The 60948-nt window shown below is 42.3% G+C and overlaps 1 long non-coding RNA gene across 1 annotated transcript; it reads left to right on the top strand.

Moving 5' to 3' along the window:
• The first annotated feature begins 3769 nt into the window (after positions 1-3769).
• LOC141574635 (uncharacterized) lies at positions 3770-31856 on the top strand. Its single transcript, XR_012501530.1, has 5 exons — positions 3770-8661; positions 11880-12006; positions 12490-12685; positions 14888-16289; positions 31127-31856. It is a non-coding gene; the product is annotated as an uncharacterized LOC141574635 (long non-coding RNA).
• The last annotated feature ends 29092 nt before the right edge of the window (positions 31857-60948 follow it).

Below are 60948 nucleotides of genomic sequence, written 5' to 3'. Positions count from 1 at the left end.
CAAACTGGCACTTAGTGGATGTTCGATAAACATTGTCTCTTGCAGGCCTGTGAGTGTGAGTGTGTGTATGCATGTGTCTGTATGTTTACCAGAGAAGGAATTGAATATTTCATGAAAGTACAGAGGTTCATGTCTCTTGCTCTCCTTAGCCCGGCAGACTGACTGTTCCCAAGTCTTTCCTCCGCTGTCTTTTATCCCCTCCTCTTCCTGCGATGACAGCCGCAGGAACCGCAGTGTGCTGTAAACTTACCTCCATAATAGAATGTAGATGCATAAATCAAAACAGCTCCTAGCGGGCTGTCTGCAGTAATAAATGCTGCGGAGGCGGCCCGACTGGCAGTGTAAGAGAGATTATACAAACCACTGCCTGGAGAAAGCACAGCATCATGAATAAACTCAGCCTTGAATTATTTATATATTTCAGGCGGCATGTTATTTTCTGTCTCCTGTGCTGCAAGGCCTGCAAGTGATTTCACGGAGGGCTGAGAGTGCCTGAATTTGGCTACAAGAGGAAAACAATTGCGGTTTGTCTTGGGCCAAGTTTCAGGGTGACGATTGCATTATGTTCCACGCACAGCAGCCCAGCGGGCAGGGCAGAGCTGGGTGGTGGAAGGCATTGCTTAGCATTCAGGGCAGGACGCTTCTAATCTCAGCAAGCTGTGTCCCTAGGGGCTTGCTGGCTTTGTGAACCACCTTGGAGCCACGTGACTGGAGGGTGAGCCTCAGGACCCGCCTTCCCCAACTCCACCAGGGACACGGCTGCATTCTCTTCTATGCAGTAGTTTTCAACCTAAGATTTTGTTGTGGGGGAAAAAAATTTACTGTAAAATTAAATAAAAAGTTTGGAAATCATTAATCTGGCTGATCTTTGAGACTCTGAAGTGATCTCAACTCAAGCTGCCTAAGAGGGTCCCTGGGAGCTTTTAAAAGCTATTCATGCAGGACTTCCAATCTTGATCAGTTAAATCAGAATTTCTGGAGATGGGTCAAGATTTTTAAAGCTATCTAGGTGACTCTGATGGGCAGTCAGGGTTGCGAGCCACTGCTTCAAACCCTTCTTTGACACACCAGGACGGGTACCAAGCACCAGCTGTAAGTCAGGCACTCAGCAAAGAACTGAGAGTGGAGTGATGAATGAGACAGGCTCAGCCTTTGCCTTCATGCAGCTCTCCATTTAGTGGGGGATTCTGACAAATAAATACCCAAGAAATTAGTTTGGTGGGATATGTATTGATGGGGGAAGAGTAAAACACTGTAAGAGTTTTAATAGCAGTGATAATAATTGTGATACTATTTCTTTCCAAGATAACCCTTTAAAAAATTCAGACAATTTACTAAGTGATTTACATGGAATATCTTATTGAATTCTTGTCCCATCATGTAGGTAGGTGCAGTCACCAACTTTGTTTTACAAATAAAGAAACTGAGGCCCAGAGAGGGTAAGTGACTTAGCCAAGGTTGCACAGCCCACACTGATGGTCAGAGGGATAATCAGTTAATGTGTGTTCAGTGCATGCATGGGCACTTGGGTGAAGGCATGCTTGCAGACTTGCTCTCCATCTGGCTCGAGCCTGCTCTTGTAAACTCAAAAACAGAAGACAACACACTAAGAATTTCATGAAAATGTGTTGCTGCTGGGAAAGAAGAAAGCAAAATCCAGGGTCTAATGCCAGTTAGGCCCTGCTTTTCCGATAGCATCACAACACGTGCCCATCTGCAGGCACACACAGAGTGCGACAAATGGAAGCAACTCAGAGATGACACTTTTACCTCACAAGGGAGCAAACAGGCACAGTGACAGTCGCCACAGGCCCATGCTTTGCCGTGCCTGGTACCACAGTCTGCTTCTCCTGGTTCCCCATCGATGGCTTGTCACCTGACCCCGCTGTGACTGAGCTTTCACCGTGCAGGGGCAGTCTTCCTGTTCACACCCCCAAGGCTTGAGGGAGATTCCACCAATGTCACCAAGTCCAGTTTGAAATTGTATAACAAGATCACCTGACTGTGAGGTGGTTCGCTCTGCAAGAACCTTGGTCCTCCCAGCCCACACCTCAGATTTGTAACGTCCCATTTCCTCCCATAAGCAAGCTTTTTGCCATCAGTAGGCGAGGGGGAATTTGTCATAAGAATTTTATAACCTTTTTACCTGTTAGGAATTGGTGCTTTTCAAAGCTCCTTAACAACCACTGTCTTATGTAATCCAGCCAAGTGCCTCTCGGTAGACAGGAAAACTGTCATTATCAACTCATTTTGCAGGTGAATTGCATTAGGTTCAGGTACGGCCTCCTCCAGGATCCTCCTGGGACTGTGATGTGATCATCGTGGGAACAGGATGATGGACACTGCTGCCGAATTCTGGTGACCCTCTCACTTGCCCTCACAAACTGCCTCCACCAGTTCCACCTGCATGTGCTCCAGCTGTGTTCCTCCTTCAGGGATGCCTTCTTCCCATGTTATTAGACTGACTCCCATCTTCTGGAACCCAGAGATCTGAATAGCCTGGATGCTCAAGCTAGGAAATGTGTTTGTGTGCGTGTGTGTGTGTAGATCTTGATTAACTTTCCATAAGAGCAATTCAGGATATTTGGACCTGCTACCGCTTACCCCTCTCCCTACTTGTATTTAAACTTCCCTTTCCCCGGTAGCTAAAAATGCAGTTCTTAGCTCTTTTCCCAGGCTGATTTGCAAAAACAGCTATTCCTACATGCCCACCCAATTTTTCCTCTTTTTTCTTTTTTTTACTCTGATTATCTTCTAACCATCGCCAAATTTAGCCAAGATAACATAAAACATTTCTCTTGAGCCTGGCCCAGTCTGGTCTCCTCAAGGCTCATATTCCCTTGAAAATCTAAATGATGCATGAAAAGAGACAGTTTTTGAACAGTTCCCTGAGCTTCACTGCTTGCATGGCTAGTCAGAGACTCCATCCAAGGAGGACCTTTGGAGAACCCATAGGTTAGAGAGAGCTGCCCTTGGGCCTCCTTCCCTCTTAAGTCAAAGCGAAGGTTTCAATTTCGAGCCTCAGGATGGGGGGCGGGGCGGCCCTCCCGTGCAGCAGATCTCCTGCTCAGCAGGTTGAGGGCTGAGAGAGCTGATCAGAGGGAGTTTGGGCACTTGGGCTAAATGAGCGCGTCCTCCATTGGAGCCCTGTTGGAAGAAAACACATCAGGCAGTCTAGAGAGTCAGCAAATCCAGAGATCCAAGGTCAATGCTGACAGAGGAGGCTGCAAGGAGTCAGGCTGATTAGCAGCAGCTTTCCCGAAGGCAAGTGGGTTTGAACAATGCTCTGTGTTCATCTTACTTTGTCCCCTTAAACGGGAAGAATTTTTCAGATATGTGGTCTTGGGCCACACAGCTGACTTGATGGAAGCCACATCATTGAATGAATAGAAGATTTTATCCTGAATTAGTGTTAACTGATAAAGAAAATTCGGACGAAAGGTTCTCAGGCATTAACAGACTTTGGTAGGAAGAACATGAAACAGGAGACTTTTGAGGTTTCAGATCCTGCGAATTGGGAGGACCCTTTCCATCTCCATCCTTCCCGTCCCCAGACTTCCTCAGAGAACCTGCAAGATGCCTGGCCTGGTGCTGGACAGCATGGATTTAAAGACACAGAGGGGCTGTTCCTCTCTCTTGAAGCTTTAGGGTCCTTTGTAGGGAGGGCTCTGAGGATAATCCTTTTGGGGGCGTGTTGTCACTGCCTTGTGATGATTTTCCCTTCTCCTGGGAAACAGATGAGATTAACAGACCATGATGATTGTTTATGGTCCTCAAGCACAGGATGAGCCATTTCTGCAACTAGGCAGGAGGCTGCGCAACGTCTGAAGTGACCTGTATTGTTGGGAAATATGCCTGCTTTTTCGAAATATACTTTTACAAAAATGGTAGGGAAAAAACTGCTGCTCAGTGTCCCCACAAGGGAACTGAAGTGTGTCTGTACCTTCTGCTTTCTCCCCTCTCACCTGCTTTTTGGAGCAGAAGCCCCGTGGAGCCTGCAGAGCATAGCTGATGTCACCAGCAACCCTGCATGGTGTGCCCTTGAATTCTGAGGCCAGAACCATTGCCTGATTGAAAAGTCTTATCTTCAGGCAGAGATCTGGGAGCAGGGCAAATGATAACTGGGTGTTGTCTGGCTCTTTAGGGAAAAAAAAGGGGTATGAAGTCTTCTCTGTGGGTGCCCTGGAAGCTTTATTTCACTGTCCTGGAAAAAGAGTGAAGTGCTGTATTAATTTGCCAGGGCTGCCGTGTCCAATTACCGTAAACTGAATAACTTAAAAGAAATTTATTTTATCATGGTAGCGGAAGCTAGAAGTCTGCCATCAAGGTGCCTGCAGGGCTAGGCTCCCTCCTAAGACTCTAGGGAAGGTTCCTCCTTTGCCATTCTCCCACCTTCTGGTGGCAGCCAGACATTCTTGGCATAGCTTGGCTTTTAGACATCACTCCAGTCTTTGCCTCTGTAGTCACCTCGTGTTCTCCCATGTGAGTCTGTGTATTTGTGTCTCAATTTTCTTCTTCTGGTAAGGACACCTGTCATTGAGCTAAGCCCCGCCTTAATGCAGGAGGACCTCCTGTTAACTTGATCACATCTGCGAAGACCCTACTTCCACATGAGGTCACATTCACAGGTACTAGGGGTCAAGGATGGAATATACCTCTCTCGGGGGGTACGATTCTACCACAACAAGTAGCCCCTAGTTTGGCAGACCCTAGGCAGCCGTTAGGTGTGTACTCATTCAGCTTTATTCCAAAATGAATGTACCAAGCACCGAATGTTTCCCATGCATGGTCTGGGTACAGGGGCAGGAAATGCTGCCAGTGATTCTCCAGACACCAGCTTGCTTTATTCTGTGTCTGGCTCTTTGTTTGTTTGTTTGTTTGCTTTTTGTTTATCTGAGTCAAGCAGCCTCTGTCCACGTCCAGGGGTTGGCCCTGGGCCAGCTGTTACCTTGGGTGCCTCTCACTGGTCAGTGTTTCATGCCAGGAGAAGGCACCTCTCTCTCCCCTTTCCTGTCCCTGGAGGCTGGTAGGGGTTCAGAGCTTAGACCTGGGGGCTAGCTGGTCCATCTGTTGCTTCCCCTCTTTCTCTGCTGGGGTGCAGGAGGCTCCAGGGGCTGAAGTCACCCGACTTCTCATCGGAGAGGGCAGTTGTCTCCACATCTGCTCACTGGGAAGAGGTTGTTGGGGTTGTCAGTTTGGCCCTGTGTGTTGGTCACATCAAAACCTCTAGAGGGAGCTCAAGGTCTGCTTCCTTCTCCTACATTTACTGCCCAATGAAGAAGATGCTCTGATGGATTAAGGATTGAAAGACAAACACACAAAGCCGCAAGGCTAGGTGGATGGGAATATTTAGTAGGAAGAAAGAAGGAAGGCTTAGGTTTTGTTGAGGCAAGCAGGGGCTAGCAGTTCACTCTTTATTTGTGAGTCCAGTGAGGACAAGACATGTCCTATGGCCTTTCCTGGCTGGCAGGCAGCTTTTTACCCCTGGAAGGCTGTGGGCAGGATGCTGTCCGTGGGAAAAGGAGTGTGGGGAGGACAGCTGAGGCCAGTTCTCCTCTAGGTGGGTGGTGATGGTTTGCGGGGATTTTCTGCTCTGTTCTTCTTCCTCCATTGGAGTAGGAAGAGCTGAGGACCATGTTCTTGAACTAAAGTGATTAAAGGGGCCATTGAAACTCAAAGGTGGGTCCAGTGTAGGAGAAATGTGGGGTTAAACCTAAATTAGTAGTATTAATGGGAATTCATTGGGCCACCCTGCCCCTGTGTCACAAATCCTCTGGATGGGATTCAAGGTCCTGAGCAGACCTCCCACCTTTTAGGGTAGAAAAGAGAGGCATGGGACAATAGAAAAGAGGGCAACCCATTTTGCTAAAAAAGCCACCTTAACAGTTGGGTGATATTGAGTAAGTTACTTCGCCTCCTGGAAACTTAGTTTCTCTAACTATAAAATGAGGATAATACTGGCTTAAAAAGCTCATGAGATTTATAAGTTAAAAAAATAAAAACAGGCTAGTATAATATATAGCACATAGTAAGTGTTCAACAACTGGTAACTATTATGATAGACACACTTCTGTACTTAATGATAATGGATGCCATAATGAGCACTTAGGAACAGGCAATGCTAAATACCTTGTGTTATCTCATTCAAACACACCCGCAATCCCCCCCTCATAGGTTATTATCACCCCCATTCTCCACATGATAAAACCGAAGCTTAGCAAGGCTAAATAACTTGCCCAGGGTCACAGACCTAGTAACTGTCAGAGCTAGATTTGAATACAGGTTGGTCTGAGTCATATGAATTCTTTAATGGTCTCTCAAAGGGTGATCTTGAGTCAACCAATGGTACATTCTAAGCCCTTGTGATTCTGCTGTATGTGTCAGTGCATCAGAGGTCCTGTATGAGCACATCTGGATGGGGGATGGCCAGCCTCAGCTGCTCCCAGGGATTCATGCCTTTGAAGGAGGCATTAGCTGTGAAATAACCCTCTCCTCCTTGAAGCTGAGGAAGCCGATGTATCCGATGCCACTTCTTAATCAAGGAGACTATCCATCTCCCGTTGTCATTTGATCTTTCTTGAAACAACAGCCACAAATCTCCAGGCAGCACAGACATGACGCAGACAAAATGAAAAAGGAGGAAGTCGCATCTTTCTCTCATTAATGGGAGGGGAGAAAACACACAGCTTCTGCCCTGAGTGTTTTGGAAACATGTTATTTTTGGAGAAGAACATTTTGTGATTTTTGTTGTTTGATTTCTGAGAAGGCTTTCTTTTAAAATTTTTTCAGTAAGTTGCTGAATCAAAAGGAATAGTAGATTGAGCAATAACAATCAATCAGCAAAAGTGTATTGAGTTCTATGTGCAAAGTGTGGAGGTAGAGAGAAAGAGACTGCAAGGCTTTGTCCCTGCTCTGTAGATTCTTAGAACCTACTAAGAAAGTTCATATGGCTCTGCATGTGCAAAGCTCAGAAAATATGGCAATCTAATCTACTGTAGTTCGCAGGAGAGGTAACTATTGTAGAACCCTGAAGAATGTGTGGTCTTTCATTGTTCATTCAACAAATGTGTATTAAATGCCTTCTGTATATGTAGCAGGCACTGGGAAAAGAAAGCTGAATAAGACCTTGTCACTACCCTTGAAAAGCTTGTAGTCCAGAACAGACACAAAATTAGAATTATAACACAAGAGATGCTGTGAAATAAGTCATAGAAATATGTACAAATAAATGATGTCATGGTTGAAGACATGGTCAAACCCACCTAGGGGAGAGAGAGAGATCCCAAAGACTTCACAGAAAAGCGAATACTCAAGATGGGTATTGGAGGATGGAGACCAACGGACCAGAATGAAGATGAGGAAAGGTAGTCCAGGCAAAAAAGCAACACACACAAAGATTTGTGGGCCAGTTCCACGTGGCTGAGGCTCTGCTTATAACTGGGAATGATGAGGGCTTTGGGGGAGCATGACGAGATGAGGCTAGAGAGGTAGTGGGGCATACCCACATCTGGAGGCAATGAGGGACTCATTCAAGGACTTGAAGAAGGGGGATGACCTGGTCATATATTTGTTTTAGAAACAAAGATCACATACTTTAGTTAGGGCACAGATAATTAAACAAGCCCACGTAATAAGCACTCTTATGGGCCGAATCTTTGTGTCCTCTCCCAAATTAATATGTTGAGATCCTAACCCCCATGTGATGGTATTAGGAAGTGGGGTCTTTAGGAGGTAATTAGGTCATGAGGGTGGAGCGCTCATGAATGGAATTAATGTCCTTATAAAGAGACCCCAGAGAGCTCTCTTCCTCTCTCTCTACCAAATGGGGACACAGTGAGAAAACACCATTAATGAACCTGTCAAAACACTGTTTATGAATCTGTGGGGTGAAATAAAATGCACAACCAAGAGGCTGAGAGTTATGTTTTATTTGGTGGACTTCCTGAGGACTCAAGCCCGGGACACAGCCTCCCAGATTGCTCTAAGAGACTGTTCCAAAGTGGCAAGGTAGAAGCCAGGACATAGAGGGATTTTTGTAACAAAGATTAGGTAGCCAGAACATCAAAAGATTACTGTTAATTAAATAAAACCAGATATCTGAAGTCAAAGAATTTAGTGCTTTTCTTTGTGTGGGAAGATGCAAAGGACTGGGCTCACTGAAATCCTTTCTTTGATGTGCACCTAGCTGTCCAGGGTCAGTATCCTTTTCTTCCACATCCAGGGTTCCCTCAGGGTGCATGGTTGGGGATGGCTGCAGAGGCTGTACCGCTTGCTTGACTGCATCCTGAGTTCCCTCTGCTCAATGTCGGTGGGGTGAGGGTGGGTGGAGGTAGCAGCTGATGACTTGATGGCCACAGCTTTCTTTACTTACTGATATGGCTAGCAATATTTTTCATTCATGAACCAGGAAAAGGACCCTCACCAGACACCGAATCTGCCTGTACCTTGATCTTAGACTTTCCAGTCTCCAAATCTGTGAGAAATAAATATTCGTTGCTTAAGCAACCCACTTTATGATTTTCTTTGTTATAGCAGACCAATTTGACTAGGACAAGTACTGCGATGGAGTAGTGGGGCTCCTATAGGAATCTTTTCTAGACTGAACCTGTCTACTGAAGACTTCTTGGAAGAAGTGACATCAGCAAAATTAGCATAACGAAGGTGAGAGTGCATTAGAAGGAGACAGTTCCCTGACGCTTTAGTCAAGGGAAGAGATGATGGCCACCTAGACCCAGATAGTGGTGGGAGAGATGGAGAAAAGTTCATTAAATGAGAAATTACTTAGGGGGTGAAAGAGTGGGACCTAGTGAATGTTTGGATAGCCTGAAATGCTGAGGGGAGATGGAAGGGCAGCAATGAAGAAGGAGGAATCAGGGAGACCTGGGGGAATGGTGAGGACGTTCACAGAGATGCAGGTCACAGCAGGAGGAGCTGCTTGCGGTAAAGGAGACTGCATTGTGGGAGACAGAGATTCACCGTGTGTTGCCTGCAGTGTATGGGGAGCACTGGGTAGGAAAGAGTGAGGGAGAAAGGAGAAAACAGTAAATCAATTTAACAAACATTGATTGAGCTGCCCCTGTGCCTCAGGTTCTGGGATATTTGCTGAGAACAAACCCCAGTCAACAGAATAGTCTCAAGAAATTCTACATCTAGTAAGAGATGAGGTGGGCACATTTCAACACGATGCATTCATGTGTTGATAGACATGTACAAAATGGGACAAATTTTGAACAGCACCTATTCTATGCCAGGATGGCACTAGTGCTGCAGACATGGTTGTAAGAGAGCCCAACAAGAGCCTTTCCTTCAAGGAGATAGCATTTTATTGGAGAAAGTCAATAAGGAAGGAAGGAAGGAAGGGAGGGAGGGAGGGACAGAGGGAGGGAAAAAGGTTAGTTAGGAAAAGTCTCAGACTGCCATGGAGTCTAAGAAGGTTTCAGCAAACTGATGGGAGTTTCAGCCACAGTCACTAGTCAGAGGAGTCCTATTTCTCGCAGGAAAAGACTGCCTTAGTGTCCCTGCCTGCCCTGCTCAGCCACTGGCCAGGAGCAGCCTATGGGAAGTGCAGCCTAGAGCATGTGTGTGAGTAGATTTCAGAAAGCAACCACTGAGGTCCTTAGACAACTGCACTCCAGCATTTGGAGGTCTGCAAGGTGATTATTATAGCTGCCCCAACTATGAAGCTGGTAATCCAGATGCTGAGAGAGAATAACTTGGGAAAGTGAATACTTAGATGATCAGGGATGGATGTCTCTGGGGAGATGACATTTAACCTACAGAAGAATGAAAAAGATGCAGCCATGCAGAAAGCCTGGGGAAAGCATTTAAGTAGAGAAACAGCAGTGCAAAGGCCCTGTGGTGATATCCAAGAGTCCCTTGAAGGCCAATGTGATTGGAATGTAATCAGAAAAAGAGAAAAGTGGCAGAAGATGTAGATAGGATGATAATCCAGGGTTTTGCAAATCATTTTAATGAGTTTACATTTTATTCTAACTGCAAAGGAGAGCCAGTAGGGAATTAAGTTGGGTAGTGATATTATCTGACTTATATTTTAAGAAGACTGCTCTGGCTGCTGCATGGAAAATGGTATACGGTTTTTCAAGAGTGGAAATGAATTAGACGGTGGCAGATGATAATGATTTACACAGTCTAGGTGCACTGACTCAATCTGGGATTGCAAGGTGGTGCTGGTGTGATGAGAAAAGTTTTTGTGGGGGAGAAGTCACCTGAGCTGAGCTTAAAGGGGTGGGTTTTTAGGGCAAGAAAGAAGGTGACATTTAAGGTGAACTTCACTGGCTTTCTGAAGGGAGGAGTGATCTTACAGCACTTTTCAAAAATCACTTCGCCAAAACATAGAGCCAAAGCAGTCTTTAATTTAGTGCCTTTTATAGGACAGAATATAGTTCAGAAGTAACCAAGGACGTTCACAGGTGAAAAGTACTTAAATCAGAGAGACAGAGTAGTTAGGGAAAGGAGACCAACCATTTCTTTTTTTATGGCAGAGAACATTAACTGAATACCTCAGAGGCTGAAGCAAAGAAACAGAGAGAACACTTGTCTTCCTTATCAGCTTGGCTCTGAATCCAAACTGGAGCCGCCGTGCACCATTTTGAACTTGGAGGGCTCAGGGGAAGTCAATTTTGGATGGTACTGGAGGCTTGTTTTTCAGAACCATTCTTTGCTACTCCTTTCTATGTTAACAACAACAATGACAACAACAACAAAAACCTCTGTCTGCAATCACAGCAATGCCACCAAGGACTAAAATCACAGACCAGACTCCACAATACCTGGTCACATTGCTTCATCTGCCCCCTGGTGGCTTTCTTCCAGGTTCTGTATTTTGATGGTTAGCCATTCCTCTTCTTTTCATTCCTCACTGGCCCTGCCTTAGGTTTATACTTTCGAAATGGATTCTAAACCATTCTCCCAAACTGTACACAGATCAAGCGACAAAATGATGGCTTGCTGGGCAAAAGCAGCCCCCCAGTGCATTTCACTGTTCTCTTTTGTCTAAGATGCTTTACGGAAGATATCAAAATTGAAAAATCAGATGATTTTACATAAAAATCCACACCAGAACTTGACACATTGTAACTGACTGTACTTCAATAATACAAAAAAAAATGTCTACATTTCCAGTTTCTTTTGAAAATTTGAACAATCTTACCTCACTGGTCCACATGGATCAGCAGCTGGGTGAGGCTGAATAGTGGCTGTTCCTTTTAGCTTGGGCATCGAATTTCTCTCCGTTTTGTCATAATATTTCTCCCTTACTATTGTTTTATATTCTTATTTTTTGTCACCTGTCTGAACGTGAAGTAGGAGGGAGGTAGGCGTTATTTCAATATGAAGGTGTTACTCTACAGACCTATTTTTCTAAAACACAATTCTGATCATGTCACACTTGTGTTTTAAAAACCATCACCAGCCTGCTTATCTGACAAATTAAGTTCAAAGTCTTCACCCTAGCACAGAAAGGCCTTTATAACCTGATCTGAACCTTTCTGAGGATCTCTTTCCAAAACCACACTCTTCTTGGAAGCGACCTGAAAGGCTGTGCCCTGTTGTACACCCAGGTCTCTTGCCCATGTAATTCCCCCCTTCCAGTTGGAATGCTGTTTCTTCTCTTACCCACCTGGTGAACATCTACTCTTCAGCCTCCGTTCAAATATAAATTCTCTTACCTACAGACTAGAGTAGTAATACTTACTGTTCTGATACCAGCGGATTCTGATGGGAATCAAATGACATAACGTCCTTTGTAAAACTGCAAGTAATATATGAATGAATGGAATTAGTATAGAAAAATGAATGGAATTAGTATAGAAAATGACATATTCTTAACTTTAGGTGATTTAACTGTATTATTTCTGCAGAGAACAGTAACCTGAAAGGCAGGAGGCCTGAAATATGGTTCCAATTTCTTTGCCAATTAGCTGGATGATTTGGGGAAAGTCCTTTTGCCACTCCAGACCTCAGTTTCCAGAGCCAGCTTTTGAAAGTGTAAGGTTCTTCCTTCTGTTTCTTTTTCTTTAGTCTTCCGAGGAGTAAAGCACTTTTCTTGTACATAAAGGCTTTCATCCTTGCACATTTGCTATGGCATATTAACCATAATAAAATAATGAATATAAAGTAATTAGTTTTTTTCATTAAATATACAAATCAGCAACAAAAGCTATTGTGTGGAGCTGATTACTAACATTTTCCTAACCTGTTTTCATTATTTAATCAACAAATGGAAGCTTCAGAGCTCAGGATTTAAAGATCTCAGCAGCTGTATTGCAGTGTCTCATTCGGTCTCATCTAGTCTTTTGCTCTATCCTCAGATGACAGTTACCATATCTGGCTTCCCGTATTACTTGACAGTCACCCACGTGATTGGTGCATTTGAGGAGAAGAATTGGGAGGGGTGGGAGTGTGGAGGAAATGAGGAGTGTACTTGGAGGGGGAGAAAACTTCATCCTTTCCTTATTTTCTAAATTGCAGCTTGTAAAGTTGATTCACTGACTGCTGGTTTAAAATGGTATCTGCTAACAGCTCCTGGTACAGCTTCTCTGTAATGTGCAATAAAATGCCTGCGAAGGTTTAAAAGAAGATGTAAACTCAAAACACAGCCATAAACTTGGGCTGACAATCAACTGAAGGTTGGAGCCAGGAGAATTTTTTTTTTTCCACCTTTAAGGTCAGTGGAACTTGAGAGAAGAACACATTCCATGGGCTTGGGTGTGCTATTGGGGAATTATTCCATAGAAAAAAGGTGGACACAACCATTGTCCTTCTTCTGTTGTGTATCCCCCATTTTGTGCATCCCTGAATCGATCCCTTGGTGGAAATTAATATCTACCTGAAACTTCAGAATGTGACCTCATTTGGAAATAGAGTCTCTGCAGATATAGTTAAGATGAGGGTCCAGATGAGATCATCTGGATTCAGGTAGGTTCTAAATCTAGTTGGAGTGTTCTTACAAGGGACAGAAAAGGACACACAGAGACACACAGAGAGAAGTTGGCCGCGTGAAGACTAAGGCAGAGATTGGGATGATGTGGCCACAAACCAGGAATGCCAGAAGCCACCAAAGCCAGAAGAAGCAATGAAGCTTTCTCCTCTGGAGCCTCCAGAGGCAGCATGGCCCTGCTAACATCTTTATTTGGACTTTTGACCTTCACAATTGTGAAAGAACAAATTCCTGTTGTTTTAAGCCTCTAAATTTGTGGTAACTTGTTATGGCTCTAGGAGACTAATCCATACTGGAAAACTCACTTTCTATCAGGGGTTGAAAATTCAAACTCCTAAGGTAACAAAAATGAGTGGGCTGACCAGGGAGAGGACTGAGGAAAACTGAAGAAGATATGTTTTATGTAAAGAAAACCAATTTTTGTCTTGCAAGAACACAGGGACAAATTTGCCAAATCTTTCCATAGCTGAGCAGAAGCTGGAAACCTAGGTTTTATTTGTATGCTCTTATTTATTTAGATTTAGTATTGCACTAATATTTTACAAAAGGTGCTGACCATTTCAAACATGTCTGAGTGTTAGGCTCCTCCTATGGGTGGCTGGTTTGCTGCCTCCTGTCTGTTCTTCGCAGCCATCTTTATCCCGGGTGGCCTTTCCATTTTATGAGGCAAGTTCTGGTCTCTCTCCTCTCTTATTATTTATCTTACTACCTCAGAGATGGCCATTCTCTGAGGACAAGAGAGGAGGAGGACGTTAATGGCAGTGATGCACAGCCACCCAGGGTGGGTTCCTGTGCCTTTGGTGGGGAGGAGAAGGGGGAAGACCCTAGTAGCAGTATGTGTGTGTGTGTGTGTGTGTGGCGGGGGGGGGGGGATGATTATTTTCATATTCAGCAACTGTTTGTGTTGTCAGAAATCCAGAAAGAATGTGGGCAGAATTCCATTTCTGCCTCTTAGAGCCACAGGTCATAAAACCTGTTATTAGAATGTGGAACTTATCTTGGAGCAGTGACCTTTCAACTGGTGTGTCGTTTTACCTTGGAAAAGAGGACCTGACCAGAAGGAAGTGGGGTCAAGAAACATTCATCGTTGAGCTCTTCTGGGAAACGCTGGGCTTGATGTACCTTCTTTTATTTAGAAATGAAAAAACCTAACAGAACGTGAAGAATGTGCACGCCAACAATGACAACAATCACAGCACAGGAACTTGGAACAATGACTATCAAAGACAATCATGAAAACTCAAAGGAAAAACAGACCCTTGACAGAGATCTGCTGCAGGAAATGGATTTTCCTTTTTTAGGAGATTATTTGGCATCATTCGATGAGATGCAAGAAATGTTAGCCTCTTAAAAATAGGACAAAGGTCATAAAGAAAAGACAATAAAATGACATGGAAAAGGAGCTGGATGATATGAGGAAGAATTTCTAGGAATCCTAAAAGTTCCACTGTGGAACTACACTGAGCATTAAGGAGCAGTTAAGAACATAACTGGGATTATAGAAAATTAAATTGTTGCGAGAGACAGTTTCAGAACTTCTGGGGTATTGAATGCCAAAGGTCTTTTAGGAGAATTGCATCTGTACATTTTTAAGAGGAAAAAGATACTGTGCACTGTAATGGGGTTCTGCTGAGAAACAGAACCAACAGGATATATATATATATATATATATGACATATAATTTAATACATGATTTATTGTAAGAGTTGTCTCACATGGTTATGGATGCTGAGAAGTCCCACAATCTGCTGTCTGTGAGCTGGAGACCCAGGGATGCCTGTGGTGTAGTTCTGAAAACTAAATGTCTAATAGTTTATGTCTCAATCAAGGACAAAACAAGACCCACATCCCAGTTCAGAGAGCCAAACAGAGAAAGCAAATTGCTAATTCCCCCCTCTTCTCTCTCTCTCTCTCTTTTTTCCTATGCAGGCTCTCAACAGATTGAATGGTACCCACCCACACTGAGGAGGACAGTGGGCTTTATTCAGTTTACTCATCAAACACACTCTCATGTGGAAACACCATCACAGATAAACCCTGAGATAATGTTTAATCTGGGCACCCCATGACCCAGTCAAGTTGATGCATAACATTAACCACCACAAATTCATCCTTTGTCATCTTGGCACCCATATGCATCTCCTTAAACCGTATTTAATTTCCTAATAAAGACAGTAAGAAGGTCATAATTCTGCCTAGCACAAAACAACTATCCTGACTACAACCAAAAATGCACTAATTTCTTCTCCAGAAAAAGAAGTGAAGTCCTTGAGTGATGTTTACTCTTCTCCTTGACATCCTGGAGCTTAAGTACCATGATGTAAAATTAACAATACTTAACTTCTATGATACAGAGTCATACACCTTATGTTACATGATATAAGAATAAGAGAAAAAAAAAGAAAAAGCAAACAATTAAAACTGTATATTTTGTTTAAATACAAAAGAAAATAAATTTATATGTAAATATAAAGCAGGTAGCTTATTTATAGGCTACATATACATAAAAACATGTACATAACAAAATAAGGAGAAAATACTTACGACAGTTACAGTCCTAGTTTCTGTAGATTGTCATGTTGTCACAGCATTTATAATTATCTTCTTCCACTACCCATTCTTTGTTCTCTTTGCCCTCAGCAAGCACCTCAGCCAATCATGGTCTTTGCCTGGTGGGGTGATCCAACCTGTCATTTCACAAGAGTCTGTGCCATTATTAGTTCTGCCTGATTTGAGTTGTTGTAGTTTGTCATTGACCTTTATCACAGGTCATGGTAATACTAAGAGACACCCTAAGAGAGTTCCTGTATTCCAGACGTATTCTTCCTTACCTCCATCGTGGAGCAGTAATTTAATTTCCTCTTGGTAGTCAGGATCAATCATCCCGGCCAGCACAGTAACTCTCTTTCACTGTTGGCCTGTTGATTCAGTGTCATGAGGAGCCCAAAGCAGCTGAGTGGCAATCTTAATTTCCATTTCCATGGAATCAGTTTTGTGTCTCCTGGTAGAAGCATTCCTCCCCCTGGAACTAAGATGTTTAGGCCAGCAGGGCTAAGGTTGCAGGAATAGGAAGCAAAAATTTTGCTAGTAAGTCACTAAGAGTAATAATGAGTGGGGCCACTTCCGTTTCCACCCCTTGATTCCTCGACCCCCGAACCTTGGATATGGGAGAAACAGCACCACATACTGGGCACTAAGTCAGACCATGTACACGCTCCTGCTGAACCTCGCCCAAGCCCTGCAAAGAGTTGCACCTAGCTGGCATTGCGAGTCTTCAAAGGCCATTCCACTGGTCTATAAAGTCAGCTGCTTCACGACGGTCTGGACCACGGTAAGACCAGTGAATTTGAGAATAAGCATAATTCTGCGTCCATGTCTGATGCCCATTTAAAACAATAGTTCTTAGTTTTCTGTTCAAGCACTCGGTAATTATTGCTAAAACACTGAAATTTTTAAAACACCTCTGAGAGGATTAAGAAAAAACAACAAAAAATCCATTTCTTCTCTACAAAAGTGGAGCTGCAGAGAGTGACATATGGCCATTTTCAATACCACAGAAACTGAATAGTGATTTTCTGCAACTTTAAAATTTATATTAAGAGCCTGAGTTTTTGGAAAGAACTATACCACCCACTGGCAGATATTATCTGTCATTAAGCCTCTCTTTATTTTACCTTTCATCTAGAAACTATGAGCATGTCTGAGTTCTTTATGCTTAAAAGCAATACATATGCCATTATTTCAAACACATTAAAATACATAGAAATGGTGAAGGGCAAAAACAAAAGTAGCAGTCTCTGGTTATCATTAGTTATACACTTGATTATCATTTTTTTAAAGTATTTTAATACCTTTAATAAAATGCCCTGAAGAATTTTTTATTTTTTATTTTTTTTAACATTTTTTATTGATTTATAATCATATTACAATGTTGTGTCAAATTCCAGTGTTCAGCACAATTTTTCAGTTATTCATGGACATATACACACTCATTGTCACATTTTTGTCTCTGTGAGTTATCATAACATTTTGTGTATATTTCCCTGTGCTATACAGTGTAGTCTATTCTACAATTTTGAAATCCCAGTCTATCCCTTCCCACCCTCCACCCCCCTGGTAACCACAAGTCTATATTCTCTGTCTGTGAGTCTATTTCTGTCCTTTATTTACGCTTTGTTTTTGTTTGTTTGTTTGTTTTTGTTTTTGTTTTTCAGATTCCACATATGAGCGATCTCATATGGTATTTTTCTTTCTCTTTCTGGCTTACTTTACTTAGAATGACATTCTCCAGGAGCATCTATGTTGCTGCAAATGGCATTATGTTGTCAGTTTTTATGGCTGAGTAGTATTCCATTGCATAAATATACCACCTCTTCTTTATCCAGTCACCTGTTGATGGACATTTAGGCTGTTTCCATGTTTTGGCTATTGTAAATAGTGCTGCTATGAACATTGGGGTGCAGGTGTCATCCTGAAGTAGATTTCCTTCTGGATACAAGCGCAGGAGTGGGATTCCTGGGTCATATGGTTAAGTCTATTCCTAGTCTTTTGAGGAATCTCCACACTGTTTTCCATAGTGGCTGCACCAAACTGCATTCCCACCAGCAGTGTAGGAGAGTTCCCCTTTCTCCACAGCCTCTCCAGCATTTGTCATTTGTGGATTTTTGAATGACGGCCATTCTGACTGGTGTGAGGTGATACCTCATTGTAGTTTTGATTTGCATTTCTCTGATAATTAGTGATATGGAGCATTTTTTCATGTGCTTTTTGATCATTTGTATGTCTTCCTTGGAGAATTGCTTGTTTAGGTCTTCTGCCCATTTTTGGATTGGGTTGTTTATTTTTTTTCTTATTGAGTCGTATGAGCTGCTTATATATTCTGGAGATCAAGCCTTTGTCGGTTTCACTTGCAAAAATTTTCTCCCATTCCGTAGGTTTTCTTCTTGTTTTATTTCTGGTTTCCTTTGCTGTGCAGAAGCTTGTAAGTTTCATTAGGTCCCATTTGTTTATTCTTGCTTTTATTTCTTCTAGGAGAAAATTTTTTAAATGTATGTCAGATAATGTTTTGCCTATGTTTTCCTGTAGGAGATTTATTGTATCTTGTCTTATGTTTATCAAGACAGCATGGTATTGGTACCAAAACAGACAAATAGACCAATGGAACAGAATAGAGAGCCCAGAAATGAACCCACAAACTTTTGGTCAACTCATCTTTGACAAAGGAGGCAAGAATATACATTGGAATAAAGACAGTCTCTTCAGCAAATGGTGTTAGGAAAACTGGACAGCAGCATGTAAAACAATGAAGCTAGAACATTCCCTTACACCATATACAAAAATCAACTCAAAATGGATTATCATTATTTTTTAAAAGTTACATTGTGTAATTTATTCTTTGCACTTTTTGAAATTTCAAATTTTCTACATGAATAAAATTTGCTCTCTTAAAGCTAAAAGAAAGTAGACAGTATTAAAAATAACTATGTTTAATTTTAATATGCCTTAACATCATAATTTAAAACACGCACATCATTCAAACTAGAAGAAAGCACTCTAAATATTTGTATCTGGATAGTAAAAATCTGGTTGTGTCTTTTTTCTGTCTTCATATGTTATAAGGGAGAACCTTACTATTTTCAATTATGAAAAACAATTTTAAATCTTAAACATAAAGACTACATTCAACAAGGACTTTATGATAACCTGTAGGACTGCTGTGGTTAGACACATGAGTGAGTCACAGCACGTTTATTCCAGGAGTTCCCATTCTAATGAACTTCTGTTTTCTTACCTGCCCACATAAAAAAAATGAAGAGAAAAATTACTTCTCACTGACAGAGAACACCAATATGTTGGGCTCCTTGGCCAATCTGAGTTGGCTTGGAATAATATTCAGTCTGTTAAACGTGTCTTGGCAGGAAGCATGGTGAAGTTTAAAAGGCATGATCCGGATAGAGTCAGACCCGTTTGGATTCGAATTCTCCTTCACTGCAGGTTTGCCTTGTAAATTCAGGCATTACATGATCCAGGTCTCAGTGTCCCCATTTTTAAACTGTGGAGACTAATGTTGAACTACTGAGTCATTGAGAATCAAACGAAGTGTGAGAGAGTACACGTCATATTTGTGGAAAGTCCCTGATACGTGGGAGTTTCTTCTTCTTCTTCTTTTTTTTTTTTTGTCTTTATCTTGCAGGATTAACATTTTACATTAAAAATGATTTTCCCTTCTATTTGGTGCATCACTTTAGACTTTGCAACCTGCTCTCACACACCCTGTATTTCTCACAAAATTTAACAGGTATCAGGAGCATGTCAGGAGGTCTCAGGGGATCAAATGACAGCTTAGTAGGATGCAGAACGGGCTCCCAAGAGGAATGACTAGTAGATTCAATCTCAGGGCTCAGTGAGGCATGTTGAACTTTGTATAGAACAAGGCTGGGACTGATGACCAAGGGTCAAGCAGGAGGTAGTGGAAGAGGGCAAGGAAGAGCAGCTTGCCTGTCCTCTCAAATAGGAGGGGAGACCTCACATTGGCTGAATGCCTTCTCCACGTGAGCCAGTCCCTCTGAGATCTGACAATGCTTTCACTAACAACTGAGGAAACAAAGACCTAGAGGGGCGACTTGTTCAAGGTGATCCTGATGGAAAATGAAGAGGGCAAGGCTTAAGCCGAGGTGCATCTGGTCCCACCGCATGCTTCACTCCTTCCCGGGTATAGAAAAGGATGTTGATCTGCTTGGGATTGAGGTGGTCAAGGAATTGGATTTGTAGGATTAGGATTTAGTTCTAGAGAGAGGACCTTGACCTAGCTAAGTGAGATTTTAGGACTTGAGCTGGGACGGGCTTTGAGTCTGTTCACTGAGACTAATGCCAAATCTTATACACTGAATGTGTAGAAAAGGGCCACTGAGAGTTTTCAGCCTGGTGGCTTTCAGTAACTCATCTCAGCCACGTTAGTCACTGCACTAGTGGCTGCCAGATGAAGCGTAGACTCCACCTGCTGGGAGACTCCACACCAAGATTCACAGCTGCTTCAGAATCTGGTTTGAGAATCATCAATAACCTACAGCTTAGAAGGGCTGGGATGAGCAGAGCTACAATTAAGGTCAGAAGAGCAGCAAGTGTTTCCATTTCACTGAGGAGGAAACTGAGGCTCACGAAGACTCTGGAGATCCGACTCCAGAGGCAAAGCCATGCAGACCTGGCCTTTCTCTCAATTTTGATAACTATTACCTTTTTTTTTCACCTTTCATGCTTTTTCTCTTGATGATTAAAACCAATAAGCAAAGAAAATGCAAAGGCTTTTTCATTCAACAATATGAGGTGAGCTTATTGCCAGGTATTTTTCTAGGCTCTGGCAATTCCACAGTAAACATAGCTGCCAAAAATGTCACCCTCATGGAACTTACATTCTAAAAGAGAGAGACAAAATAAACAAAATGTATTAATATAATTCGGTGTGATAGGAAGGGATAATGTCTATGAAGGGGGAGGGGTACAGGGAGGGGCTTTGCTGAGAAGGTGACACCGAGGAAAGACCTGGGGGAGGGAAGGGAGCCAGCCATGTGGTTTCTTGGGGAGGAGTGTCCCAGGCGCAGGGAACAGCCAGTGCACGAGCCCTGAATTGGACATGTCCTGGAGGTGCTGTGGAGTTTCTGGAGCAGCGAGAAGCCGCTGTGTTTGGAGCAGTGTGAGAGCAGGATGTGGAGAGGCAGCAAAGCACCACATCACGTAGGTCCCTGAGGTTCACATCCCAGACTTTGGTTTTATTCTGAGTAGGACGGAGAACCACAAGAGAGGGCTGAGCAAAAGAGTGATAAGATCAGACTCACATGTTCACTGGGCCAGTCTGGCAGCTGCTCATTTAGGACTGTGTGGTGCAATCTCTGTTGCCCATGTAGATACAGGCAGTCACTCCAATCCTCAGCTTCAGGGCAGGTCTGATGACACTGGACTTGGGACTCCAGGTGTCCATAAGCTAGATGTGCAAAACAGGTCAAGGGAGAAACGGCCTCAGGAATCCGGCCACTCACAACACCTCAAGAAGAGGTTTTTACCTACAGAGAAAGTCTGTCATTGAAAAACCCATGGGATGCACTTGTCTTTCCAGATGGCAGTCTCCGTGTTATCTTGGCCGAATTCCATGAAGCACACCTGGATGCTGTTGACAAGAATACATCAACTACAAGTAGGGTCTGGTGGCCTTAAATTGATCCTCTTATGGAGAATCACTCAAAGGAGTGACAGTCTTGCCAGGCTCCCAGCATGAATCTCCAAAAGGACCTGCTTTTCCATAGAGTAAGACCTGAAAGGATTTATCAGTGCTCCATTCTGACGTTGAAGGATCTTTCCAGGAAAAGTCTCTTAAGGGTCCCTGGATTCTTTTCAAAAATATCCTGAGATTTTTCTGGACTTATTATTTTTTTTGAACTGCAGGTCTTACTAGTTACTTTAACACATTTTCATTTAACCAGTCATTTAACCAAACCTTTGTTGAATGCCTCCAATGTCCCAGGCACCATGGGATGTGTAAATGATAAGTAGAATTTACTCTCTTCTACTGATGAGCTCACAGTGTACTAGGGAGCCTGGATGATGAAATAATAATAGTAGGATTATAATGCCTGCTTTTACAGCTGTGTGCCCATGATGCTACAGACGCTCAGAAGGAGAAACATTTAACTCCATCGAGAGGAGTTAGGAGAGTATTTCCAGAGGAATTTAGAAGTATAAGATTTTTACTTTAGAAAGAATATAGATCATGTCATATTTATATCAATCTGTCATATTTAAAGGTATTTTTCTTGCCTCATCTTTTGCTTTCTCCCTTTATCTCTTTCTCTCCTTCTTTTCTTCCCTGTCCTCCTTTCTTTAACAAATACTTTTGATTGTCTATATCGAAAATATGCCAAGAACTTGGGATTGAGTGCATGGTCCTGCTCTTACAGAACTTAGAGTTGAGTGAGATAGAAGAGTGCATTAAAAAGAAAAAAAAAACGCGGAAGTATTTTAGTTTGGCTGATTTTGGTGTCTGTGTAAGTGAGGGTTGCCAGATAAAATGCAGAGCAACTAGTTAAATTTGAACTTCAGATAAAGAATAATTTTCTAGTATAAGTATATCCAAATACTCCATGGATCATACATACACAAATATTCTTTTTTTTTCCTTTTTGCTAAGTCTGATCACTCAACAGGTAAGATATATTAGGAAATGAGGTTGGCAATATAGGCAGAGATAATAAAATTTTATAAGTCATTTTAAGGAATTTGACATCTTGCTGCCTGTACTAGAGAGCCACTGGAGCATGTGAGGAAACAATGCATGCTTCCTACTTCCTATGCCTTGTGCAGGGAAAGATGATTGGGTCTGAAATTGGTAAAGCTAATCTGGCCACAATGAGAGGAGAGCAGAACCAGCAGCAGCAGGACCAGATGGGCACCTGACTCAGGCAGCAGTAGTGAGCTGGAGAGACGGCGTTAACACCATCACTTGGCAAGGGCTGAGAAGAGGTTGAATGAGGAGGGTGAGAGAAGAGGGACCTCAGTGCTCCTTGCTCCCCATTACTGCTTTGAATGGCCAGGTCAAGATTCTGTCATTCTCCAAGCTGATCTTTCCAGGAGGAGGAGATATTGTAAAGCGTACACATTTTTTTTTTTGGCATCCATTTTGTTGCATTTAAGCAATTTGAGACTAGAAATCTTCCCAAACTGTCCACCTTGCACCTCACCCTTAAACAAGAAATCTCTCATCCTAAATTGTCCCTAATCTCATTCAATTGTAATGCGAAAAAGAGACACTAATCTAATTTTTTTTTTTCAGAGATAAACATTTTGGTGTGCTCTGCTCATCTCCAATCTCTTTTAGTCATACTTGGGATAATTACCATTTCTAAGAATTCAGTGGACTCTTAACCCTCACACTCCAGATATTTCTGTCCTCCAGTGTGAGTACCAAAATATCCAAAACTGAATTTTCAGTCAACTAATCTCATATCCCAGCTGAGGGTTTCTATTTGGCTTATCAGACTGTCAGCCCAGTGGGTTCAAATTTATGCTTGTCTATGATAATAACCTTGAAGTTAAAATCTTAAGACATTGAGCTATTACTGTATGCTGTATATGAAGTAGGAAAGTCAGAATTTGTTAAAACCAAGTCTTATTTGATCTGCTTTAACGAATAGATAAGAAGCACTTTGAATTTAAAGAATCAAGAGAATGCAGATGGATGCAGCTAAAGCACACTTTTTAACTAAGGCTTCAATTTCCTAAATATATTGATGTGTTTCTCCGAAAACTCATCTGTTAATAATTTATTTGCCAAAACAAAGATTCAAAAGAGTAGGAAAAATATATATACATGTACATATATTATGTATAAAAATGTTACACCTCTGTGTGTGTATACACCCACCACTGCACTGAGGCTTTTACGTAGATTGCTACAACTATATAAGGAAAAGCAACAATTATAAACAGGTAGCTAGATGATTTAAGAACTGGACAGTATGATGAGGTGAAGGTGACTGAGATGTTTTGTGAGAGTGCTATTATTAGAACAATAATATTGGAAAAGAGTTGACTCATGCTTTTGCAGTAAGCCAGGAGAGCAGGAGGGGCAGAGTGCTGTGTAGCAGTTCAAGGGAAAATGGTACATTAGCCAAGGGATTAAGATACAGAAGGCATGATACCAATAGTATAATTTCACATCTGGGAAGGAGCGATAAACCTCATGTATTAGCAGGCGAAATGGATGGTCTGGCAGTGGAAATAAGCAGTGGTCTTATTTTACTTGTTGGGGAAAGGAGATGGGAAAGCGAAGAAATGAGCATATATGGGGCTCTTGCCGGGCATCATCAACTGTGTGACGAATGTTTATCAGCTCATACATCCAGCGCACTGAGACCTCTCAACCAGCCACATATTTTAAGGACAGGCTTTATCATCTGAACATTGCAGGTGAAAAAAAAAATGAGGCTTAGAGAGATTAAAGGATTTTATCATCATCACAAGTTAAGTGACAAAAAAAAGATTTGAAATTGGATCTTTGTCTCCAAAGTCCATGAAGTCCATGTTTTTTGTTTTATTTTTCCTATTCCACCAAATTGCTACCTGTGGTTTATGTTGGGGTGCTACATCACCACAGGGAAATTAAGACCGCTGCTTTTTTTTTTTTTTTTTTTGATAAAACACTTTTTACCCTGGTTCCCTGAAGTCTCAAGGGAAACATTTTTCATTCTATCATTGTTACCATCTTTGGGGCAATGGATTAGTGACTGAACCAAGGTTACCAGACAGCCAAGCCTTTGCCTGAGCTGGCCGTTTCTCTTCACCATTGAAAACAGTCACACACCCTGAATCCGGTTTTGGATTAGGGCTTCAAGTCTGTGTAGAAACAGTACTGCAGCCTCACACTAGACATTGCTAAAGTCAATGCAAGATGTTCTGGGGTCAGGTTTATTTAAAGAAGGAAGGAGGAACACCATTTCTTACAGATGAAAAATACTGTCATCGATATTAGAGATAACCTATCATGTGTTCCAAGTTGTATTTAAAGTATTACATTTATTCTTTAAGCTTAAATTAATTTAATTCACTATCTTTATTTTAAAAATTACAAACAACAACTTTAAATATGTCTAATACAATTTCAAGGTCATTTGCACAGTCTATACATAGGAGTTTCTACAGTTTATAAATTTTTCAACCAAATCCAAACCACCACATTTTTTTTTTAAATAAAGCTTTATTTAAAAAAAAAATAAAGCTACTCACACCTGTTCCTTTAGTATTTATTTTCTCTGGCTGTTTTTGCTGCACATGGCAGAGTTGAGTAAATGTGGCAGAGACAGTATGGCTTGTTAAGAGTAAAACATTTACTAGCTGACCTTTTCCAGTAAATGTTTGCTGACACCTGATCTGTGACAACAGGAGATACTTCACTCTTACCTTTCTAATTAGGTCCTATACATGGCATTTCATCCTGTCTCTTTCAAGAGAAACCATAAAAATTTGTCTTACTTGAGAGTATCTAAATTTGCTTGGGCGTTTCTTCACCACAAAATGCTTATTTACTTCTACAGGGAAATTATGTTTTCAAAGAAGGGAAATATTTCTTTAAAGTTCTCACCAAAACACTGTGATGTAGTTGTTACCTCCATTTTAGAAAAGAAACATATTCAGGCATAGGGACAACATTTATTTTTCAAAAAAATGTCTGGGTGCCTGTTATGGTGTCAGGTCCTCCTCTAGGTGATAGGGATGGAAGGAGGGGAGAGACAGAACCCCTAAAGTAATCCAAACAGTATGGTACTGGCATCAAAATAGATACATAGACCAATGGAACAGAACTGTGAGCCCAGAAGTAAACACCTGCATATATGACCAAGGGATATTTGACAGAGAGCCAAGAATTGGGAAAGAAATTTCTTCCATAAATGGTGCTGGGAAAACAGGATAACTGCATGTAGAAGAATGAAATTGGCTCACTATCTTACACCACTCACAGAAGTTAATCTCCAATGGATTAAAGACTTAAATGTGAGACCTAAAACAGTAAAACTGCCAGAAGAAAACACTGGGGAGAAAGCTCCTTGACATTGGTTTTGGAATGTCTTTTTGGAAATGACTCTTAAAGCACAAAGTAGAAGAAAAAAAAAAATAAAGATCAGTGGGACTATATCAAACTAAAGAACTATTGTACAACAACAAAAAAGTTAACAAAATGAAAAGGCAACTTACAGAATGGGAGAAAACATTTGCAAATCAAATATCTAAAAGGGGTTAATATCAAAAATATATAAAAAAACTCATACAACTCAATAGCAAAAACCCAAACAATTATATTTAAAAATGGGAAGAGGAACTGAAAAGACGTTTTTTCCAAAGTACATGAAAAGATGCTCAATATTGCTAATCATCAGGAAAATACAAATCAAAATCACAATGAGATGTCACCTCACACTTAGAATGGCTAGCACCAAAAAGACAAGAAATAAAAAGTGCTGGCAAAGATGTGGAGAAAAGGGAACGCTTGCTCATTTTTGGTGGAAATGTAAATGGTTACAGCCACTATGGAAAACAGTATGCGGTTTCCTCAAAGAATTAAAAGCAGAACTACCATATGATCCAGCAATCCTACTTCTGGGTATATATCTAAAGGAAATGGAAACAGGAGCTTAGAGATCTCTGCATCCCCATGTTCATTGTGACATTATTCAGAATAGCCAAGATACGGAAACAACCTAAGTGTCTGTCAACTGATGAATGGATAAAGAAGATGTAACACAATGGAATGTTATTCAGCCATGAGAAAGAAGGACGTCCATCTGCCATTTGTGACCACATGGATGTAGTTGAGAGCATTATAAATAAGTCAGACAGCGAAAGAGAAATACTGTATGATTTCACTTATATGTGGAATCTGAAAAAGCTGAACTCATAGATACAGAGTAGAACGTTGTTTAGCAGGGACTGAGGGTTGGAAGGAATGAGGAGATGCTGGCTAAAGGGTATAAACTTCAACTTATAAGATGAACAAGTTCTTGGAATTTGAATGTGCAGCATGGTGGTTATAGTTACAATACTGTATTACATACTTGAAAATTTCTAAGAGAGTATCTCTTAAATGACCTGATGCAGATGTTAGCTAAAGACATAGTGGTAATCATTTTGAAATATGTAAGTGTATCAATTCAACACATTGTACACCTTATAATTATGTAATGTTAATATGTCAATTATATTTCAATAAAGCTGGGGAATCAAAAAAGAGAATCTGTAGCCTGGGAGAGGTCAGGCTGGATTATACAACATTTCACAAGTCATACACTTGATAAATAGCAGTTCCAGGTTTTAAACTCAGGTCTGAATGATTTCAAAACTCTCTTTACATGAAACTTGTGCTTTCGAAACTGAGGGATGTGCCACCTCACTTCAACACTCCCTATGTTGCATAAGTGTGGGGCAAGAATATACAAAAGTACAGAATTACATGGCTTCAATTTTACTAGGCAGCACATGATTTTAAGCAAAATTTTATATTAAAATAAGCCTGGATATTTTAAGAAAGAAGATGCAAATTTCCTATGAATATTTAAGATAAAACAAAAGACTTCAAATAAATCAAGGCTTGCAGTGCTCCAGCCCCTGGGGGTGGACTATTCTCTCTGGAATATTCTTACTCACAGTAAGAAGAAATGAGAAAAATAATTAAGTCTTTGGGAAAAAGGTACACAAAGGGAAGCCTCACAATAGCTAAGATTTAAAGAGAAAGAAGAACAAGAGAAAAAAGTTTGAAGGAGAAGAGAGCCCTCAGATGCAAACTTGAAAATGACTTTCACAGAGTGTCATCGGTCAGCCTGCCACAGAGAAGCCTAATTAAGACATCTGCTAAGAGCTACCAATTGATGGTGGTCTCGCTGTCACACTATTTTAATTGACATGCTGAGATTTCGTTCCAGATTAACTTCATAAATGGTCCTCCTAATAGAAAGATCACTTAAATTAAAAGTGGACTGTAAATGGGGATTTGTGATGTTAATAGGCCAGTATAACCTCTGTGCCATTTACATACATTTCCATTTTTCCCAATGCATATTTGCATATATCTGAGGATGTCACTGAGGGCTTTGCAGGGGCAACATTAGTATGATAATGAGCGTGCAACTGGCAGTGTCCAAAGAGTCATTTCTTCGATGTATCCCCAGCACTAAATTTGGAGCTGCTTTTGAGCCTCCAATATTGATAATGTAAAACTCATGTTCCAGAAAAACATAAGTTTGGCTTAATTACCCAGATGCTATAAATGTTTGGAAGAGTGAATTGAATTGAAGCATAGCACCTTTATAACATTTGAAGACTTGCTTAGTATTGAAACAACTCCGTACATCAGTGATGCTAAAAATCTCCAAAAATGCTGGCCTAATGTGGTGACCCATTGGTATATCTCAGTGTGGTAGCCTAATATAGCATGTATGCTGATCTGGAGGAGGCTAGGGCAGAGGCTAACTCAAGTTGGGCTCAGAATAGAGGTTTCAGGGAAAGGACACTGAAATTGCAATTCACCAACCCAGAGTCTAGCTGTGGATCTGCCATCAAAGGACCTTCATCCCTCTGAGTCCCTCAGCTCTACATTTATATGTCTGGATAAGAACACATGCCTTATGTTGTGGTGAAGATTGACCTGATAAATATGAAGGCACTTGTATGTGAAGTCTAAATGATTGAGGGCAAAATTCTGCCCCGGTAATCAGAGCAAAGAAGGAGACATTGAACAATTCAGTTTTCCTTGACTGGTTCTGGGACTGTCTTTAGTGCTGGGACCATGTGTGTAGGAATGACACTTTCAGCGGGGCTTCCAATATATCCTTTTTTGACTTATAGATTATTTTTTAATGAAGGTTCTGGGGATTGAACCCAAGACTTCATGCATCCTAAGCATGTGCTCTACCACTAGCTATAACCCTCCCCCCCCATTTTTTGATATCCTACAATCCAGCAGCCCCACTCTTGAGCATATGTCCAGAGGAAACCCTAATTTGAAAAGATACATGCACCCCAGTGTTCATAGCAGCACTATTTACAATAGCCAAGACATGGAAGGAACCTAAATGTCCATTGACAGATGACTGGATAAAGAAGTTGTGGTATATTTATACAATGGAATACTACTTAGCCATAAAAAATAATAAAATAATACCATTTGCAGCAACATGGATGAACCTGGATATCATCATACTAAGTGAAGGAGGCCAGAAAGAGAAAGAAAAATACCATATGATATCACTTATAATGTGGAATCTAAAAGACAAAAGGATATAAATGAACTTATTTACAAAACAAAGACAGACTCATAGACATAGAAAATAAACATTTCAGAAGGGAAATGGGTTGGGAAGGGATAAATTGGGAGTTCAGGATTTGTAGATACTAACTACCATATATAAAATAAATAAACAACAAGGTCCTACTGTATAGCACGGGAAACTATATTCAATACCTTGTAATGGTCTATAATGAAAAAGAATATAGAAAGGAATACATGTATATGTGTGTGTATGTGTATATGTGTGTATATATATATATATATATATATATATATATGAATCCTTATACTGTACACCAGAAATTAATGCAACATTGTAAATCCACTATACTTCAATTAAAAGGACTGTATTTTGGGAAACTTAGTTGAGCAGATCAAGTATAATAGTGTAAGCAAATCTGCACCGTATGCTGTCTTCTATGTGCCTGGGCACCATATTTTATAATGGCAGATTTGAAGTACTTGAGAAGCTTGGGTTGAAATGTTGCTATCTCTTTTACAACTGCAATGAGATGGATGCTTCTTTTGTACAGTTTTAGTAATCACCACTGCTTTATTGGAATAATAGGAGTAACTCTTCCCTCAGTACTCACCGCTATAATTGGACATTCTTCATCATTTCACTTCAGTTCTCACATCCAGCTCATCATGACTCATATTAAAATAATCCTCACTGGTATATCTCCACCAGAACCAACTCTAAAGGAAGGAGCTTTATACAACAATGCCCCTCTGATTTTTGCAGTTTATCATTCAGCATCAAGCCAACTTGTTTTGGGTGAAAGACTGCAGATACACCTTTTGTGATTATTTTAAACCAGAAAATAAACTAAGGGCATAGCAAAAATGCTTTATTGTGTCTTACCATCCAGAAAGCCCTCAATAGAAGCTTCATGAGTAAGCAGCAGCATCCCATATAATCCATATCCTATAGCCTGATATGGGCAGGCAGGATGGGACAGACACACTAGGAAATAATACTCAGCAGTACCTTGCTCATGGGACTATGGAAATGAGGTCTGTTCCCAGGCTTCCAAATGTTCATAGATAGCAGGGAGGTTGCAGGGGCAGGAAGGACTGCCAGGGGGTCGGCCATCAACAGAATATCAGTGGGACAACAGGAACGATTCTGTATCCCACAAGTGGCAATACTTCTGAGAGTTTTAGAGGGCTTAGGTAAGTTGTAATGATCTTAAAATTGTTCTAACTTATTATTATAGCAGACAGTGGTAGTCACATTTTGTTTGTTTGATTGTTTCCAGCCTGCTTTCTAATGTTTCTTATTCTGATTCCTTTGGGGACCTCCTTCCACAACCTATATGGTCTTGTTAGGGTCTGGAAATCATTCTGCTTTTTATCCCCAGCTAAAGAGGGGGCATTTGACCCTGACTAGGCAGAACACCCCATCCCTCTGGATAGAATGACTTCCTACAGCTATGTATGCATCACCCAAGCAGGGTCAGCCAGTGTCTTTCCCATAATTACTATATGGGATTTGGGATCTGAGTTCTATTTCCACTGGCACTGCCAAACTAAGAAGATGTAGGTTTAGAGATGGGTGTAGGCATGTGAGAACCTTTCAGCAGATAAATCCAGCAGGGTGGAGTCATGGAGTTTAAGACAGATCCGAGGATTGATCCATGGACTTCCAAGTCATGTGAGCCAAGGAATTCCCTTTTCACTTCAACTAGTCTGAGTTGGGTATCTGACACTTACAATTCAAGCCAATTAAGACTCAGAGAAGGAGGGGAAGAGAGATGCACGACAAAAGGAATGAAGTAGAAAATCAAGTGTTGGCAAAAGATGTGAGATCAATGGACTGGGAAGAGTTTAGGCTGTATTTTGGCAAGGAAAGAAAACTCATCCATCTTTTCATGAACATTTTCTAGTATTTCCTTTGTGAACTTTTTGTCTGAAATGTCTTTAAAAAAAAAAAACCAACAAAACATCTAGTTATTTTCAGGCACTTACCACAGTACCTAACATCAAATTCCCCATCCAGCCTGTGACAAAATCCAGCCTTTTGCACCATGCAAGCCCCTCCACTTTCAAGCTCTGTTAAATCAGTGTTAAAGAGACTTGGGAGAAACAAGATTGAGAGGTGACGTGATGTCATAGAAAGGATATTGAATTTTAAATTAAGGGGAGGAATTGGAATATACATTTTGACACTCCTTTGCTGCTCTAAGTCTTGGTTTTTTCAATATGGAAATTGGGATGAGAGTAATAATAATCCTTAGCACACATGATCTGCATGTGGATTAAATGATGAACTATACATGATGCATACTGCCCAGTGCTGGCCATGACAGGCTCTCAATTAATGTTTTATTTCTTGCTTTCAGACACCTTCCAAGCAATGTTGATGGTATTCAGAGGGGTAGAGGAACTACCTCCATCGCCATCTCCAAAGCAGAGGCAGAACTCCCTCCAGGAGTCAGAAGGAAGAGGAGCTGTTTATTTGTTGTTGATTTTTTTGGTGTGTGTGTGTAACACATCTTAGAAGTAGTTTCAGGGTTATTATGGCAGACTTTTGGGTTAAACCTCCAGGTGCTATTTGATTACTTTCTTCTTGGGAACCTCCTGTAATTTTGCAGGGTCCTCTCAGGCAAGTGGGAACAGGGAGCCAGATGCTAAGACTAAGTCAAAAGGAAACTCTAATCTTAAGAGAGGGAGCTAACAAACAAGTAAGTTTCCTTTTAGGCTGACTGGGCTCCCCAGGGTCAGAGAAGATTCAGAGATTTAAGATAGACTCTCTGTCTAAGGGGGAAAAGAAATTCACACACATGATTATTTCCTTTTTTTTTTTTTTTTTTTACTTAAAATATTTTTGTTGTTGTTGAAGTACAGTCGGTTTACAATGTTGTGTTAATTTCTAGTGTGTAGCATAGTGATTCAGTTATACATATATATATTCCTTTTCATATTGTTTTTCATTATAGACTATAATAAGGTATTGAATATAGTTTCCTATGCTATACAGTAGGGCTTTGTTTCTTATCTATTTTATATATAATAGTTAGTAACATTGTAAAATGACTATAACTCAATAAAAAGAGTTTATATAAAAAAATAGTATCTACAAATTCTGAACTCTCAGTTTATCCCTTCACCACCCCCTTTCCCATCTTGTAACCACAAATTTGTTTTCCATGTCTGTGAGTTTATTTCTGTTTTGTGAATAAGTTCATTTGTGTCCTTTTTTAGATTCCACATATAAGTGATATCATATGGCAATTGACTTTTTCCGTCTGATTTACTTCACTTAGTATGATCATCCCTAGGTCCATCCATGTTGCTGCAAATGACATTATTTTATTATTTTTTTATGGCTGAGTAGCATCTCATTGTGTATATACCACATCTTCTTTTAATACGGGCACCACCTCTCCCAGCAGCTGTCAGTCAATGAGAAGTTTCTAGACACTTTGCATGTTAATTTATTTAATCTTTTCAATGATACAGATGAAAACTAGTTTTTCTTAATATTTCAACACATAGAAGGAAAAGTGAATGTCTTGAGAAGTTAAGGAATTTGCTGAGGACACTCAGTAAAAGTGAAACTGAGACCTGTGTGATTGCAAAGTTTATTCTCCCTTTCCGTTACTGCGCGCTCTGAGAGCTGAGATATACTGAAGGCTGACAAGTGAAACATGGACGGCCTGGATTAGTAAATCCAGGACAAGAGTCCAATCAACAGTCACACCTTTTCTCCAGGGCTGAAATGTTACCTTTCATTCTTATCTTCTAGATGAGAGAGTTGGTGTGGAAAGAGGTGGGCTGGGCTTGGAGAGCGGCTTGACTGCGGGGGTGGGGAGGCGGGATGGCAGCTTGCAGCCCTGGAACCAGAGCACTGGGACATTCATTTTCAGGCTCTGTTGGAGTTTGACCACTAGCCTTGCCAGGTCCTGGAGGTGTGTCAATGGACCATATACATGACCCTTTGCAAAACTAAGCCTATTATTTGGCTCTTCGTGGGGGCTTTTTAAAAAGCTCTTGACGGACACGGCAGGAATGAAACAGTCAAGGTCTACGTGCCAGGTGACTTAACAACGCGAAGTTGAAGTCTGAGAAACTCCAGTCAAAAAGTAGTGCGTTTGGCACCAAGGAGCTCTAAATACTAAAGGAAGGAGGCGCATGTTCAGTCCCTCACTCTGGCAGAGGGTGGGGTTCCTACCCACCAGCCCTGGATAGGAGACACCAGTGAAAATGCAGGGCTGGCCAGGCAGGGGAGTATCTCTTCCACAGGAGCCAGGGCCCACTTGGCTGAGAACTACTGGTTTCTGGGATGTCAGGAGGCCAGCCTCCCAAGGAAGGTGCTGGGACCGACAAGCACACAAGAGGCAGTGCATGCTGAGATCGAGGTGCTGAGCCATCAGACTGAAGTCAAATCTGATCCAGAAATATGGGAAAATGCCCAGTCCGGAGAGAGGACCAGGCCTGCAGTTCTGAACCTGGGGTGGTTTTCTGTCTCCTAAGGGACTTTTGTATGTTTGGAGATATTTTTGGTTGTTATGACAGGGAGGTGGGGTGGATGTGTTACTGGCACCTGCCTGGTAGATAGAAGCCAGGGAGGCTGCTGAACATCCTACAATGTATAGGAACGTCCCTACGATAAAGAGCAACCTAGTTCCAAATGTCACTGACGCTGAGATTAAGACCCTGGTCTAGGAGTACCAGGGACTAAGTTGGAAAGTCAAATTGGATTTGAAATCACCATGGAGAGGGGCAGGAAGGGTGGCTAGTGTCAGTGTGTGCAAAGGACAGTCCATCCTGAAACACAGCTACCCAGTACCCGGCTCTCTGCCACCCTGGCTTTTCTGCTGTAAATCACGCCTGCTCGTTTTGTGGGCTTGTGAGACTTGGGTTGCCATTAATTACAGAAAGAAACTGTTGAGAGCAGCAGTTGAGGAATGAGACTGTGATGGAGACAATTTATGGTGTAGTAATTCCTTAGCTTGGATTTTAGTCCTAAAGGGTTCAAGTCCCAGCTCTACCACTTTCTAGATGTGTCTTTACTTTTCACCATTATTGAGATAGAAGTGATATATAATATTATGTAAGTTTAAGGTGCACAAGGTGTTGATTTGGTACATTTATATATTGCAAATGATCACCGCCATAGCATTAGCTAACACCTGCCTCCCGTCACGTAATTGCCCTGTCTTTTTTGTGGTAAGGACATTTAAGATCTACTCTTAGGAACTTTCAAGTATATCATACAGTATTATTAACTGTAATCACTATGTTGTAAATTAGATCCCCAGAAATTATTCACCCTATAACTGGACTTTTGTACTCTGACCATCTGCCCCTATCCCCCATCCCCAGCCCCGGTAACCAACATTTTAGCCTCTGTTTCTATGAATTTAATATATTTTTTTAGATTCTGCATGTAAGTAGATATCATATAATAATTGGTCTTTCTCCGTCTGGCTTATTTCACTTAGCATAATGCCTGCAAGTTTCGTTCATGTTGTCATAAATGGCAGGATGTCCTTCTCTCTCATGGCTGAGTAATATTCCTTCATATCTATCTATCTATCAACAATCTTCTTTATCCATTTATCAATTGACAGACACTTAGGCTGTTTCCATATCTTGGTTGTTGTGGATAAAGCCATAATGAACATGGGAGTGCAGAGATCCCTTCAGGATCCTGTTTTCATTTCCTTTGGATTTATACCCAAAAGTAGGATTGCTGGATCATATGGTAGTTCTATTTTTATTTTTCTGAGGAAACTCTATAGTGTTTTCCTTAGTGACTGAACCAATTTACATACCTATCAACAATGCATAAGCTTTCCCTTTTCTCCACATCCTTACCAACACTTGTTATCTTTTGGCCTTTGATGACAGTCATTCTAACAGGTGTGAGGTGAAATCTTATTGTGGCTTTGATTTGCATTTCCGTGATGATTACTGATGTTGAGTATCTTTTCATGTACCTGTTGGCCATTTGTATGTCTTTTTGGAAAAATATCTATTCAGTTCCTCTGCTTATTTTTAAATCATATTATTATTTTTTTCTACTGAATGTCTTTAAGCACCATAAGTAACCTCTCTTTTCCTAACATAGTATCCTAGGAATCGTAATACATCATGAGTTTGATTTGAGAATTAAGTAAGATAGTAAGTGTAAAGAATCTAGGAAGGCTTATAATTAGTTTAAAATAATAACTGCTATGATAGTTGTGATTTCTGTGTAGGCAAAATGGGAACGTCTGGGGTAAGGGAGCAGGGAGGGTGCATTAGGCTCCCCAGCAGGAGGCCTTGGAGAACCGAAGAGTGGCAGGAGGTAGTGGGCTTGTGCAGAGGATGAGCCCCTCCCCCCACAATGATTTGTGATGCTCCACCGTAAGAGGCAACCATCATCAAACAGTGATCCAAAACAAAGTTGAATTTATTTACTTGCTTGGCAAGGGAGAGACATATCACTCAGATGGAAGTTATACAGATCTCCCCCCAGAACAGAAATGGAAAAGGATGGATAGATCACAGAAAGTGGAGAAAGTACGTTAAACAAGGCTCTCTGCTGAGTTCGGGTCTCTGGCTGGCTCAGAACTGTGAGCTCTTTGCTGTGGCCACTTGCATGTCTCACGGCGTCCCTGAGGCCAGGAAGCGCGGTGTCAAGCACATCCAGACCTGACCGCACACAATTCCGGCTGCAAATTCAGCTGACACCTTCCTGTGCACGTGCTTGAAGCCTCAGAAAGTTGTGCTTGAACCATGTCCTCACTAGTATTATTGCATTAGCTTCCTGTTACCACTTGTGGAGGTTCTGTTTCCCTGGGAAGCAGATTCCAAATGGAGTCTTGTGTGTAGGATATTTATCCAGGTGTGTCCTTGGACTCCAGATTTGTAGAGGAGGCAGAATAAAGCAGGAGTGGGCAGAGGGAGATGAGTTGAGATGCTGGCCAGGAACAACTTTGGCCAGACCCAAGGGACCCCCTGGAGCCAGCTCAAGTGGCATTTCAGGATTGTTCCCTATTGGCTGATAGGACTTTATCTTCCCTTATTGACCGTTAGATATGGGCAATCTGTGGCCATCCCCCAAGGGGCTGGCAACTGAAGGCTGTCTACTCCCAGTGACCGGGCGTACACAGAAGGAGGATCTGGATGGCAAAGGACAGTGTTCACCAACCCTCGGTCACTATCCTAGCCTTGGTTTCACTTCATGCTTAAAACAATTCTGTGAGGTTGCTGTAGGGGTGAGAACCGGCTCGTAGAGGGTAAGAGGCTTACTGAAGGCTGCACACCTGCTAGCCGATCTTCTGGGCATGCAAACCCAGACTGCAGCTCTCCTGTCTCATTCAGTCCCTACCTTAGAAGGGGAGAGGGGTGGGGCAGACACGATAGAAAACACAGGACCAAAGAACAGACTTCAGTTAGATCTGCACTCAGGTTGAGATGCCTCAGTTCAGTTACACCAGGCTTGCATGCTCAGTGGGGCAATTTGCAAAAACTTATTCTTGCGGGTAGTGGTGGAGCAATCATACTCCTTTTATACATAATGCACAGATAGCACACAGCATATCTGTGTACGAACATTTAATGGGAAGTGTGATTAGGGGAAAAATGTCTGAAATGGCTTCTGGATGGGGAGCAATAATGAGAAGAAGGTATGAGAGAATACAAAGAAAGGAAGAAAAGGAATCTCTAAGCCCCAAATTTTCTTCATGGCCTCCATGTTCCAAGAATTGAGCCTGTCCAAAGTCTTGGAGACTAAGAGGCAGCAACTGATGGCCCTTAGTGCTACCAACGTGCACAGCACTTTTTGCTTTTGTATGATATTTTTGTTTTTGCTTAAACAATATTAAAATGAAATGGGAAACAGTCCCAGTTGGGTCACCGTTTGAAATTTTGGAGACTTCGTGTGTGTGCGAGCATGCATGTGTACACATAAACACAAAGGTGCACAAGCATACACACACACAAGATATCCAGCTTCTCTTGAATAATGGAATATTTGCCAGCCCTTGACTCCAGCTCCCCACATGGAAACAATGGTCTGGCAGGGACCACTTCCCACAGGGCGTCTACCTGTCAGCATAACTCCATCACTCTCATTTGTGGCAAGTGTGCCTGCCTGGCTTCATGCACTCACATTACCTGCCTGGTCTCTGTAAGCATTTGAGTTTGGAAGCTCTGTCTTGGATGTCAGAGCTGAAGGAGGAGCTGAAGAATTTCTCAGTCCTGCCTTCACATCAGGGGAGTTTAAAAAATCCCTCCAGGGATTCTGGTTTAATTTTCTGGGCGTCAGGATGTTGCAAAAGCACCACGGGGGATTCTGATGTGTACCTTGGATTGAGAACACGGATCTAGTGCAGCCTCTCATTTTTGCAGCTCAGAGAACGGAGGCTCAGAGAGGGAAAGTGAGTTGTCCAAAGACATGTAATCGTTGTCTGAGAAGCTGGAATTAAAACCAGCTCTCTTAGCCTGGCCTGCAGTATTTCCCCCTACCTCACACTGTCTTCTTTAAGTTTCTTTAGGGAAGAGTGAATTAGCAGGTAATCTGGTCAAAATACCAGACTTGGATTTTATTTGAGTTTGTCCAATGATGAGTATATAGTGCTTCCAATTAATCTACTACCTAATAGTGCCTTCTCTTCCTTTGGTTTTACAACTGAGATCACATGGGGTCCTGGAAATAAACGGTAGAAAGGAAGGGGACCTAACATGTACCCAGTAGCTTCTATAAGCCAGAATTGTCGAAGGTGCTCAGCTGTGCTCGTCTGACTTATTTTCACACTAACCCTAGGAGTCTGGTGTCATTAGCTCCATTTCAAGATGATGAAACACACTCACGTGGGTTTGGTAGGTGCCCAGGATCCCACAGCAGCTAAGTGATTTGTGCTCAGTTCTTAACTTTCCAAAACTGATGTCCTGTCAGAGCGTACAAGAGTGTGATTTTCATAGAAGCAGAAATTTAAAAAAAAGTTTTCTCATTGATTTCTTTCCTATGTGCCTACAACACCGATGACAAATAGTGGGTGATCGATAAAAATTGGTTGGATCAGTGAGTTAATACCACTGAACTCTGTAGGCCTTAAGCTTTGAGGACTGGAGATTTTTGAGTTCAATAAAATATAAAACATCAAAGAAAAATCTGCTTCTTTTAAATGTGGGAATCCAGCAGCTTTCAAAACATCTGCAAGGGAGCGTAGGGTGTTTAAAACACCTCCTCTGAGCTGTCTGATGCCAAGTGTTGCAGCGTACCGACAGCTGTGTCCTAAGCAGTATCAGAATGAGGGTGTGTATGTGCTGCTGTTCCATTATTTAGGGTATTTTAAAAAAGCTGTAGTTAAGGAGAGAAAAAGCATGACTATCTCATGGGTAATTCCAGCACCTGGACCCAACATGAAGGTGTGCTGTTGAGAAGAGCCGACTGTGGGAGGTTGGGAAGATCAGCCAGGCATGTTGCTTCTCATCTCCTTGGACTTGAGCTAATCTGCATGCTCAGTAACACCCTCCCATTCACGACTTTCCAAATCACAGCACCTTGCTTAGAAATATAGCCCTCTCCTCCATGCATCGCCACAACTTGGCCCATAGTTACCCCATAGATGCCTGTTGAGTGAAATGAGTGTGTTCTTGTAGAAATAGTATTTCTCTTAGCTGAGCCCTATGTCCCAGGTATTGCAATTTCTATGACCTTCCCCCCAAGAAAAACCTCTGGTTTATTCTGGATTGAGGCAGGATGTAATTAATTTTTATTACTTTTATGGTTTCTAACATCCTAGTTACACTTAACCTCACATTAGACTCAACAGTCGTCTGAGATATTATATTCATGTTGTAAGTGAATCAATCAATAAAGGCTCAGAGAGCTTGAGGAATCTTCCCTAGGCCACCCAGCCAGGAAGGGGTAGCAGCAGGCTGTATGTCCTCTTCCTGGAGTACAAAGATGGGATTGGTTCTGTGCAGTAAAGGACTAACCTTGCCCGAGGAGAAGTCTGATCTTTGACCGATCCTGGGAAGTAAACTCTAAGACCCTGGAATGTCTTCTCTGTTTACTTGAGGTCTTGGGCCACACCTGGTAATCTATGCTAACTGTGATGTATCATGGAGATCTTGCGCCGTGTGGTATCAGCTTGACCTCTTGGAGAGGCTGAAGACTAAGGTTAGCCATGTGGGCATCCAGCCATGTCTATGGGACCAACTCCCAGTAAGAATCTTAGACACCAGTGCTCAGGAGAGCTACCCTAGCTGGCAGTACTCCAAGTGTGTTGCCACATACTGTTGCTGGGAGGGGCAGCTCCGTCCACGACTCCACTGGGAGAGGACAACTCGAGGCTTGTGCCTGGCACCCTCCTGGACCTGTCCCAGTGTGCTTCGTCCTGTTCCTGATTGTAATCTGTGTCCTTTTACTGTAATAAACCATAACCTGAGTATAACAGCTTTGTTGGGTTCTGTAAATCTTTTCAGTGAAATATAGAACCTGAGGGTGATCGTGGGACCTTCTGAACTCCCGAGTGCTCACAGTTTCCCTCTGCAACACCGGAGTGAGTGTCAACAAGGACTAAGGGTGTGTCTTTACGTGTGGAAGTTCTGAGTTTCACTCCCTGGCGTTGACTTTCATCTCCTCTGCCTTCTTGCTCTCGGCCCCTCACTGGGTAAGGCTGGGACTAGGGTGGGGAAAGTGAGGCACTCTAGTCCCAGACCTGTCTTTGTTTCAGATACCTTATCTGGAATATGGAATTAACTCTAATGTCTACCACCTGACGTTATGAGAATTAGAGTTATTTTTTCCCTTATGCTCAGCCCCTTCCAACACAGAATAAGAGATAGCTATTTATTTTAATGGTTCCTACCCACAGGTAGGAACTTACCTTCTTAGGAGAAGGTAAGTAACTGACTAAGATACAGGAAAGATATGTATATTTTAGGTCAATCTAAGGTGTGTGGACTCTGATAGAAGTAGGGCAGTTTCACAAGACAGGGATGGAGCAGCCATCCCTCCTAAGGGAACTTAACTCTGTGTATAACTGACACACTTGGATTTCCTCCAGGAAATGAATTCCTTGACCACACATCAGCTGTCCACCTCCCCACCCAGCCCCTGCCCCAGTGATATGATAGTACACAGCCTTACATGGGTCACCTGAAATCTGCAGATACTGAAGACAGGACAGCCTAGGATTCCCATGGCCTGGAGGGCAGCATAGTTCTTCCGGATGACATTTGGAACCCCTCTTGGTCAGAACCAGGGTAGTGGGTTTTAACCTTGGCTGCAAGCTAACTCCCCTGGGGGAGTTTCTACAAAGTCCTGATGCCAGGAATGGAGATTCTGATTTAGTATTCTTGGCTGCTGCTGGCACGGTAGCTCCCATAGGCTTCCAGGGCTTCCCGCTGCACCAGCATTTGAGGACCACATCTTGCGGCTTCAATACCTGCTATGCCAGCGCCCTCCCCCGGACACTGTACCTTTTCCTGTCTGCAGAGACTTTGCCTCTGTTGTCCCCGTTACTAGTTGTGTTCTTCCTTCTTTGTCTGCCTGGTGAGCACCAATTCGCACGTTATAACAGGACGCAAGCGTGATCTTTCTGAACATTTCTAGTCAGCCTGATGCCAGGCAGAGGTGATTGCTGGCTCGTCTGTGCTCCTATAACAGTTTTTAGACATTACCTATCGTGATACCTACAGAGAATCGCAGGCGTTTTGTTCATTAGTTTGTTCATGTGAGAGTTGGGACCTTGTCTTCAATCATCTTTGTTTCCCAACACCTGGTAGAGTCAGTGCCTGGTGCAGGAGAAGCGCTTGGTGAATATTTAGTTGGGTTAAACTGAGGTACTCAAAACAGCTATAATGTCAGGGAGTCTGAAATGTCCATTCCCTAGGATGCTGGTGTCTTTGTTTTGCTGTTACAGTTGCTGCCTGGCATATCAGTGTGCCTCATTTGTGCAAACACTGTACTCCCCCTTGAATGTTGAAGTATTTTGCTAATTGCAGGGTTGCTCGTGGTCACAGTGTGCTGTTTCCTGATGTGCCAGTCACAATTTAAAACCAAGAGTGCAAGAGCTATAGTTAGTGGGCTGGAGCAAGTCTGAATTTATGCCAATATGAAAATGGGTCTGGGGACTCCATTGTTATAAATGAAAACCCAGAAGGGATATTCTGTCTTGTAGTCCATTCTAAGGTCATACACCTTTTAATTTTTAATTAAGGATGACATCCATCTTCTAATTATAATGTCTCTTTTTTTCTGTTTGTAGCAAGTCTGTGACTATTTTCTATGGAGAAGGATGGGTGCTGAAGAACGGAGCAGGTCAGGAGGCAGGCAAGATCATACGTGGCAATCAGCAGGCATGCTCTCAGTGACCATGCTGCTGCTTAGAGCAGTGGCCTAAGTGATTGCTTGTGAGTGGTGCCCATTCTGATTGCTCATTGTCTGGAACTTTCTATTTGTTAAATATTTTCACTCTTCTTTCTGTCCATAGGACTTTGGAGGATCCATTAGAGACTTGAGAAGACTAGGAGCAAAGTGGGGATCAGCAGAGAGTTCCTAAGCTCCTTCCCTCTAGGGATTCTGAGACAGGTTTAGTGGCAAATGTGGGTCAGGTAGAGTGTAGATCAGGGCAGGCCCATGGGTGGCCCATGACTTCCTGCAGGGCAGGAAGGTAAGAGATCATGATGCAAAGAATGGAGGTAGAGCCAATGTTGTCACAGCTGCAAGATGAGTGTAATCTGAGCGGGTCTATCAGTTACCGTTGTCTTTTCCTGCTATAATTCAGTCGAGCCAGATAAAAGCTCTTTCTCTCTTAGGTACCTGTCTAAGTATAAGCAGTCAACCATCTCAAGTTAAGCTGGACTTGATAAAGAAGTTGTGGTATATTTATACAACGGAATACTATTTGGCCATAAAAAATAAGAAAATAATGGCATTTGCAGCAACGTGGATGGACCTGGAGATCGTCATTCTAAGTGAAGTAATCCAGAAAGAGAAAGAAAAATACATGATAAAATATGATATCACTTATATGTGGAATCTAAAAAAAAAGAAAGAAAAAAAGAATAGAGGACACTAATGAACCCATCTACAAAACAGAAGCAGACTCACAGACATAGTAAACAATTTTATGGTTACTGAGAGAAAGAGGGTGGGTAGGGATAAATTTGGGAGTCTGACATTTGCAAAGGTTAACCACTATATATAAAAATAGATAAGAAACAAATCTCTTCTGTATAGCACAGGGAACTATATTCAATATCTTGTAGTAAACTTCAATGAAAAAGAATATGAAAATGGATATATGTATATCTACACATGACTGGGACATTATGCTGTACACCAGAAATTGACACATTGTAACTGACTGTATTTCAATTAAAAAATTAAAAAAAAATCAACTTAAGCTAATGTGGACATTCTTATTACTCTACCATCCTCAACATGTAGCTTCCACCTTGTGGTATAAGATGGCTGCCACTGCTCCACTATCACATCTGCATTTCAGTCAATAGGAAGTAGAAAAGAGACAGGAAGACTGTGCTCCTTATGTATTAAGGGCCTGATCCAACAGTTACAACTCAGCGCTTGAACCTACACACTGTTGACTAGAATATTGTCACATGGGTATACCTAATTTTAAGAAAAATTGAGAAATAAACTCTTTAGCTAGATGGTCCTGTGCCCAGCTAAAATCTTTATTATTATTATTATTATTATTATTATTATTATTATTATTGTTATTATTGTTATTATTATTATCATTATTATTATTCCCCAGTATAAGTGGCTGGGGAAATAACCAGCCACTTTTGTCTCATGGGAGACATTTTTCTGGCTACTGCCCAAACTCAGCAAAATACAGTAAAATTCCATAAGCACTGACTGGGAGGGTGAATTCAGTAGGTGACATATGTCAATGTGCCATTTCAGAACAAGGAAACAGTGCTTGAGGTTAAGATGTTAGCATCTGGAGTTTGCATAGAAAAATCTCAGCGTCTAAAAACATATTGTTTGATGCATGTGTCATACAACAATTAGTGGTAATTTAACTTTTTAATATATCTTAGTGAGAGTGTTTGCCCAATATTCCTAAGAGTACTAGGAGTTCTGTGTGGTGGGGGGGAGGAGGGCAGCAGGAGGACAAGGATTGCAAATTTCCATAAAATTAATTACCTGGAAGAAGACATAAAAATTGCATAAGTAAAGGTTCTTTCTGTATAATTAACTTTTTATTGTGAAATGACATCATGATTTTATGTGTGTATATAAATTGCGTGTGTGTATGTGTATGTGTGTGTACACATATACTTAACACGATCCTTAGTATAGTCATGTGATATAATTGGAGAAAGTATAATTTCCATTTTACAGAAATTTGGTGATTAGATCCTGGGCCTGAAGTTTGAGCCTGAGGCAATGATAAATAAAACTGCTTGGAGTGGGGAGATGCCTCAGGAGAGGATGAAGGTAATTTCCATGTGGGTGGAATGTAAACATGTGCAGTTAGAGGCTGGACTGTGGTTTTCACAACAGGTCTGAAAATTCTTTGACATTTTTCTCATTGAGGGGTAGCTTCTGATTTCCCTTCTTGTTAGCTCAGAAGCACAATGATCTTCTTGACGTTTTCCAGTGGGGATCATGGAAGTCTGTCAACATCGGCATTTGAGCTTGCTACTTCTACCTTCATGGTAGAGATGGAAACCAAACCAAACCAGACCAAACCAGAGAGCGGGTATACCATAAGATGGTCTCATTCACTATTTAAGGCATAATCAAATACTTATTCTAAATATCGGAGCTCAGTCTGGAGCAAGTAGGGACAATTGGAAGCAACAGAGTGACTGAAGTAATTGATTGCAAGGAAGGATGTGGAGGCAGGGTGTTCTTTGAGGAGGGCATCTTAAGAAGTCATCGGTCCACTTGGTCTTTAGAAAGTTTGACCTCACACTATAGTCGAAATTCTGGTAATGGGCAGCCCACCATCAAACACCTTTCTAGCCAGACTGGACTCCTCAATATCTCCAAAAACATATGTTCATAATTTATTTATACTGTGACTTGTGGGAGCCCATGATTGGGTTAACAAATTGTAACAGATCCCAGCCGCTTATCTCCTTAAAGAAGATGCACTCAGTAACTGCCTTGAGGTTTTAACAATGACCCAGGCCCCCGGCTATAAACGCTGGGCGTGCCTGCTGTTAGTCTTCTATCCCCAAAACAGCCTTGGGCTGGAATGGTAAGAAGCTGCAGACTCAGAGGTGAGAAGGCTGGTTAGCCAATGACGGGTAAGACCCCCTGAGGGGGCAACCTAAGACAGGCACCCGCCTGAGTCCAGGAAAATCTTGTCAAGCAGCTGATTCTCATCGTTCCGCCCTGATAAGCTGAAAGGCTCAACACGATTATGATTCACCAAAAAGGGTCTTCTGACCTTGAGCCAAACACCAACAATAAACAAAGCCTTTGTACTCATTGTGATCCCACCCTGTCCTTCCCTAAATTCCTGCTTAGACTGTACTCAATAAATATGAGAGATTTGAGAGGCTCGTGAAGTTGGCTCCTGACTCCCTCTCACTCTCTTGACTTTTCCCCAGAGTCCTGAGTAGTTCATTCCGTCTTGGTGGGACTTCTGCTGGCCAGAGCCCACAACTGGTGACGAACCCACAGTGACCTCCTTCTGAAATACTTTATTCATACCGTCTCCATCTTTCGGTCTTTCAGGGTCGAGCCAAAAAAAAATAGATCTCAGGGCTCCCCTCTTCTGATTTCTGAGGAGAACTGTTACACAGTGCAGGGCAATAGACAAAGGCTTTGGGTTCGACGACATGTGGTTGCGAGCCCACGGTCTGATGCTTTACCAGTTGTGGGCACAGTACTTAACCTTCATAAGCCTCAGTTATCCTTTCCCTAAAATGGGGATAATGTTGATCCTAACAATAATATTGTGCAGAGTGGAGGTCAGGATTAGAGAGAAGATACGTCTAGTAGCTGCCACATGATAGGACTGTAGCAGTTGATAGTTCTTTTCTGTCAGTGCCGTGGTACAGTGTCATCTCGTTCCTTGGCTCCCTTCATTGGCATCGTATCACTTGCTGTCACTGACGTCTAGCCTCTGCTGGACTGACCTTGCTTCTCCATTTCTGACCTCTGCCTGAGGTTGCAGCAGTAACCACATCTACATGTATCCTAAATTCCAAGTTCCTGGAAGGCAGACATCGAGCTTTATAACTATTGTGCAAATGTACTCAATGAATGAATGCCAATCAAAAGAAAATAAAGAAGGCCTTTTAAAAACAATTTTGGCTCTACTGCGTTTGTTTTTAAGGCTTTAGAAGGTGAATAGGGACCTATTTTTACGATTATCAATTGGCTCCTAAGGAGCACATCTAATAGGCTCTTTTCTGTGATATAATGAAAGGAAACATACGCTGTGCACACACTTTGCCTCATTTGATATCCTTGATACCCCTACAAGGCAAATAGCATTAGCATTTCCTAATCACCGTAAGTGAATTGAGGCTCTGAGAGGTGGTGTGACTTACTCAAGGTAACACAGTTTGGACGGTGGGAAACAAGCACTTGAGCTTATTTCTAACACGCTCTTGTGCTGGGCTGACTCCACTGAGAATGTCCTAGTTGGTAATGGATGTGAAAAGCCCCTTACAGGCTCTGAGTGGAATATGAATGCAGGGGATTATTGCCATTATTTCTGGGGCAGGCAAGCTATGACCTCTTGTGGAATCATATATCAACCAGGAAATCCTGTTGCTGTTCACTGAATTGCACCCCAGTGACCCAAAAGATAATGTATTTCCCAGTGTACTTAACTTAATACTATGGGCTGACCTGTACCTTGAACTGAGCTGGGTGAGTAATATTTAAATGCAGAGTCTGACAGCTTATAACCCAAGGCAGCTCCTTCCCGGTGGCAAGCTGCCAAACCAGGGAGGGAAGAACAGTGGAACGCGGGGACGAATAAGATTAGGGCTGGATGATGTTCCTCCAAAAACAACCCATGGTTTAGATTTATTTTTGATACCTCGATGAAAGGAACATCTTTGTTCATTTTAATTATCAAGGGTACTCCTCAGGACATCTCCCATAGCCACCTTTGGATTGTCAGTTTCAGCTGCCTTCACACTGGGTCAGAACCATTCCATGTTGATTTAAAAACCCAGTGGGGGATCATCTGACTGGAGTTTGATATCGTGGTTCAACAGCCTGCCTGATCCTCTGGTGCCTGAAAAAAAAAAAAATGCTTGTTGGGCTCTTCTGCAGGCCAGAGTCAGTGGGGAGGCACAGGGTGGGTGTGTCTGCCTGAATCTGTTAATGCTGGGCTGAAACTACGATTACATCCATAGAGTTGAGAGTATGTTTGAAGTAGGAGAGAGCTTAGACATCAGTGCAAAGAGCCTAATTTTATAGACAAGGGGATGGATGCTCAAAAGGGCAAGTGATTTGCCAAATGATTTGTTACCTAAATTCATCAAATTTAGACATATATTTCATCTAAATTAGTAAGACGAGGCATTCCTTATCCTCAGTCGCCCGTTCTTTTTGCCCTGTCATGTTGCCAGTGACTGAGAATAACGTCTGTCCAAGTCAAGAATGACCTAAATGGGCAGCGCTTAGAGAGTCATTCTTCTTTTGCGTTGTAACAACACTCAGTCAATCTGCAAACAGGCATGAGCTCCACTCAACACCTGACACAGAGAGAGCTGTGAGGAGGTCCTGCAATGTTCTCAGTGAGGCACAAACTTCAAATGATGCTTGGACAATGGGCAACCACTACAGGATTGCTGAGTGAGGGCCTTAGGTAGTGGAATATGTTATGTAATTTAGGGATCAAATTTGGGCCATTGCTTTTCATGTTACTCAAGGTTGACACAAAGCAAAAAATTCTCTAGGAGTCTGGACCTCTGGATTGAATTTGAGGGCACTAATTACTCACAGCCCCTCATCTGTGGGCTTTGAACCAATTGGAAAACAGCTCCAGGAGCCACATAATGATTAAAAAGAAGTCAGTTTCATGGCAGGTAAAACTTGAATTGGAGATTGGAGCTTAACTACGGAGCAGCTACCCAATGTAGGGCCTGGAAAAATCATATCCCAGGGGGCAGGATGTAGGTGTGACCCCCAATCAAAATGGCGATAAAGAGTTAGGGATCAGAAAATTGCCGTAGCCTTCTAGTAGAGACATCTTGCTTCCTGGTGAGAAGTGGGTAGAAGAACATGGAGAGGATGAAGGAAGGGTCATGCAGAGGGGAAGAAAAGGCATTAGACACAAGGGACCCCTGAGGAACTGCAACCCATGCTGCAGAGAAGGGGAGAGGACATAGGCCCCTCAGGGCTTTTTTTCTCCTGTTTTAATTTTATCTTGAACTGTGGTAAAATGCACAAGACATGCAATTTGCCATTTTAAACATTTTTAAAGTGTACAGTTCACTAATATCAAGTATATCCCCACCGTTGCACAGCCAATCTCTAGAAATTTTTATCCTGCAAAACTGAAATTCTCTACCATTTAAATACTATCTTCCCATTCCCTCTTTTTTCCTCAGACCCTGACAACCACCCTTCTATTTTCTGTTTTTATGAATTTGACTACACCAGGGACCTCACATAAGCAGAATCATTGTCTCTCTTTCTTTCTACCCATATCTGTATTGCTATAGGTAGTTGGCTTATTTTGCTTAGCACAATGTCCTGAGAGCTTATCCATGGTGCAGCATGTGTCAGAATTCTCTTCCTTTTTAAAGGCTGAATAATATTCCATTGTTTTCCTATTTACCTGTCAATGGACACTTGGGTTACTTCCATCTTTTGACTGTTGTGAATATCACTGCTATAAATATGGATGTGCAAATGTCTCTTTGAGACCTTTCTTTCAATCCTTTTGGGTACATATCCAGAAATGGAAATGCTGGCTGGGAGCCTCTCAGTTTTGACCAAGGAAAGCCTGATGCTATTAAAGATTAAACAGAAACCAGAGACCAGAAACCTACAGGTCTGCAGAGCAGGGATGTCTTCCGGGGCTGGTAGTATTGAAAATCTGCCTTTCCAGGGAGTGAGAGACAGGACTGAGGTTTTGAAGAGTGACAAGGAAAGTTATAGGGGAGGCAATGAGGTGCTCATCCCTGAAGAGTTGCATCATGGAAGGAGCCTGGAGCTTTGGGTGGGTGTGGGAGAAAGGAGGAGAGGATTCCTGTCTGTCCTCAGATGGAAAGGGTCTCAAATGTGGTGAGGACTCGATTTGTACCCAGGAGTGTGTTTTGCTTTTAATTCTTATTCTAAATGGAGTGTACATTTGCTTGTATGTGAAAGGTAAGGATAAAGATGTATAAGATCTTTTGTTTAACACAAAGAGGGGAATAGCCAAGACATATATGGTTTGCTGAATATTGGAGTCTATAACACATGTGTTAGAAGTAAGGCATTCCTGCCCTAAACCCCACCTGTTACGGGGTGAGTGGCCTAAAGGAAAAGCATGTCCAGGCAGGAGTTTCACTTGCTTCCACACTGCCAATCACACACCCCTTATTCTAATTCTACGCTGGAAGAAGACCAATGATATACCAACCATTTGTCTACCTCCCCGCACCCTGGGACACTTAGCCGTGTTGTAGGGACATTTTTGGTTGATTATCACAGCTGGGAGAGGAGGTGCTACACACATCTAGTAGTTCACAGCCAGGGATGCTGCTAAGCCCCTACAACAAATGTTTCAGCTCCAAATTCAGTCGTGGTAGTAATGAGGTGGGTGAATGTGACTTGCTCTATCTCCAATTTCCTCCTCACCAATGCATGCTGAGATACCTCTTCTTTGATTAAGAATGTGAAATGATAGACTGGGATTTCAATATTGTGGAATAGATAAACAAGATTACACTGTATAGCACAGGGAAATATATACAAGATCTTATGGTAGCTCACAGAGAAAAAAATGTGACAGTGAATATATGTATGTTCCTGTATAACGGAAAAATTGTGCTCTATACTGGAATTTGACACAACATTGTAAAATGATTATAAATCAATAAAAAATGTTTAAAAAAAACCTTTGACAATTATACAACAATGATAAAAAAAAAAAAAGAATGTGAAATGAGGCGGGTCTGAGTAGTTTGAGTGCCCAGAGATTCAGAACGAAGATCAGGTTTGCCGGCACCTGTGAGCATTTCTCTGTTCACACCTTGAGGCTCTGACAGGAAGCAGTCACTGAGGGCTGAAGTTACCACTAAGGAAGGGGAGGGGAGGGAATGAGCATTTATCCAGTGGCTGCCATGCCGGGGAGCGCTGCTCCGGGGATGTGGCTACATCTGTGACCCTCATCACATAATCAGCCCTGTACTGCAGCTTGCTGTGCTGCAGTTCAGAAAACTGAATAGCTTGCAAAAGGTCACATTCACACCCAGGTCTGTGCTGAACTCGGCTCTCGCCTTTTGAAACTCTGCCCTTTTATTAGAGTATGTGTGATTCAAAATAATTAGGTCAAAAGCTTCAATAGTAAGTCGCTAGTATCTAGACACTCCATATTCTATTCATTCACTCAAAAAATTGGTTTGAGTGACTCCTGTGTCCCCTGTACCGTGCTAGGGGCTGGAGAGATGCCGGCTCCCTAGACATAGCATTAAATTATTGGGCAGGACAGGGCAGGTGCTCAAATGTCATTGCCTTGTGCTCCAAACATCCCATTGTTGTGTGTGTGTGTGTGTGAAGACAGATTCATCTTGTTTTGAAGCCCAAATGCTGCTTGTTTGTTTCTTTTTATGTTTTAATCTGCAGCTTCTTTACCCCAGGCATTTTGACCTGAGTCCCTGAGGACAAGTAAGGGACAGCTCTGAGTGACATGCCTTGTTAGATGGCAGAGGATGCTACACAAAGCTTGTATGCCTGCTTCTGTTCTCTGAGGCTGAACGCTGTCCTCAGGGGGAAAGGGGAGAATGGGGGTTAATACCCCTGCTTCCACTTACTCCTTGAACAAATGGCTCAGCCTTGCTGTGTCTTGGCTTCCTCACCTGTAGCAGAGAGATGCTCAGAGAAGGACCACGCCAAACTGAGGCTGGGAGGCCCAAATGAAGTGATGCCGGAAGGAGCAGAATCCTCTTCATCCCAGGGGGACCTGCATTGACACTGTGGGATCTGAGGTCAGCACGGAGGGGAGATTCCAAAACAGATGGCAGTGCCCTCACCTCACAGCTGCTGCACTCTCTGGGCCAGCAGGGGAAGGGGCACAAGGGCCAGCATTTGGGAGTGGGGAGAAGGAATAAAGTGTCCACAGGAGCTTCAATTAAGCCAGAAAAACGGTGGTGTCTATTTTTACCCTCAGGGTAGAAAGACCAGAGGAAACATGGACAATGTAAGTTATGGCTGAATAAAAGCCAACAGTAGCAAATTGGACAGACCCAATATCATAAACTGGTCTGAGACTACTTCAAAAGCCCCAGAATAACAGTGGTAGAAAATTTTCCCAAAGACTGATGAGTGACAGCTTCAGATCTCAGCTAATCACTTGTAAGTAGCATGTTTGTACAGTCACATGATTTCTCTGCACCTCAGTCTCCTCATCTGTAAATTAGAAAAAAAAATACTATTTCATTTGGTGGCTGTGGATCTTAAATATAATACAATCTACAAAAGCACTTTTCAAACTGTCAAAGCCCTGCACAGGTTTGAGAGGTTGTTATGTTATTTCCAACTAGTTGGAGCTACTGAGGATTTTATTTGGTGGAAAAAAATTCTTCTAGTTCATGTTCAACATGGTAGCATCTTTGTACCTCATATTCTCACTCATCAAACACCTTAAAATACGGAGGCACCTAGAGTGTCAGGAACAGAAAAAAATCTATCACCTAATTCAAAGCATCTCCCTCTCTGTAGCTCATTGGAAAGGGGGTGGAGAGAATTTCTTTTGTTGAGTTTGCTTCAAGAGGGAAAAAGAAAGTTGCGAATAAGAAATGCAAATCTAAGAAGATATCCAGCAATGTGCTTGGGTTTAATAATTGCTCAAATAAGAGAATCTAGTTTCCAACCCCCTCCTCTGTGAATTCACTCCGGTTCACATTCACAGTATTTTTAGGGCCAGGTTTCAATTAAATGTCACAATCAAAGATCCATCTGAGACCTATCCTTTTCCTATCATATCTCTGTTTATTTTCTTTATCACATCCATCACTATTTGAAATTATGATATTGTTTGATTTATGTGTTTGACTGATTATTATACCTTCCCCCAGGAGATAAACTCCAAGAAGACAGATAGTCACTTCTGTATCTCCAATGCTTAGCTCAGTGTCTAGATCATAATGGGAAGTCAATAAATATTTCTTGAGTGAATGAATGAATGAATGAATGAATGAATCCCCAAATCAGGAGTGTTGGGAGGCAGAGGCAATGGTAATGGGTCCACTGCTTGCAAGAAGTGTAGCTGGAGCAGAGATGAAGCAGCAGCAGCAAGAAGTGGCAGGGTAGCCTGGAGAGGAAGGGCAAAGGGGATGGCTCTCTGGAGCACGAGTCTGTGATGATGGGGACCCTGGCAGCCGGCCCCTGCATGGTGGGCAGCAGACCCTCCAGCCTGGGGCCCCCAGCGGCACGTGCTATGGGTCTTCAGGACCAGCAGGCACAGCCAAGCATTCTGAGAGCTCTAGCAAGGAAAGCAAGTGTTGATGCCTGAGGTGGGATGGAAGGCTGCCGTGGGAAGGGTTAGGGAAGCAGGGATGCTGGAGGCTGCTCAACGGCCCATCAAGAAAAAAATCACAAAGGCCTTTCAGTGGTCTTTTCCTAGACTGGAGCCTGGAAACAGCTCTCATTCAGAGAATAGAAAGAAATTTAAAAAACATAAGTGAAATATTCCCCCCCCCAAAGTCCTTTAAAACATCTAACATTTTAAATATTTTTGTGTGTTTATGAACTAGGCACTGGGATGAACCCTTTACCCATATTATCTTGTTTAGTCCCCCCAGTGGCTGCTTTCTCTGGTATTCCCATTTTACTTACAGGAAAACTGAGGTTCAGAGAGTTGAACTGACTTACCCAAGCAAATAAGTAATGGAGCTGAGATTGGACAGCAGTTCATCTGACTCCAGACTCAGTGCTTTAAACTATCATTGACATTGTATGAACTGTCTGACTTGGACAACAACCTTTAGAGCCATATAAAAATGGAGCTCTCAGGGTACTGTCCTGAGCACTCTTCTGTTATTCTCACCCCACACAATGACCAGGGGACGAACTCGATCATTTTCTGTGCATCAGTCCCACAATCGTGATTCTAATCTTCAGGTCCCTATATTCAGCTACCTGCTGAAGTCTTAGTCCGGCTGTCCTATAGAAATGTCAGTTCAACGTATCTGTGACTGAATTCACCATTTCCTCCCCACACCCTCTTTCTCGCAAATATTCCCCATCCTGCTTAAATGATACGTTCATCCAGCCAGCTCCCCCACTGGGAAATCTGGAATTTATTTCTAACATCTCCCTCACTGCATCTTGAAATGTCGCCCTCCCTAGTCTTGCTTCAATATATTGAGTCCACCCCAGTTGACATTGCCGCAGTTTATTATTATTGACAATGCAAACTCTTATTTTCAACTGTTTCCTTATCTCTGTTATTGCTCCTCACAAATCTACCTTATACAATGTTACTAGCGTAATTTTAAATTAATACTAAAATGTAAACATGATCCTATTGCTCTTCTGTCATCTCTTCCTATAGCTTATCAGCCCTTGGCAGATTGTTTACCTATTTTATAGTAATTTTTTTTAAATGCCATCTGTGTATCTTATCTCTTTCCTCCTTCCCTTCCTCCCTCACAACTTTCCTTCATTCCTTCCACGAATTTCTTTTAGCCTCTTCTTTATGCCAGTCTCTGAAACTATCATTATGAGAAGGTTGACAATCTAAAAAATATTTTCACATATATGATTTCATTTATTTCTCACAACACTGTCGACAGGCAGGTAGACTTATCTCCATTTTGCAAGTGGGGACATGGGCTCAAATAGATCAAGTGCTTTGCCCACAGTCACAGAACCAGGGAGAGCCGCGACTTATACTGTGTCCTTGACTTCAAGTCCTGTCATTGCCCTGCTCTGCAACACTGCTCTTTGAAGGCAGGTGCGTCTGCTACTTTGCACCTATTTTCATTCCAATTCGTCATCATACATTGTCAATACATAGAGATCTTTGAGTCGATGCAATCAGGACAAGTGGTGTTCCATCAAAAGCTAGTGGGGATAGAAGCACACAGTGGAATAGAGGAGTCTCCTGGTTGCGAACATTCAACATGTTCTGGGAGTAAGTCAGTATCCTCTGCCAAGTGAAGGAACACCTTCCATTGTCCCGGCTACTTGGCTGAGTGGAGGGGGCGGCCAGAACTTCTCCTGTAGCTGTTAGTGGCTTTGTCTGACTCACTAGACTGTGAACGACACAAAAGCAAACACTGCTCCTCATTTTCCTTTGTGTCTCTACTACTCAACACAAACATGGTCACTGTATCAAAGTTATCTATTATATGGGTCAGCCCTCAGGAATTTAGAGAGGGAGGTGAACTTAGCAAGCATCTTTTAAGAACATGGTCTCTCAGATTTCAGTCATCTGTGCAAGTAGATGCACCCAATGGATCTGTGTAATAGACTGCACAAATTGTGTGACATTTGAGTCTTGCCTATATTCTCATTTATTATTTATTTACTGTTTATTATTCATTTACTTTATTACCACCTTCAACTTCGCAGGTGGAGATTGGAAGCGTAACGTGATCAGCATGCCTGCTCCAGTTTAAGAATCAGTGTCAAAGCTGAATCTGAAAATAAATGCTCCTATTCTGGATTCTGGGATGCACGGTCAACCCTTCCTGCCTCCATATCTAAGTTTTTTTTTTTTTTTTTTTTTCCTGCTTCTTGAGCAAAAGAGCTATGCTGTAAGGAGACTGCGGATGGGGAGATAACCAGGTGCCTGCAGCTATCCGTGAGGTGAATGCAAGAAGCCTTGTGGGGAAAACTTCCACAGTGCTTCCAAGAGAGAAGCAGGGAGTTCAGGAGGGGGAGAAATTCAATGAATCTCCTGGGAGCTGAGCTGAGAAGGACAGTAGTGCCCAGGACGGGAGGGGAAGCCAGACCGATTTCTCTCTGAGCCGAACTGACGACACTTAGCACATATTTCAAGTCTACATTTTGGAAGGGAAAGATCTAATGCCCTCTTAAAACTGTTCTCTTTTCCTTTCCAAAATGAAGGTCAGCAGGGGAGAGAAGCAGCATCTGCGATGGTAATGAAAGAAAACCCAGATGACTGCAGAAGCAATTTAAAGATTTGCCCGGATTTGCTTCGGCCCCCATGGCTGTGCCTTCTACTTGCAACTCCTCCTCAACAGCCTGGATGGGGAGATAAATACATTTTTTTAAAAGTCCAACATTCAGGCACTTTTGAAACTTAACAAAAGCGGGACCTGGGAGGCTTAAAATATTAATCATGTATCCAAGCTTGCCAGAGAAAAGAGGCTAGCGTTCTGCAGGTGTAATGCAGAGAGAAAATCCCCTCCAGGAACGAGTGATATGGAGGTGGATTTCACCCATGTGCGCACCAGACACAGACAGGAAGCTTGATTCACACTCAGTGCAGCCCTGGATTCCAAGGCCCCTCCTCAAAGGGAAAGCTGCAGGCAAGAAGTGCTCCTCTGGGGCACTCGGAGACCTCATTAGACTATCATTAAACAGCCCGTGAGGCTCTGCTATGGCAATAGGCTGAGTCCAGAAATACAGACGAAAAGCTTTAAAAACATTGGAGCAGAAAACAAAGCATGAGCATTCAGAGGTAGGCGTTAATGGCAGGATTCCCAGGTCCCTAGCCCAGAGCCTCGCAGAGAACATCGTCAGAACACAGGAATAGTGACTTCACTCCTAGTATCTCTTTGAAGCTCTAGAGTGGCCCTAGGAGATGGACTTCGTAGGAGTTATTTTTATTTATCTGGGGGCCCCTGAGCTTACCCTCTCTTTAACCCCAGGGCTTCCTCTCAAGCCTCTGGTTTCTGATCACCAGCCCAGAGACTCAGTTTCTTTCTGATCCTCTTCCAAGTGGTCGTTGCCATGCACCAGTTTGCTCTCTGAATCGGTTAAAAAAAATCTATTCAGCTCCCCATTTTTGTGCTGCCAAGGATGAGCCCACAGGATCGCTTTTGAATTAAGGATTTTAATTTCACTTCCTACAGAGAAAGTGATGGAAAGAATGAGACTCTCAACATTAGGAAGGCAACTGAAGTTCAAAAATTTCAGACTTACGAGTTTGGTTGTTGACTTCAGATCCTGTCCTCACTTGGGGATGTTCCTAGAAGTCTCAAGGACTCAACAGTTGGCTTTTATTCCTGAAGTTGTACATCATCTCTTCCTACCTCTTCCTCCTGAAACTTGTCCCTTCCTCTATAAGCATTTTCTTGTTCCTTGACCCTGCCCACAGCCTGTCTCAAAACTCTATGCCAGTATGTGCTTTGAATGTCTTTGCTTGAAACCCAGCTTCTTATCCTGAAGAAGCACTTCAGCCTCTCTCCCCAATTTACGATCAGTGATGATTTTCTTAAATGTTCTGAGCCTCAGTTAGTTCACTTATAAAGTGGAGTCAATAACACCTACATCATAGTGTTTTTAAAAATTAAATTAAATTTTATTTTATTTTATTTTACTTTACTTGCAGTGGCGATCCTTTTTCCCCAATAAAAGTATGTCCAGAGCAAATAGAGAGTAAGTTTGGGAAAATACTCCTAGAAACTGTATTTACTTGTATAAGTTCTAAGACTGGCCCTGGTTGTCAGTTGAAGTTTCAAAGAAGAGACCACAGGGTGGTGGGTGTTATTCCCAGAAGATGGAAAACAGTTGGCAAAACAACCTCCCAGCATGGTGTTCATCAACATGGGGTTGGTGTTGCACTGTGCAAAGTCAGAATCCTGATTTATCTGCCTGCTGACTGAGGGCAGAGAAAGGTACATGAGATCCCAATTCGTTTGTAACAGATGTAAAGGTCTTTAGATTCTCACGATGCTTGCATCACTTTTCATTTTTTGACTTTCAAATTATTAGAATTAGCTCAAGCTTCCTCCACTGGATTGTTTCATTTTTCCAGTTTTTTGTTCAGACTCTCAGTGTCCTTCGGAGGACGATGACTGTATCTCCCCTGCACAAAGCTTGACCCCAGGTGCTCTGGACTTTGGATCCCAGGAGTCTGGTTCTCAGGGCCATTCTTCTCCAAACCCTACCTCCTCAGAGGTACCATCCTGGTATATGGACAATCATTTTTCTTCTCCAATTCTAATAGGATCCACCAGAATTCCAACCACGTTTTCCTCCCACCTCTGACTTCCCAAAGAAAATTCTGGAACAGTAAAACATACACACATCACATTCTTTATGTTTCCTCAGATGGTAGAACTATATGGTAATTAGGAAGGGCCCAGAAGCTGGTAACCAAAAAATGCCCATATCCCCTCTTCTCCTTCCATGTTCCCCTAATGTAAAGGCCCACAGACTTATCCCTCCCATCCCCATCAGAGTGCTCAAGTAAGTTTCTGGCTATGATACTAAAGACACAAACAAACATACACAACAGCACAAGTTAACTACTCAGTAGGGTGTTTGGGATATATACTGATTAACAGTGAGAAATACAATTGACATAGGAAGACAGAAAGCTCAGGTTCACATTTCAAGTTCTTTCTCTCCCTAGCAGACCCATGTGAAAAGCCAAGTCATAATCAAAACCTTGCTTAGTGCGAATGGAGTCGGAGCAAAGGACATTTATTGGATTTGACAGTCATAGGATCGTCTGATATCTCCATCTTCCATTTGGGGTGCTTTTGCCAAACTGGAAGGAAACTGAGTTATCACTTTCTCTTTCTTAAAGACCCATGATTTCACAAACCTCAGTCGGTAAGATTAAAGTCTCAGAAGATAAGAGGTTAGGGAAAAACAATTTAAACATTTTACTAAATATATTTAAATGATGCAGTGGGTAAATATTCTAGAAGATATTCACTTGCTTTAGTGAGCCAGATTCATGACTATGAAACCCGGCTCCAATAAATAAGCTTCCGCATGACTTTCTTCCTTGTTCAGGAAATACTGCTGCAGGATCACAATCTGCGAGACTGAATATTTCACCAGCTTTATGTTGTACAGAGCAAGCTTCTCTTTCAACTCTTTAAACCTGCTCTTCCTGGCGTGATATTTGCTGGCTTTTGCCCTTGAACTTTTTTGTTTTCACATTGCTTTCATAGGTCACAGGACAATGTTTGACCATTTCACAAGTTACAAACATGTTGTGGGGCCCTGGCTTTTTGTTGGGCGGGTTTTAGACAAGGCGATCAAAAAAGACTTCCCTGGGGAGTTAACTTTGAGCAATGAAAAGAGGTGCGGGTGGGGAGAAGCCATGCAAAGCTTGGGGAAAAAGAATGCCAGGGTGAGAGAACAGATGTTGTATAAGCAGCAAGAAGGCCAGGCAGAGAGTGGACTGAGTGAGGAGCAGTGAGGTGGGAGGATGTGCTAGGGCTGAACGATGTCTCAGGAGCCATGTGAGGAATTTAGGGGCCTGTCCCCAGGGTGATGGGCATCCGTGAGATTCCAGTGCATCGGATAAGTGTCCTGATCTTGTACAGGGCTTGGATCATGCTGCACCCACTGCTTCTGTGGTTCTCTTTTTCTATGTTCCCATGCTGGTCAGTTTCTTTTAGACCAAATTAATTTTTGTGTATGTGGATATCTTAATATCTTCATTGAGGTGAGCCCCCATCCTCCTGGCTCATCTTTGTGAGGTGCCTTCACATACTTCCTTTTAACTACACTAAGTTTTTGGGTTAACTCTCGGGAGGACAATCTCTGCCTCGTTCTTGGGAAGCCTGTCATTATTACCTTCCTACCCACGTACCAGGAACATAATCACGCACACAGGTGCTTTAAGGATCCAGGCCAACAACAACAGCAACAAAAGATTTAAAAAGAAATGCTGTTTGGAGTCAAGGTGTGTTGGGAGCTCTAAATGCAGAAGCCAGACTGAAAAGGCTCAGCGTTCTCAGAGAGTGAGAGTCAGAAATAAACACTTACGTCAGCCCTTCCCTCCCCTGCATTGCTGCGGTCCAGACAGACGATGGCCCAGCACTTTGGATTTGTCTGGTTTCCTCATTAATTCTCCTCTCACTCCTGCTTTTATTATCAACAATGACAACTGCGCACTTTCCCTAGGCGGCTTCTAAAGTCATCTAACTGCCATTAGACCAATAAAGAATCTCGTCTCTCTGCACAGTAAACAAATTAAACCGCTCCTTGGTGCTTAAACTTCTTGATTAAAGCCTCACTGAATTATGGTAACTACTGTTCTTTAAAAACCTGCAGTGTGCTGAGTTAGTTGCTTTACATATAGTATTTCATTCAATGTTTGCAATGACACTTTCAAGCTGAGAATCATTGGCCTGATATGCAGAAGAGGAAATGACGCTCAGAGTGGTGAAATGCTTGCCTCTGATGAGTCAGTAAGTAGCCAGCCTGTAGCCAGATCTGCACACTCATACAGCCCATGCTCCCGAGAATTCCACGCTTCCCTGCTGCTCCAGGCTGTTCTTGACATCTTCCCTCTCAGTGACTGTCCTTCCTCACTGAGGTACACATATGCTCATCTTTGCTTTCTTTCCACAGAGCATGTCTTCAAAATCTTGAGGGGATCCAACTCTTCACTGCTTTCTGTCAGCTTGCTCCCTAGGGTCATAGACTGTCATTGCTGGAGGGGACCTTGGAGATTATGTCTTCTGGAGGTTGCCAGTCTTGGGTCCCCAGATGGTAGACTAGTTACAATGTTCAGAAATCTCTAGTCAAACCACAATACTGTTATTGGGTTTGCATTACTGAAATAAAAAATTAAATAACTATTTGATAAACACAGTTTGTCTAATAGATAGAAAGCTTCTTAAGATTGGGCCCATATTGAGTTAGTGGGGAAGAAGGAATTTATAAAGAAAAAAAGGTATTGGTGAAAACTCTCAGAAATATCTCTAGTTCAGTTTGTGTCCTCTTTTGTAAATGATTCAATGAATGCTCACTGGGAGGAAAAATGCACACAAATTAAACTTCACTGGTTTGGGAGAGACTTTAAAGCTTATGTTGTCTAATTATGGTACATTTCTAGTGAGTGGTAGATCGGTCATTGATGGAGAATTTATTGCTCCCCTGGCACCCTCTTACAATGTAAAGCGTCGAGTGTTTAAAATTCCTGCTTTTCTGTTGTTTGTACCCTTTGTTCTAGTCCTTTGGAGCATCACACAATAGTTCTCGTCACTCTTCTGAGGGATGTCCTTCATGCTCAGGGACATGACAGTTCTGAGCGACACTGCTGGAGATGTCAGCACCAGCGAAGGGACCGTGGCCCCTTTTAGCTCCGCATGTGGACCTCAGCTGGTGAGTCAGTTCTTTCCTCAGCAAGGCCCATGAGACATTTATTTTGTCATTTGACCCTTTGTTCTCTGCTTTAGCCACATGCCTTAAAACTGAAGACATACTGAACTTCCTAAATTTTTTTTTTTATTCTCAGTACTCCTTATTTCTGGAATATTCTCTTTCTCACTCTCTTCCACGGATTTGCCTCCTCTGGGAAAATTTCCGTGCCCCCAAAGAACTGGGAAAAGCCCTGTAACACCTGCGCCCATTGCTTTTGCATGTCTCCTTGCCTGTATCACTGGTTTGTAATTAACCGTGGATCTCTGTCTCTCCTCATCAGGGCTGTAGGATCCTAGTGGCCAGGGATGAGCTAGTCTCTCAGTCTGAAGCCTAGCGCCTGACTGAGACATGTAGTGGGTCCTCAGGGAAATGAATGAATGAATTCATTGTATGGGCCCTTCTTGTGTCTTGTCACCAAACCCTCAACTTACACTGTCTCTTCATCATGGCAATGGGAAAGTGGGGAGTTCAGAAGCAAAGGGAATAGGATGAGGGAGGGAGTGGCAGGGAAGAGGAACCAGGAGACAGAGAAACACATGGAATCAAACACTTAATTGTTTAGATGAGGAAACTGCGACTCAAACAGGACCATGATGTTCTAAGTCACAGAGTGGGGACTGGAATTCTGTTTCCTGGCTTTGGACCCTGGGCCTTCCCTCTATGCTATGAACATTGTAGCCACAACATCTTTAACACACAGACAAAAACATACCTGCTTATTTCTGAAGACGACAGCCCCATGGTCAGGGTGAAGGGGTCATTGGTTGAAGTTTAAAAATAAAATACTCCTGATTTAAATGCAGCCTCTCACTGGGAGCAATGACTCAGGCTAATTTTGTGGGCAGCATGTTTTCCTTTGAGATTTCTCATCGGGTCTGTTCCTTGGCTTCCTAGATTATATAAGGGTAATGATGAATTCCATAACTGCATCCCAACTCCCCGAGGCCCAAAATAATCACTGTTCTGTTTTCCATGGGAAATGAAGGTATATATTAGGATTTTTAATATTCTTTGAACATCAACTTTAAAAACAGGAGACATCCATGGCAGGTGGAGCTTGCAAATGATGTTTCTAATCAGATGTTCATCCACAAAGTAATTAACCTTAGAGAAGTGTCTTCCTTGTAAGGCCCAGAGGCTTCTAAAAAGACTTCTTTACTCTCAGCTGTCTCTTAACATGCTTTCTCTTTGCCTCCCACTGTGTTCCAGAGCCCAAAGGGAAGATGAGAGGCAAGTCCTGCTGATAAGGATGCCATCGCATTTTGGTGTCTCAAACTTTGGCTGTGGAGATAGAAGTACTTCTTCTGCCTGTCCTCTCACCACCCCAACCCCAGGACCCTCATCACTGTGTTTTCTCATGTTTTGTAAATTGCTTAGAGCTCTGCCAGGTTCGTCAGTGCCACCTGGCCCACTGCCTTGGCTTCTCTGTAACTCCTTTTAGGAAATTCAAGGGAAGAATTTGAATGGGAGTTCAGACCCTGGGTCTGCCACTTCCTAGCTGTGTACTTGTGAACAAGCTCCAGCCTCCTTCCGAGTCTCAGTTTCCCACCTGTGCCTGGATTGTTACATTGACTGTTGACATGATTCCCTGTAAGAGTCTCAAGAAAGCATCCAGCTTAGTGCCTTCTTCCTAGAAATTTCTTAGCAGATTATTCATATTCTGCCCTATCTCCCTTCTGTCTCTTTTGGTAAAGCAAAGTTTGTATGTATTTGGGCTAGCATATTAATTTCCTAGGAATGCTGTACCGAAGT

The sequence above is a fragment of the Camelus bactrianus genome, chromosome 2 (genome assembly GCF_048773025.1).
Source record: "Camelus bactrianus isolate YW-2024 breed Bactrian camel chromosome 2, ASM4877302v1, whole genome shotgun sequence".
Classification (NCBI taxonomy): domain Eukaryota; kingdom Metazoa; phylum Chordata; class Mammalia; order Artiodactyla; family Camelidae; genus Camelus; species Camelus bactrianus.
Note: the sequence above shows the minus strand (reverse complement) of the source record. Positions and strands in the feature narration are given on the sequence as shown.